At 41.3% G+C, this 72,089-nt stretch overlaps 1 protein-coding gene across 2 annotated transcripts; it reads right to left on the bottom strand.

Annotated features, from left to right (window-relative positions):
• Positions 1-32,024: 32,024 nt before the first annotated feature.
• SLC35F5 (solute carrier family 35 member F5) lies at positions 32,025-64,823 on the bottom strand. Of its 2 annotated transcripts, XM_040971478.1 has the most exons (17): positions 64,654-64,823; positions 63,831-63,903; positions 63,532-63,673; positions 58,917-59,060; positions 56,009-56,071; positions 54,595-54,676; positions 53,623-53,813; positions 51,069-51,150; positions 50,265-50,352; positions 48,995-49,033; positions 47,360-47,424; positions 44,916-45,020; positions 40,655-40,814; positions 38,950-39,040; positions 35,311-35,465; positions 34,712-34,805; positions 32,025-32,853 (listed from the first exon to the last, which is right to left on the bottom strand). In XM_040971478.1, exons 1-16 carry the CDS (start codon positions 64,691-64,693, stop codon positions 34,730-34,732), a joined length of 1,596 nt encoding a protein of 531 aa, XP_040827412.1. In that variant the 5' UTR covers positions 64,694-64,823; the 3' UTR covers positions 32,025-32,853; positions 34,712-34,729. The 2 variants fall into 2 exon arrangements, with proteins under 2 accessions (XP_040827412.1, XP_040827411.1); XM_040971477.1 differs by lacking the exon at positions 48,995-49,033.
• Between the last annotated feature and the right edge of the window lie 7,266 nt (positions 64,824-72,089).

The following is a 72,089-nucleotide window of genomic DNA, read 5'->3' as shown; positions in this document are numbered from 1 at the left end:
GCCTTTCAAATAAATAATTAAATATTATTGAAAAAAAAAAACAGAAAGTGATGGGGTTGGACTCACATCTCCAAGCCTGCATGCCAGCCCTGAAAAGTTGTCCATGTCAGCAGGCATAGACATTCTTCCAGTCCAAATAAGCAGCACCGAAGACTCCTTCTATTAGCAAGCCTATGATACAACCCAGAAACATTCTACAGCATAAGCAGCCAACTGTAATGACAGTGCAACTGGCAAATGTCAATTGATGCTCCCAGGCAAAGTTGAACTCTCAGTGTAGCAATGCTGCCTGCGGTGACCTCCCACTAGGGTCTGTCTGGGCCTTGGCTTGTTGGAGTCAGAAACAGAAGTCTAACATTTCACTGAGGACTGGCTGATGTACTTAAAGATGAATTTCTATTAACCATATTAGAAAATAAAAATCATATCATAAATTCTAACAATAATGCTATGGATGGCTGTCATTTATTGAATATACGTCATAGATGGTGCATTTTTTATACATTGTCTCCTGTTATTTCAGACATAGGCCTACATGCCCAATGGATGAATAATATAGGAGACATGTTCATGTTGACTCCAAGGGCTTAGCGAGCTCAGGGTGAACAAAGAACTGTTGCAAACATCATCCTTCAATGATCCAGTAATGGGCATTGTTATAAAAACAAGTCCCCAAAAGTTGATTTGCCTTTTATTTGCCAGTTGCACTGTCTCAGTCTGTTCTCATTGCTGTAACAAATTCCCAGACCCTGGGTGACATGCAAGCAACATAAATTTATTTCTTAGAAACCTGAAAGCTGGCAAGTCCAACACTAAGACCCTGGGAGATCTGGTGTCTAGTGAGTCCCTGCTTCCTGAGTTGTACGTCATAAGCACACAGGGAAAGGGGTGAGGGATTCATTCTTTGGCATCTCCTTTGCAAGGGTACAAATCCACTTTATAGAAGGCTCCCACTTTACTATCAAGTATACAACAGAGACAGAGAAGCTAAAATCAGAATATTCAGCTTGGATTAGAAGCTGGGAAAGACGCAGACAGGACGTCACAGGGAAGTATATAGAGTCACAAATGATCCAAATTCAGACACAACACAATCACAAATAGCATCAACATTGGTAATTTCTGGGAAGTTTTCCACACATTAATCTCAGTCACTGCACTGAACAGATGTGTTCAGCTTATTTTGATTCATGTTTTACTTTGAGGACTAACCTGCCATTTCATCCACAGTTGCACCGATACACACACTCTTACTCTCAGATGACAGTAATGTCACATAGGTTCAGGGTGAGGCTAGGCATGGGTTCAACAACCCAAAGGTGATTTAGGAAACTGTCTACTCAGTTGGAGGAAACAATGAAGTTAATCCCCATCTCAAAATTAGAGACAAAATTAAAACTCCGTAAGAGCAAAGAATTGAAACAAGCAAAAACAAACATAAAAAATGAATAATAATAATAAAAAACACCTAGAGGAGGTGAAGAAAATCCTCTTCGCTACGGCAACTAGAACATCATTAGAAATTACATAAAAGCAAATGAACAAGTAAAAAGTGTTTGTTAATGAGAATCCGTTCAAAGCTCATGTACAATCAGCAGGAGTCGGAGGCTTTTGGCTCAAGGAGCTCTGAGCTCCACCCCAGCTCAGTAAGCAAGGCTGACCAACGAAATCATTCACCCAGCTGCTGGGAAAAAGAGTTCCTGTGGTCACAGAGCAAAGACCCTCACAGCAGTGTTGCCTGTTCATGTCAGTGTCAGCGGGCCACTCTCTTCATTACAGCAAGTGATGGACCAACTGAGAGTGTATGGGGAGACCCTGCAAATGAAAAAGTCTTAGAAGCGCTAGACAGCAACCTTTGCTGTTTGCAAAGCTGCATGTGGGTGACACTCGGGACAGCTTGAGATAAAGTGAAAGCCAAGGCTGAGCCTGGGGAACCATGGAATATTGAATACACCCCCAGCCGGGACACAGATCCACCGGCAGAAGGTGGAAGGGTTACAGATGCAAGGTACCTGAGCACAGTCTCTGCCCAAATCATTGATTTGGCCATGCAGGCACAGAAATGCCAGCTAGGAAACTCGGGCTAAAAAAGTAGATTTCAAATAACTTCCAAAAAGAGGAAAGTGAGCAAAGATACCAGTCATCAGTAATCATAAACTGTTAGACAGATTCCATAATTTAAGTACAAGAAATGCACAGAAATAAAAAAATAAGAATCTAGATTTGCTACAATGTATTATCTAAAATATCAGTTTTCAAAAAATATGTAAAACATACAAATTAACACAGAAATATAAATCATATTCTGGAATAAAAGCAGTCAGGAGAAAGTGGTTCTCACTGTACTGAGATGTTGGAAATGGCAAAGGTGTTATAAAGCTGCAATTATAAATGTGCACAAAAAATGAAAGGAGACTATGTTGAAAGAATTGGAAAAAAAATGCAACAACAAAAACAAGAAATCTGAATAAATAAAAGAACCAAATCAAAGAATGAAAAAAAAAATGCAACAACCAGGAAACATAATGGGCTTGAGAATAGATACGACAGGAGAAGAAAAAAAAAACACACACACACACAGTGAACTTGGAGTTGGACCAATACAAGGATCCTTTCTGAAGAACAAAAGAAAAAGACAAGGGAAACCTACAGAAAGGAATGAAAAGCATTGAAACTGATAAATGCATAAGTAAACACAAGACTGCCTAAGTAGATATTCGTTACGTGAATTTGTTTAAAGAAGTGACTATATAAAGCAGCACTGTGCTGTTGGAATCATGACATTTGGATATAAAGCATGTGAGGGAAACAACGGAAGTCTATTTGAAAAAAAAAATCAGTTGTTAGATTTTACCGAGAATGTTTATAATAAACTGAAGTACCTTGCAAAAAGTTAAGATACAGGTTGTGATCCATATAACCATCACTAAGAAAATCACAATTTAAAATAATTAAGAAAATAAATTAGGAGTTAAAATGTTACTTTTTTTTTTTTTTTTACAAAAAGATTTGGTATCACAAGAGACAGCAACAAAAGAACAGAGATGGAGCGAAAGAGACAGAAAAAAGAAAAAGGACAAACAAATAGTACAAATGACATTGTAGGGATTCAGTTTGGTAAGCTCATAGCCATTTAGGACATCAAGGCTTTACCTTTAGGTGACTCCAATGGTTGTCCCAAACCTTAGGGGACAAATAAAGTCATTGAGATAAACTGCTGTACTGGTCCTGCGTTCCAGACCAAACCTTGGAATGTCCTTTATCGAATATCTGTACTTTTAAGGTTTCTTGAAAAATTCCAGGCACATTTAGGTTACCCCCGGGGGCCCTTTTGTCTGGTTTAACATATAAACCAGTGTTACTGGCCTGGTGTGCCAGAATCCATCATCTCATGCTGCCTGACACCATGCTTCTGTCTGCAAACTTCCCCGTGAATTACACTTTGTGTCTTCTTACGTCTGTGGAGTTTCTTTAGTTTCTTGGCCTCCTCTACCTGTGGTAGCTAGCTTATGTAAATCAGGGTTTTCTAAAATGTTATCAATCATTTATTAAAGTGTGAAGGAACAAAACCCTTCAATGAAAAGGCATTCATGATCAATTGGATTTAAAAAAAGCAAGTTCCAACTTCATGCTGTTTTTGAAAAAAAAATACTATTAACTCAAAGACACAATCGAATGAAAGTAAAAGGTTGGGAAGAAATACCTATCATGCAAAAGATTTTAATGAGAGATATCGGGAAAAAGCAGGATTTACAATAAAAAATATTACTAGAGATACACAGTGAAGTTCCATAATAGCAAAAATATCAAATATCAGAAAGATGTAACAATTGTAAATATGTATGCATTTGATAACAACTACACAGCAAACACAAAATTATAGGAAAAAAGCAGGCAGCTCAGTAATTTCAGCTGGAGATTTCACATCACATCTTTCAGTAATAGATGAAGCAAGCAGAAAAAAAGGAAATTAGAAACTTGAACAGAAATCAACCGACTTTATTTCCTTAACATATTGGAATGCTCACCTTACCACAATCTTCCCCAGTCTACGTGGAGTAGTTTCTAGACTAGATTCCAAGGTAGGTCGTAGTCTTTACAAAGGACCGAAATATGTACGTATGCTATCCGTACACTAAATTGGAAATCAGCAAAAGGAAACTTGAGAAACCCTCAGACACATGAGACAGATATTTTTAAGCAACCATGGTTAAAGAAGTCATACAATCAATTAGAAAATACTTCTAAGAAAATCAAAGCTAAACCGAACACACTAAAGTGTATGCTTTCAGGTAACACAGTGCCCAGAAGAAAATTTACAGCTCCCGATACTTAAATCAGGAAGCAGAAAGGCTTATGATCAGTTATGTAACTTTGCACTTCAGAAAGATAGAGAAAGAATGCGTCAAGCCCAAAGTAAATAAACGGAAGGGAAAAAAAAAAAGCTCAGAATGAAAATCGAGAAATAAGCACGATTGGGAAAACAGTAACATAATCAAGTTCTGATTCTTGAAAAGAAGAAAAAAATTGCGGTAAGTCATGAATAATCCAAGACAAGCATGAACAAGCATGAGGAAGGGATGTCACTACTGACTCTGTGGCAAGTGAAGCAATTGAAAGGAATACTATGAAATACTTCAAGCCAGGACATTACACAACATCAATGAAATACGTATAAATCCCTAGAGAGATGAAAGTTATTAAAGCTGCTGAGAGACCAGAACCAAGATGGTGGCTGAGTGAGAGGCCCTACAACATGAAGTCAACTTTCCAAGAGCTGTGGAAGCCAGGTGAGAGAACACAACACCTTGCTGTGCTGTAATTATCAGAAAAAAAATCACATAGAATAAAAAAAAAGAAGGGTGGGCCCGGCGCGAGAGCGTAGTGGTCCTCGCCTTGCATGCCCGCCAGGATCTCATATGGTCACCAGTTCTAATCCCAGTGGCCCCGCTTCCCATCCAGCTCCCTGCTGTGGCCTGGGACAGCTCTTGAGGATGGCCCAAAGCCTTGGGACCCTGCACCTGCGTGGGAGAGCCAGAAGATTTCTGGCTCCTGGCTTCGGATCAGCTTAGCTCCAGCCGTTGTGGTCACTTGGGGAGTGAACCATCGGACGGAAGATGTTACTCTCTGTCTCTCTTCCTCTCTGTATATCTGCCTTTCAATTAAAATAAATAAATAAATAAATCTTTAAATTAAAAAAAAAACAAACAAAAGAAGGGACAAGTTTCCCATGTCGCCACCTTTCCCTTAGAGCTCCGAGGAGCTGCCTGGTTGAGGGAGGGAAACCCAGTTCTAGACTCTGCAAAACAACTCGGTTGAATGTGATTCTCCCCAGCCTCCCAGGTCCACTCCGGTGGACTCAGTATTTGGAGGCTGCACAATCAGGTGGCTTCTGTCACTCACTCCTCTCTAAAACGCTGACAGAGGAGAAACTCCAGCTGCAGGGAAAGGCCAGTTGAGGGAGCTTAGGCCCCCACTTTGGACCCTGGAGCTGGGCTGCCTTGTCAGGACCCAGCACAAAGACTGAGATGCTAGACTTACCAGCATCAGGGACTTTCATGGGTTGGAGCAGGGTGAGGGGAAGGGAAGGATGGAACCGTGAAGTTCTTTGGGATGCGTCACTGTTGGCCTCTGCTGAACTGGGTGGACAACCCGGGACTTTACAGGGACCTATGACTGTGTAACCAGCTTGATGCTAGTCTGGGTGGCCGTAAAATGGCCTTTTTTTTTTTTTTTTACTTTTCTCCAGCCTTGGGCATACAGAGAGGAGTCATTGGGCTGTGTTTTGAGACTCAGTGCTGGACTGATAAAAGCTAATGCTGGGCAGATCCTCACAGCTTCTACCTAGAGGAAGTGCTGGACACTATAGACTCACCGCAATCTGTCAGGTGGACTCCTGTACACTGGTGAGGCAGATTTGGAGTGTATCATTAAAGCTGTTTAGAGGCCTGGTGTGCACAAGCAAGATTGCACAGGGTCTGATGACTGAGAGCCCCACATGGGATATACCCAGCACTGCCTCTCTGAGCGCTGCCTCAACAGGCTGCATTCAGCAGTCCTTCATAGCCTCAGGCCAACCCCTAGGGATCACAGGACTGGTACTGGAAGAGGCACTAGGTTGATAAAACCCATCATTGAGCAGATACTAAAGGTCCTGGCCCCAGGCCAGTGCCCCTAGACAGAGCCTCTCATCCTGGTTCCATGCCCAACCATGTTCCTGCTTAATCAGGCCTTTGCCCCAAATAGTATCAGCCACGGCTAGTGGGGGAGTATTGGGCAGTGGGCCTATCTCAGTCACAGAAAGACCACAGTAGGGTATGCTTTGGTCCTATAGCCAGGCAGCCTACCCTTGGAGACTGGAGGAGTCCAGATTCTAGCATTATGGCATTTGTAGCCAAAAAACATAAAATCTATATCTACTGCCGGTCTATAGCGAAAGTTGTAACGAAAAATAATCCCTGGGCACTCCTCTAGGTCATACTGCACAGCACATCAAATACAGACTTGGGAAAAATCTGAGTTTGGAGAATATTATAAGACTGAATGGGGAGGGTGGAGGGCCAGCGCTATGGTGCAGTGGTTAAGGTCCTCACCTTGAACGCCCGGGATCCCATATGGGCACCGGTTCTAATCCCGCTTCCCATCCAGCTCCCTGCCTGTGGCCCGGGAAAGCAGTCGAGGACACCCCAAAGCTTTAGGACCCTGCACCCGCATGGGAGACCCGGAAGAGGCTCCTGGCTTCGGATCGGCATAGCATTGGCTGTTGCGCTCACTTGGGGAGTGAATCATTGAATGGATGATCTTCCTCTCTGTCCTTCCTCTCTGTATATCCGCCTTTCCAATAAAAATAAAAAATAAATCTTTAAAAAAAGAAGACTGAATCAGGGAGCTAACATGATGACATAGCACACTAGGGCTACCGTCTGCAGTATCAGCATGGGTGTCAGCTACTCTGCTTACAATAAGCTCCATATTTATGACCTGAGAAAAGCGTTGGGCCTCTCTACCCACACTGAACTCCTGGCTCACAGCTTCAGATCAGCCCAACTTTGGCCATTGCAGCCATTTGGGGAGTGAACCAGTGAGTACAAGATCTCTACGTGTTTCTCCTTTTCCCTGTGAGACTCTGCATTTCCAATAAAAACAAATAAATATTTCAAAAGGATTTAAAGATTGAATCAGTCGTTTCACATCAACAGCAGACATGGGGTAACTCATGGCAGAGGATGCTGTTTAGTGTTGCAATAAGAGAAGTATTCCACGGCTTGAGAGAATATCAGCAGACCTAGAATTCCTAGGAACTTGGAACTTCCAGGAAACCATGGCTCTCCTAAAGAGTCAAACTTTCAGAGTTGAATCATCTAAGAATTGAAATTCCCCAATGCTCAGATGAAGATTTCAAAATGACTATTGAAAGGAAACTCAAAGAAAATCGAGAGAACATAAAGAAATTAACAAAATCCAGTGGAAATCCTTCAATTGAAAGCAAAATTAAAATATTATACCAAGCAACCAGTAGCAACAAACAAAATAGAAGTAATCAATGTGCTCAAAACTAAATTATTTGAAAATAAACAGTTGGAGTAGAGAAAGGCGTAGAAGCACATTCAGAATCTTTGCTTGTGAGGAAGACAGAGCCGATTGAATATCCTCTGCAAGGCCCCGGGAATAGTCAATAAGGAGATGAGTGAACAGGAAACCCCTGGTTTGCAGGTTTACATAAAGGACCTAGAGGAACAAGAGGAGCAAGTTGTATACTGGGGGACTGCCTCTTGCTGTTGAGATGTAAATGGCTCAAGCTCCCCTCCCTGGATGCCTACATGACAACTTTCTTTGAAAAGTCAGATGCTGTTAATAAACTTTGGCTATTGATCATCAGTCAGTAGTCCACACATGTTATTATGGGCTCCGTGCACCAAGTCCATTGCTGCAAAACAGCAAACAGAAAGGAATCAAGACAAATGAGGAAGTTTAGGGGAAACATGGAATAGCATGAAGAAAAGTAAACATTCAGGTTGTTGGGATTCAAGAGGGATTTGAAAATATGAAAGGTAGAGAAAGCAAATTCAAAGAGATCCTGGAAGAATATTTCCCCTGCAGCTATAGGCAACTGCCCAGATTGCATTGTACCTAAGCAAATGTCATACTTCTGGGAGAAAAGCAGCTACCAGCTGCCAGGAGTTCTGGGCCTAGTTAATAGTACCAATTAGTGCATCAGCATAATTGCCTATTCTTTTTTTTTTTTTAAGATATGCAGGGGGCAGATGCCAACACACCAGAAGATGGACAGACAGGCAGGGACCCAGGGTGGCACAGCACACCACTGGAGAACTGGGCTTGAGGATCTGTGTTCTTGAGGGTATGCAGAATGTGTATTGCTAAGGGAAGAAGATCTGGGGATGTATGGGAGGGAGGACTGTTGAGGACAAATGTGACAGGTACAGAGTGGCATCTTGGGGACTTCCACCAGGCTTCTGCACTTGCAGGTAAAGGAGGGGGCTGAAACCAGGTAGTTTGAAGGAGGGAAACTGGAGGACCTTTCAGGGTCAAACCAATACACCCACCCATGTGGGAGACCTGAGCTGAGCTTGTTGGTATCCACTCCCATCTACCAGAACACATGAAAGCCATGGCTGGGAGGAGGCAGGGTGTAACTGCCCACAGTTGGTCAGGCTGAGCTAGGCGCCAACACTCACTAATGTGAACGAGAGCCAAATGGGATATAGGACAGACTGGACCAGTCTGCTGCACGTACTGGCAAGTACAGGAACCAGAGCAGGGAGAGGGCCTGGTGGAAGTTTTTGGGGTCAGTCTGACTAGGCTACAGATCCCTCTGGTAGTGTGATGGCCATGAGTGTGGTGAGCAGGGCGGGCCTGGGCCCTAGTATCGGATTTGTATAAGAGAGGGGGCCAGGGACAGAACTGACTGGGTGACTACAACTATCAGTGTGTGTGTAGGCTGATATGGGTGACAGACTGAACCATACCCTGCCCTGGCTGGCACACACAGGGGTCAGGTCTGGGGTCACCTCTGGTGAAGTTCCTGAACTCTAATCACAGAGAAAGTCACAGGATCTGTGGTCTGACCGTGGAGTGCATGTGATGGAACTGGATCTGCACTGTCGTTCAAGCCTGTACAGTAGGCAGAGTGTTCAGATGTACATGGAGGACATGATAACCAGTTCACTGAGGCCTTAGAAAGACCTCTGGTACCATGGAGGGCAGAACAAATTGGATAACCTTCCTGGCCAAGCTTTGGCAGCAAGCATCTGGGTGAGGTGTACTGTATCAGCTAATGGACCTTAGAAGGATTCCCTCAACCTTAGAGCAATGAAACCAACAGCATCTCAGAAAAATCAAGACTACTTCAGCATTACACTTGCAACATGCTCCATATAAGGGACCTTGGAATAACATCAGGTGGCCGTCCACCATCCCAAGGTACTGATGTGTTTGGGCTACTAGCAATGGCCCTCCCTCCTTCTCTTCCCACTTTCCACAGATTCAGAAAGAAAACACGAGATTAGAAATAGTTGTCTCATCCACTTTCCCCTATTCCTCAACCTCCCCACACTAATCCGTGGTCCACGTGGGCATGCATCCTTCTTAACTATGTAAATATCATTAAAATAAAATAAATGTTAAAAAAGAAAGAAAATCAATCTTATGGTGAAGGAAAAAAAAAAAGAATATTTCCCAAATGTAGAAAAAGATACAACAATGCAGGCACAGGAAGATCAATGGTCATTGATCAGAGTAAACTCAGCCAAGTCTACTGGAACATATACCATAGTCAAGCTCTCCAAGGCTAAAGACAAAGAGACAGAGCGACAAGATAAAATACGTAAATAACTCATAAAAGTATCCCAATTCACCTGACTACAGGCTTTTTAGCAACAACCTTACAGGTCAGAGAAAGTGAGGTGAGATTTTCATAGTACTCATGGGAAAAAAAGATACCAGGCTAGCATAGTATATTCACCAAAACCATCATTCAGATAAGAAAGAGATAAAAAAAAAAATTCCCACACAAAAGCTGAGAGAATTTTGCAACACCAGACCTGTGTTGTAAGATATGCTAAAGAGAGCTATTTATATAGAAAGAAGACAACAGGAGAATATCAGACAGTAGAAAACTCACTGGTTAGAGTAACTATCAACAACTTCAAAACACTCATTTATTGTAACTTAACTGTGATGACTGAACATATATAATCACTAGGGCTTGGCTTGCTAGCCTAGCAGACAAGTCCTTGCCTTGCATCCACCGGGATCTCCCATAGGCATCAGTTCCTGTCACGGCAGTTCCACTTCCCATCCAGCTTCCTGTTTATGCCCTGGGAAAGCAGTAGAGGAAGGCCCAAATCTGTGGGACCCTGCACCCATTTGGGAGACCCAGAAGAAGCTCCTGGTTCCTGGTTTCAGATCAGCTCAGCTCCAGTCGCTTTGATCACTTGGGGAGTGAATCAGCGGGTGCAAGATCTTTTTTCTCTGTATCTCCTTCTCTTGATATATCTGTCTTTCCAATAAAGATTAAATAAATCCTTTTAACATGTACACTTTAAAGACTGATCTATCTATGTATCTATCTATGTATCTATCTATCTATCTATCTATCTATCTATCTATCTATCTATCTACCTACCTATTTTCTGGAAAAACCAGCAGACATCTGCGGTGATTTCAGCCCACATTCTTCTCAACAACGCATTGAACATCTTCCAGGAAGATCACTCAGTATGTCACAAAACATGTCTCAACAAAATATTCAAAAGAATACAAATCAGATTGAACATTTTTTTTTCCTGAACAAAATGCTATAAAGCTAGGATTCAGTAACAAGAAAAACTTTGGAAACTACACAAATACATGGAAATTAACCAGCATACACTTGAACGATCACTAGATCAAGAGAGAAATCAAAAAGGAAATTGAAATAGTTCTTGAAATGAATGAAAATGGAAACAAAACATACAAAAACCTGTGAGATGCATAAAGAGCTATACTAAGAGGAAGGCATAATGAATAACTATACCATTGTAACAATATGGGGAAAATCAGTCTGGGGGTGGGAGTTCGGCAAAGAAGAGGATGGTATATAGCAGTCAAGGCCTGCATCAAAAATGAAACAAAAATCTCTTTAAAAATAAGCATACAACTTTTCAGTGATCATCAAAGAATGAGAAAAAAAAATCGAATCTAAAATTGGTAGAAGGAAAGAAAGAACCCAGCAGACAAATAAATCACATAGAGGCTTTAGAGACAATACAAAAGTCAATATCCTGTGATGAAATAGATGCAAAAACAATCAAGAAAACACTAGCAAATTGAATTCAACAGCACATTGAAAACATCATTCACCATGAACAAGTAATATTCATTCCAATGCAATAACAAAGGTTCAGTATGTGGAAGTCCTTAAATGTGGTATACCATATCAACAGAATGAAGAACAAAACAAATCATAGACTCATCTAATTGGGCATGGGAAAGGCAATTTATAAAATTCATCATTGCTTCATTGTGAATAGAAGGAACATGCTAGGACTGGAGTTTTGGTGTGCAGGTTAAGCCTCTGCCTGCAATGCCGGCTTCCCTATGGTGCCAGTTCACTTCCTGGCTGCCTCATTTCTGAGCCAGCTCCCTGCTACTGTACCCAGGAAAAGAGGTGGATGATACATCTTATAAATCTAGAAAAACTACAGTAAAGTAAAACAAAAAAGGTAATTAAAACTAGAGAAGAAATAATAAACAAAATTGAAACAAAAAATACATAAGATCAGTAAATTATTTTTTGAAAATAATAATTTTTAAAATGACACACTAATCCAACTAACCAAAGAAAATGAGGAGGGAGAAGATGTAAGTCGATAAAGCCGAAGATGAAAATGGAAATATAGCAATGAATATCACAGAAGTCTGAAATAGATCTGTATGACTCAGCCATCTCACTCCTGGGAATTTCCCTGAACAAAATGGAATCAGCAATTGAGTTATTTGTATATCCATGTTTATTGCAGAGCAATTAGTAATAGCTAAAATGTGGATTCAACCCAGAGGTCCAACACCTGATGACTGGATAAAATACCATGTGCATACACACACACACACACACACACACACACTACTCTGCCATAAAAAAGAATAAAATCCTGTCCTTTGCAATAAAATGTTTGCAATCAAAAACCATTATGTTTAGTGAAATAAATCGGCCCCCTAAAGACAAATACCATGTTTTTTTGACCTGTGGTAACCAACACAGAGTATGAAAAAATGTAATTTATAGGAGTGAGATGGACAGGTTAAGTGGCTGCTGGGGAACATGAGTGGTCCACATCAAAGTACCTGGAATCAAGTCATATCTTAGCTTTGCAACCCAGCTTGCTGCTAATGCACCTGGGAAACAGCAGACAGAAATAGATTCTTGCATCTCCTGGTTCACCCCCCAAATGACCACCATAGCACAGGATGGCCAGGACAAAGCTGGAGAGTTCCCACCATATCTTCCATGTGATTATCAGGAGCCCAAGCCCTTGAACAACCTTCTGCTGCTTTCCCAGGAAGCTGAATAGGAAGTACACCAGCTTAGACTCAAATGGGTGATCTGACTTGGGAATCCAGTTTTTGCAAGCCGTGGCTTGACCCACTGAGCCACAACACCAACATCGCAAGCTCTTGCCCTTGGAAATGTGGGACACCAGGAGAAGGTGGGACTGGGCCTGAAACAAGGAGTTTGGCCAAATTCCGCTTAGGTTTTAAAGATGTTTTCAATATAGTCAACTAAATCTCAGTTATTCTACACAAACACATAATTTGAACTGAATTTATTTTTGCTAGAAAGTATGTGAATAGAACAATTGAAGGAACATCGCTTGGATGGTGGTAGTGTGTCTGTTTCCCAGTGTTCGTGATTGTATTCTTACTATGCAAGAGAATGCCCTTCATTGTTGAAAATACCAGTTTTCAGAGCAGTGTTGCATTATATGGGCACCTGGCTCTCAGAGGGTACAGAAGGCAGAATGTTCTTTGTACTATATGGGCAACTTTTTATAAATATGAGACAGTTTCAAGCAATTATAGAAGCTGTATGTTAGTGAGGAAGATGGTTTCATGCTTGTTTTTGGTTTCTGTATTAGTAGGATCCAACAGAACAAAATGGGGAAAGGGGACAGTTAGAAGGGGAAGTGAGGGAGATGTCATGGGCTTCCCAGATCTGACCCTGTAGAAATTCAGGTTATGTCAGACTGAAGTCACCCTGTTTGTCAGGGAAAACATAAACAAAAGCATTACACTTGCACACTGTGATAATACATTCTGTTCATCCCAGCTAACAGCGGGACTCCAGCAATAAAGCTAAATAAGGCCAGGCAATGACACTGGAAAAAGTTTGCTCCCACCAAGAAGAGGCAATTGAAGTAATTAGCCAGTCTTTATGGTCCCCATCATCTCCCAGGCTCAGCAGGGCAGGAGGAAGCACATGGAAGTGGTGCACGGAGAGCTGTTCTTCATCTTCACCCTCCCTCCTCCTAATTCAAACTTCCAAACCAGGCCGAAGAGGACACTGCTCAGTGCATCCCAGCATCCCAGACGGGAAGGTGCTTAGCGATGTGCCATGCCAGCACACACACACATCAGGCTGGGTTTCATCTGACATCTGACGTCTTTGTTGGAAAGGCAGATTTGCAAAGAGAAGGAGGAACAGAGAGAAAAATCTTCCATCTGCAGGATTACTCTCCAAATAGTCGCAACAGGCAGAGCTGAGCTGATCCAAAGCCAGGATCCAGAAGCTTCTTCCTGGTCTCCCAAGTGAGTGCAAGGACCCATCCTCTGCTGATTTCCCAGGCCATAAGTATGGAACTGGACAGGAAGTGCAGCAGCCAGGACAGAGATTTTTTTCTCACTTGCAAGGACTAAGTGATAGTAGCATGCCAATGTTCAGCCCTGTTGAACTAGTTTGACCTGGATCCACCTGTCCCTCTCAGTAGATAGTGCTATGTGAGGCAGTGAAGAGCTCCCACAATCCTGGGCCCTCAGAGCCAGTTCCAAGGGGTGGCTCAGTGCTTCTTCCCAGGGGATGCACAGTCATTACCTAATCGGATGCACATCCAGATCAGCACAAGCTAGGTGGCTCAGCGTCTTGTCAATGATTGTCACCTGAGGATCCAGTTGTCTCTCGAAGGCTCACAGCTGGCTTGTCCCTAGCCTGGCAAAAGGAAACTGCTTGCCCAAGGTTGTGCTCTGCTCCAGGGAAGCCCACATCTGCTTCTCACCTCATGGAGGCCAGGTCGCCAGACCACCCTAGCTCTAGCATGCCCTATGTGTTGGCAGAAGCCTCTGCAACAACTACACCACAGTTCAAATTTCCCCCATAGCCAACCCTTACTCCCTCCTTCCACTAAGATGTACTGAGAGCATTCTTCATAAGCTTCTTGCATGCAAGTCTGTCTTCTAGGAGACCTGACCTTCTGGGAGATTCCAGGGTCAGTTAAAATACATTACACATGATCAAGATTGATGTCATTCAGAATGAGCTTTTGGAGACAGACGACTCTTTTTAAATTTTTTTTGAAGATTTATTTTTATTGGAAAGGCAGATACACAGAGAGGAAGATTTTCCATCCAATGATTCACTTCTCAAGTGACCACAATGGCTGGGGCTGCGCCGATCTGAAGCCAGGAGCCAGGAGCTCTTCCAGGTCTCTCACATGGGTGGAGGGGCCCACAGACCTGAACCATCCTCTGTTGTTTTTCCAGCGCATAAGCAGGAAGCTAGATGGGAAGTGGAGCCACCAGGATGTGAACTGGCATCCATATGGGATGTTGGTGCTTGCAGGCAGAGGATCATCCTGTGGAGCCATCACACCGGCCCTATAAAAGTGAATCTTCAAAACCACACAAAAATTATGGTTTGGGAGAAGGCAACATAAATCTTACGAGGTGAATCTGGAAAGCATTCAGAAGCAAGGAAGAATTAGTTAAGCTTCAGGACCATGTTTAAGTTTGTCTTAGCCAGAGCAGGATTGTTTTGTTGGCAAAGAGGCAGAAGTCATGGATCAATCAGAGGTGGGTTGTGGCAAAAAACCAAAAATCCTTAGCACGGCATGGCTTAATAAAACAAGAGGCCCCCTGTTAATGTTTCAACAAATGATGGATCAAGGCAAAGCTGGCTCCGGGTCATTCTAGCAGTAATGCACGAGATCGATTGCACTGACCGTGGAAGCATGATGACTGCTCGGCAGCTGTGACCAGCATCCTGGAACCCATGCTCAGATCGTCAGTGGCTCCTGGGATGAACAGAGCCGTCTCCCTGTGTCTGACCGGCTGTTGTACAGAGGAGGAATCAACCTTGCTCAGTGGGGGCCACACCAAGCTCTCAAGGAAGCAAACAACAGCGGAATGCAAGGCTGTGCTTTAAGCCAGAGAGATGGACTTCGGCAGAGGTGAGCTCATGTCCCTGGAGATTTTCATCAAGAGGTTTTGTGGTCTCTTAACAAAGATAAAAGGAATCCGGCAACGAGCAGGAGATCACACTTGAATTCCTTTAATCTCCCTTTTAAGCCTTCTGCAAAAATGAAAAGGAAGCTCTTAACTCTGCCAAGAACAACCTAGCTACGTTTTAGTGATTTCTGTTGACACCGATGGGAGAAATATTTTCAGCCTAAGTTTTTGAAACTCAGAGAATGAAAAGCAATTTCGCAAAACCGACCTAATGAGAGTTTAGTAATCGGACATTAAAAAATTAAGTAGAAAATTTGACTGTGCTTCCAATTGAAAGAGAAGTGATGAATGTCGTGTCTCACACCACCCACAGAACTGGTACAACAGGACAGGTTTGCATGCCATACCACTGTCTGATGTTCACTCCCAGTTTTCACAATGGAACTTCTCGTGGCTGTGCTGCTGACACTGGTCTTCATTTGCACCATAGCTCTGATGCTACTGGGCAAGAGAGAAAGGAAGGAAGAAAAGAAGGAAGGGAGGAAGGGAGGAAGGAAGGAAGGAAGGAAGGAAAGAAGGAAAGAAGGAAAGAAGGAAGGAAGGAAGGAAGGAAGGTCCAATAGCCAGAGCTCTACTGATTAAAAGTGGGAGCCAGAATCCTCTTTTAGGTCCCTCATATGGGTAAAGAGTTTCAAGGACTTGGGTCATCTTTCTCTGCTTTCCCAGGCCATCAATAGAGAGCTGGGTCAGAGGTGGAGTAGCTGGGGCCATGAACCACAACCCATACGGAATGCCAGTGCCACCAGCTAGAAGATTAGTTTGTTTTGTCACCACATCAACCCCTAAAACATGTTTTTCATAAAAACATGATTTAATCAGGACTTTCCAAAGATGTGTGATCAATAAGATTTTCTTGTGCTTTTATTAAAAGCTATGGCTTGGATTACTGAAGGTGGAAGCTAAATTCCAGGATGACCCACTTCCCAGTTGCATCCCCTGGGAGGCTGGTGGGAAAGTTCAAAGGTCTGAGAGCTGGAGCAGTGATGATGCAGATGCCATTCCGGGTATAAAGGCCTGAGCACTGGGAGTGCTGAGGCAGGGAGAAGAGCGATGGCACACTGCAAGGAGTGAAGCACACTGATCCGAGCAGAGTCTGCCCTGGTTCTATTCTGGCCCTTAGTGCACTGGTGGTACCCACCCACACTGCAAACGGCCATCTACTTTCTGCAAACCACCAACTCAAATGGCAGTCCCTTAGGAAATACCCTAAGAAACAAGCCCGTCCCTCCTCCCTGAGTCCCAGCAAAAGTTTAACCAATTTTCAGGGCAGTCTGTGGCCCAGTCAAGGTTACATATAAAATGAGCCATCATTTTGGGTTGCAACACCCAACAGTAAGAACCAGAATAGGTGTGAGCTGGTTGGGCAAGGCCACCGTTCCTGCCAGGACAGGAGGTAGACAAAGTAAACCTGAGCCAAGGACCCACTGACTGTGTGAGAACTGCCACTAGGAGGAGATCTGATAGAGGAGCTTGGGAAACTCCATCAGGATGCAGTCCCTGCATGTGAGCTCAAGAATCAAAGCAAGGAGAAACCCAGACCATGCCAGGTTACAGCTGGCATACATGTGGGCCAGATATGGGGACAGACCAGGCTGGCCAATTCACAACATCCACTGGCATATATGAGAACTAGGACAGGGTGCAGGAAGAGCCAGGTGGGGCTGCAACACCAGCCAGTTCACGTTAGGGCAGGGACAGGGATCAGACTGGGCTGGGTTAGGCTACAGCACCCACCAGCAGGAGCTGGAACCTGGGGGCAGACTAGACTGAAATAGGCTGCACAATACAATAGTGGATGCTGAGGTGAGGTGAGCCATGCCAGCCTGGGGTCAGTGGGTGCTGACTTTGTGAGTCCTAGCAGTAGGTGATCCAGTGGAGTTTGGGTTGCCTCGCCTGGGTACTGGAGCCCGCTTATTAGGTGGGTGCTGGGTTTGTGAGACCAAGGGGCAGGGATTTGGCAGGGCTCAGGTTGCTTGGCCTGGGTCCTAGGCCCACCTGCAAGATGGGTGCCAGGTTCATCAACCCTGGGGGTCGGGGATCTGGCGGGGCTCAGGCCTGCTGTCCTGGGTCGCTGTGCTTGTCTGTGAGACAGGTGCCAGGTTCATGAAGCCTAGGGGCCGGGGGATCTGGCGGGGTTCAGGTTGCCTGGCTCGGGTTTCTGTGCCCGCCTGTGAGGTGGGTATCGTATTCGTGGGCCCTGGGAGGTGGGGGATCCGGTGGGTCTCGAGTTGCCTGGCTCAGGTCCTTGGGTCTACCTGCAAGGTGGGTGCTGGTTTTGTGAGCCCTGGGATTGGGAGATCTGGTGGGGCTTGGGTCACCTTGCTTAGGTCTCTTGGCCCACCTGTGAAGTGAGTACCAGGTTTGTGAGCCCTGGAGGGTGGGGGATCTGGTGAGACTTGGGTTGCCTGGCCCAGGTCCTTGGACTTGCCTGCAAGAATATGTCCCCCTCCTCCAGTGCACTGGATGCAGACCCTGTTGCACATGGAGAATATGGCAGCCCATTTGGTACCGTAGCAGAAGAATAGAACAAATTGGACAACTACCTCAGCCAAATGATGGCAGCAACACTCTGCATGAATGGAGACTTGAGGTTGACTATTTTAGCCAGTGGACATTGGGAGGGCTGCATCATCCTTGGATTGGCAAAATCAACAGCATTTAGGTACCACTCAAACCACTTGGGCAGACCTCTCAGAGTTCAGGACCCTGGGTTGATACCAGGTGGTGGCTCTCCATCCCTGGGTACTGGGACATTCAGGAAGCTGGGTGTGGCTTCCCCCTTTAACTCTTCCTTTCTCCCAGAAACAAGAAGAAGAAACAGCAAGTTTCAAAGCAATGATCACACCCACTTTTCCCTAGCCCTCGATCCTTCCCACCCTGATCAGCTATGTGAACATCATGAAAAATTGTAAAAATCAAGTTGAATGCTCAAAGATCTCTCTTCTCATACCTCATGGTTCTGCCTTTCAAATACACCTTAAAAATTTCTGATGAAAAGAAATGAAGCAGCCCCTTTAAGCACATGTGAACAAGTTGTGTGGCTGGGTGAACAAGCAGGCCGCGGTGAACAGGCAGCGCTGGAAGCCCATTCATGATGCACGCAGCCGTTGGACAAAGCACACTGCCCACGGCTCTGCCGCTAACTGATCCTGTGACTGACCTTCTACGAACAGACTCTGCCAATCAGTAAGTCAGAGACAAGGATATGCACATTGAGCTCACAGTCCACGGAGGGGATGAAGGAAAAGATGGGATTTAAATACGGAAAAGTGCCTGTAAGAAAAGGATGGCCTGCAAATTCCACACTTCTCCTAAGAGTGGCTTATGCGGCAGGTTGCCGTAGGTATTAAGGAATGAGACTGGTGCATTGTTCACGCAAACGTAAATTGAGACAAGGGTGGGCTTGGCTCCGGTGAGTATGCGCACCTGCCACTCAGCAGTACCCGCGTTTCAGTCCCAGCTCCCCCTCTCTGCTAAAGCAGACCCTGGGACTCAGCAGTTCCACTTCAAGGAGTTACACTGACAGACGGACTGTCTGTCCCAATCTCCACTCTCTGCCTCAAGTGAAGCCAATAAGGGGTAATAATTCCCTGACGCACTGTAGAATTAATTTCTTTTTGACTATAGGAATTGAAAGTTCAAAAAAATTACAATACGCCTTAATAATTAAAGAGAAACTTTTAAGGTTCATTCTGTGAAGGTTCACGGCTATAAAAATAATGAAGAACCCAAAACGCTGCACTGTAGGTTGGGTTAATAATCCTATTCCACAGGAGCGTTGCTGATCTGGGACGCCACTGTCAGCATATGTGCAACAATAGCGCCCCCTGCTGTCCTGATCCGAAACCAACTTGCCTTGTGATTTCAATTTATTTATTTATTTATTTTGGTCAATATTTCTTGGATGGCTGCTTACTCCACAAGTTAACCTTTTTTGCAACAGAGAGGTTGTGCCATGTTCTCTTATATCAGCCAGAAGTTTCTGCTTCCTCATCCTGGGGAGCAATGAGTTTGTGGCGCTTCTGTGATTTAGAGAGTGCTGTTACCGCGCTGTGATGTGACTTGGCCGAGGCATCCCTTGGCAATGGCACACCTACATTCCGGCAAGCACATTAGGTGATTTGCCTGTGGGGCCATCATGGCATGTCCTTGATGGCATGGGTCAGTCATGGGATGTGGCATCTCGGACAGACACTGGTGGCCAGTTAGCACAGCCAACTGCTTCACTGTCAAACTTTCAGTGCATAGAAATACAACACTGCACCGCAGCAGGTTACGGTGCTGCGTGGGACCCCTGTGCGCCAGAGCAGAGTTGCACCCTAGCCGCTCTGCTTGCGTTACAGCCAGGGAGGCAGCTGAACCTCTGATGGAGTTCTAGGCTCCTGACCTTGGCCTAGCAGAGCCCTGGCTGCTGTAGGCATTCGGAGAGTGGACCTGCCAAGGCAAGTGTGTTCTCTGCCTTGATCTTTAGTATTGCCTTTCAGGAACATGAAAAAAGAAACATTTTTTTTTTTTTTGAAATACGCACCCCAGGATCAACTGCAATGCTGGCATCTCATCTGAGCACCGGCTTGAGTCCTGAGTGCTCCACTTCCAATCCAGTTCTGTGTTCATGGTCCAGGGGAAAGCAGGGGAAGATGGCCCAAATGCCCGGGCCCCTGCCACCCACAGGGTGTCCTGGATGGAGTGCTAGGCTTCTGGTTTTGGTCTTGTCCAGCTCTGGCATTCACCCCGTTTGGGGTGGGAGCAAACTAGCAAATGGAACTTCTCTCTGCTCTCTGTCTCTCCTCTTTTCTCTGTAACTCTGCCTTTTGGGAAAATATATTTTTGTTTTAAGTACACATGTTGCCCACACAACTTCTCCCAGCAAGCAGTCCTTACTGCCGGTGGGTAGCAGCTGCCCCCTTGGCCATCCCCTCTAGCTTCTATTAATACAACGTCCTCAAAGACATTCTGGCATCGATTACACAGCCTTTCCAGCTTTTTCTGGATGTAATTTTCAAAGGACAGGAGACACTATTTTTGAATTACATATCAGTCTTGTGCTGTGTGATGCTTTACTACAAGCTGAAGGTAAAACTACTTTGTACATATTAGGGACACACGTTCGCTTGCCAGAGAATTGCAAAGCTGCCACCTGCGCCTAAGAAAACATATTATCCATCCAGCCTCCTCCTTCACTCAAGAGGAAAACACTTATTTCTCTAAAAATCAAAACAGCACAAAAATACAGAAAGATTCCTGACCTTCCATCAGTCACTTCACCGTTTTGGTTTTTTTCTAATCCTTATTCTGTGGGGGGAGAAACTGTGAAACTTCGAGAGCGCTTCAGAAAGCTCACGGCAAAAAAGATGTGTGTCCTTGAATCCTTTAAACTTCTCTTTAGAAGATTTATTTATTTTATTGGAAATAAAATAATTTGAGTCTTCTGCTCAAAATACTCACAGCAGCTAGGACTGGGCCTGCCCAAAACTGGGAGCGAGAAACCCAATCCCAACCTCCCCCAGGGCTGGCAGGTGGCCCGCTCCTTCAGCCATCCCTGTTGTCTCCTGGCCTGTACGTCAGCAGCTGGAACAAGGAACTGGAGCCCAGGAGGAAGCCAGGCACTCCCAAATGTAGAGCAGGCAGACATGCAGTCCCCGTTCCCTGTTGACCTAAGCCATTGAGTATTGCACACCCCACTGGGGAAGAGGACTGTTTCACTGTAACAGCAGGATGGGAACCTGCTAAAATACATCTTCCAAACTATTCAATCAGAGAATTAGTGTTTGTCTAACTTTGGAATACCTGTTATATTTATCTTGCGCAAGATAAGCACTGATAATAATACTGGTGTGTGTGTGTATGTGTGTGTGTGTCTGTGCGTGTGTGTGTGTTAATGTTTATTTTTATTGAAAAGGCAGATTTTCAGAAAGAAAAATCTTCTATCCGCTGGTTCATTCCCCAACTGGCTGCAATGCCTAGAGCTGAGCCAACCCAAAGCCGGAAGCCAGGAGCTTCTTCCAGGTCTCCTATGTGGGTGCAGGGTTCCAAGACTTTGGGTCATCCTCACTAGCTTTCCCAGGCCACAAGCAGGGAGCTGGATGGAAAGTGGAGCAGCAGGGACATGAACTAGTGCCTGTATGGGATCCAGGCACATGCAAAGTGAAGATTTTAGTCACTGAGTCATCACACCCGGTCTGTAGCTTTTGCAAGGAAAATTTGAGCCTATCAAACAAGCTGGATTGAACTGCCTCTGGGGCGCATGAGGTAGAGCGTCAGCTGGGATGCCTGTAGAGTGCCAGTTTGAGTGCTGATCCCTCCACCTGCCGCGCTCCCTGCCCAGCTTTCTGCTAATGCTGTTGCATCCTGGAGCATGCCACGTGACCCCTCACGTGTCTGAGTGTCTGCCCTGGGCTCCTGGATCTGGCCTGGCCCGGTTCAGGCAGTTCCGGGCCTTCGGTGGGTACGCCAGTGGATGGGGGGTCTCTCTCTCTCCATTGCTGCACCTTCCCATGAAGGAGCCTGACACCTCGTAAGGTCCAGGAGAAATAACTGGCCTCACGCAGCACTGTACCATTCTAACCCAAAGACTCCAGACTGCACAAGTTTTCAAAGGAATTATTCGACGAAGGAGGACTTGTCAAGTCTTCAGACACAGGCTGTAAGAACACTGTCTCCTGAAACGCATCCTCTTCTCAGTCTCTCACTCCCTCTCTTCCAAACTTCCATGAATACACCTGCCTGGATGTCTCAGCTGTTTTCAGTCCCTAAAAAGTAGTGTTCATGCTCCACATTGAAGTTTGATTTTAAAGAAGCAATACTACGCTTCACTTCTGTCATTAGCCCCATTTGTAGGGAAGAGGAAGAGGGAAGGAAAGGAGATGGAATAGAGGGCAAGAGGGAGAGGCATGGCAAACACAAGAGCAGCTCGTTTCCCCTCACTTCACTTTCTGCGATGCATTTGAGATGGACAAAGCAAATCTTGGATCTAGAATCTTCCCTGTCCTGGTACATGTTAACACGCTGTGGTCCTTGAGGGTGAAGATAAATGCTGTCCATATAACACAGGCCCCAGTTGCAAACGTTGTGCCCCCTCTGGCTTGGAACTGTTCTGCTCTGGAAGCTGACAGCCACCACTGCATGTCCACTCTGGCTCCCTGTCATATCCTGCCTATGAGAGTCAGTGGCAGAAAGGAAAGACAGAACCTCGCTGTCCTCCTCTGCTGGCCTCCGGCTGTGTCCCTGGGATGCTCCTGCCTGCGGGTTCTGTTTCCAGCCCAGATGACCCTGGCCTCGGGCTTGGTGCGCACCTCCTGCCCTGTCCGCCAGGGGGCGGCACTAGCTTCCTGCTGTTGCTGAGTTCTCCAGTCTTTGGGTCTTAGCTCTCGGAATACCTGAGCTATGGCGATTTAGTTTCTCTGTTAAAATACTCACAAGTAGTTTTGGTGACTTCCGAAACTTCTGTAGTTATTCAACAAAATCATGACCTACTGTAACTGGCGGGGGAACTCACAGGAAGGGCCCATCTCAAGAAGGAATGTAGTCTATGCGTCTTTACTGAGTCCCAGGTGCTCCACTTCCTTCCAGCTCCCTACTTGTGGTCTGCAAAAGTAGCAGAGGATGGCCCAAAGCCTTGGGACCCCGCACTGGCGTGAAAGACTCTGAAGAGGCTCCTGGCTCCTGGCTTTGACCGGGGTCAGCTCTGGCTGTTGCAGTCATTTGGGGAATAAACCAACGGACAGAATATCTTTGTCTCTCCTTTTCTCTGTCAATCTGCCTTTCCAATAAAAATAAATAAATCTTTAAAAAAAAAAAAAAGAAAATCCTTTTTTACACAGAATAGACTTGAAAAAATTTTCAAGTATTTTTGTGGCATAATGTGTATTTTATACGAATGATTTTATATAAGTAATACAGTAAAACAATTGACACATGTATTTTATTTGGCTACTCATATGCTATAATATAGCATTTCCCAAATTATGTGGAATAAAAATAAGCAATTTTAAATTGCACCCAAAACCAGGATAATTTTGGGTCTAAGTCATTAACTAGCAATATAAACAGTAATTAGAAATAATTTTATAGCCATGATTAAAATTTAAATGTTTCACAATGTGAAAATATTCATTTTATAAACTGGATGGAGGAATGAATAAAAGTACCAACTTTTATAATGAAAGTTAAGTAAAAAATGCACATTAAATTACTTGTACCAAGGGAAAATGTACCTTAAGCACTGCTTCCTTAATTCACCATGAACATTTTATCTTTCTCCAGTGCTCAGTAACTCCATCTGGCCATCTTGGTCAGGTGACTGAACTGGCCTTTTTCCCATACGAACTGCCACTTTTCCTGATACTTTCTGCACATGGCTGCTTATTATCAGCACAGATAGACAGAACCAAACTGCTGTGACTTGATCAGAATGATGCAGGCTTACATTTTGTTTTGAAAGATTTATTTTATTTTTATTGTAGAGTCAGATATACAGAGAGGAGAAGAGACAGAGAGGAAAATGATTCATTCCCCAAGTAACCACAACGGCTGGTGCTGAGCCGATCTGTAGCCAGGAGCCAGGAGCCAGGAGCCAGGAGCTTCCTCTGGGTCTCCCACAGGAACCCAAGACTTTGGGCTGTCCTCAACTGCTTTCTCAGGCCACCAGCAGGGAGCTGGATGGCAAGTGGGGCAGCAAGGATTAGAACCGGTACCCATATGGGATCCTGGTGCATGCAAAGTGAGGACTTTAGCCACTAGGCTACCATACCTGGCCCAATGCACACTTAGCTTAAGGAAATCTACAAATGCTGACATTGGAGACCTGGGGCTTTCATTGACTGGCCAAAGGGTGTTAAGAATATACTGTAACACCTGAGATGTTTCCAAAACAGGCACATACAAAAAACCTTTCACAAAATTTTGTACCAGGATGACTCCAAAGACATGCACGGCTGGTCCTGCACTATCTCATTGCCTCCCCTCTGACCCTTACTCGGCTGCTTAGGCTCACTGTAGACTGTGCTTCTGAGCCTTTACCTTGCATCAGATCCTGGCGGTCATCTGACTTTTTTGGATCACATTCACACACGTCATGCAATACTGATAAAGGACGTTAGTGTTATCTATGGACTCCTAGCATTCTTCATTTGCCTCTCAGCTCTTTTTTTTTTTTTTCTTCAATCAATGCTCACTGCAGAAGTTACCTTGATGGTTTTATTTTTTTTATTTAAAAGGAAGGAAGACAGACAGACAGATGGAGGTGTTCCACCTGTTGATTTACTCCCTAAACGCCTGCAATGGCCAAGAGGGAGTCCAGGTTGAAGCTGGAGCTGGGAAGTCGATCAAGCATTTGCACGTGGGCGTGACAAGGGCCCAAATGCCTGAGCCATCACTTGCAGCCCCCAATGATGCACATTAGCAGGAAACTGGAATCAGAAGCGGAATTGGAATTAACCTAGATGCTTGGACATCCCAAGCAGCAGCTCACCTTGACACCAAACGCCCAGCCCTCGGTGTAGGCGATGAACTCGGGTGTTTGAAACGCCGCTGCAGTATCCCACGCTGGGGGGAGTCCCTGCCTGGACCCCAGGGACTCAGCCTTCGGCCGCTGGCAGTCAGTAATCAGGAGACGACTTGGAATGGATACAAATGCTTCACTCAAATCCCTCATCTCTGAATCCCAACCAACTAGTTAAATATACCACTTACTGTTTGAATAGGTCATACACAATATTGAAGATCTGGGTGGCTGGGAAGAGCACTTTAGCACCAGACATTATATATTCTTTTTTAAAAATTGGAATTAATTAAAAATGTAAGGATCTTTTAACTCAGTGTTTTAGTAATCCCAATTCCTAAGATTACCAATTCACAATATTGAAGATTCCAGTGATCATTTAAACAAACACTGGATAATTATCAAATACTGTGTTAAATAATATGCTCACAATTTTAGCTTGGATTTGTCTCAAAGTTGATTGGCTGCTACCTGGAAACCAAGCTGGTAATGGAAACTACATATTTTTAACAAACATTGAGCTCCTTGGGAGGCAATGGAGTGGAGAAGCAGAAGTTAACTAATCTGCTTGATATACTGAACCTCTCAACACTGCCTTCGACTCAAAAGTGTATTCAAATATAACTTCCGAAGCTTGCCTTGACACCTATAACTGAAAGCTTAGAATCTAGACACTAAAAATGACAAAAACAAACGAAATGGTAGGGTGCCTGTGCAACCCTCTTTATAAAGTAGCAAGCATTAATAGTGTGTGGCATTGCCCCTCCACTGCGCAACTCTCAGAATCAGACTTTAAAAAAGATGTGCTTGAAAGACAGAGTTGCAGAGAAGCAGAGAAGGGGGTGGGGCTGCCAGAGAAAGAAAGAGAGAGAGAGAGAGAGAGAGAGAGAGAGAGAGAGAGCACTTCTACCCGCTGGTTGACTCAGGCTGGAGCTAGGAGCCAGGAGCTTCATCCGGACCTCCCATGAAGCTACAGGGGCCCAAGCTCTGGGCCATCCTCTGCTTTTCCAGGTTCATCAGCAGGGAGCTGGATTAGAAGTGGAGCAGCTGGACATGAACCAGTGCCCATATAGGATGCCAGCATGGCAGACAACAGCTTCACCCACTATGCCACAGTGTTGGCCCCTGGAATCAGAATAGGAACCATGGGAAATACTGAGTTCACTTCTTCACTTTAAACTAAGGAAATAAGCATTTTGCAAGCACCCAGAGGTTCTGGGCACATCCATTATACAAGTGTACTGCAAAGTTCATAAGAAAATAGGAAGGGCAGGTTTATTTTATCATAAAAAACAAATCCTAAAATCCACACACAGTTTTTCATACCATGCATTTACTGTGAACTTTTCGAAGATCTCTCATACTATCTCCTTTCTTAGTCCCAGGAAGATAGCACTGACTTCCATTTAACAGCTAGGAAATGTAGAGTCTCCACATTAAGTAATTTCCACCAAAATCAACCTGCAGTGCGGAGCAGGGGGAATCCGGCTTCCAAGTGCATGCTCTTGCAGAGTGACAATTCACAAGGCGGTGCTGGGACGAGCAACGGTGTTATCCTACACACAAAAAGCAAATTCCCAGGCCCCCTACCCCTAAAAACTCACAAACTCCAGGGTGAGTCATAGTAGCAACCTTTTTTTTTTTTACGATTAATTTTATTTTTATTTGAAAGGCAGAGCTACAGAGACAAGCAGAGCTCTACTTGGAAGATGCATACACAAATATTTTCTTTGATTTTACATTATGCTACTACAAAAGTCAATTTTCCGTGTTATACAGTATTCCAGAATGATAATGACAAAGAGAGGCTCTCATAAAATTTTGCTTTCAGTGTCATGGTCTGACACGGGACACCCACTGAGGGGTGGGTGCCTGGCCCCGCGGGCAGGATGCTTCCTGGACCATGTGCATCCCGGGTGTGCCTGTCCTGCAGGCCAGCTTCCTGCACACCCTGGCAGGCAGCAGGTGAGGGCCAGACAGGTAGGAGGTCTGGACATTTGGTGAGTAAGTCTATATATGAGAGCTCTCTGTCCTTAGCTTACAAACACATAAAATAAACATCTTAAAAGAGCCACGATCATGTTTAAAATTAATTTAAAAATAAGTAATTAAAAGATAAATCCCTAGCAAGCAAAGATCGGCAGTCAGCCTATCAAGAACTGTATTTGTCTCGTGGCAAAAATGACCATTGGTAACACAAATCCCATGCCTGCCTCACAAAGACCCACGGATATAAGTGGGTATTCTAAGGTTTGTTATGTTCTGTCCTAATTAAAAACAGGGGTGGGAAAACCAAGGTAAGACATGCCGAGCTGACAGCTAACAAAAGTAATTCTTCAGAAAGAAATCATAGGTAAAATTAAAAATATTGTGAAACAGCATGTTAAAAATCCCAATTTGGAAGTTTCCCATTTTCAGGTTTACAATGTCACAAGGGAAACGTCCTCATGGGCGTGTCCCTGGGCCAGAGCCCTAATTCAAAACCAAAATCACTTCTGTGTCACCACACCTGTGGCATGCACTCATTGGAGATGATGCCATTCCACAGTAATATTTCAGCAAAATACAGAAGAGAGAGAAGCACAACCTTCTCTTCACAGGCAATTTTTTCTTAATACATATTGATGATTTTATTATTTGCTATTCTGTTAATATACAATGAATACAGGAAAATGGAGAAAAGCTTTGTTTAAACAAACTGCGCTTATAAATACTTAGTTTTTCTAATACTTAAGCCATTTTTTTAAGACAGCCAAAGATTCAGGATGAAAATAATCTAAAAGCTAGAGGTTCCAGAGGCATGGCATTGCAGTCGGAGCAGCTGCTGCTTGCCACCCTATATCTTTGTGCAGAGTGCTGATTTTAATCCTGGCTGCTACACTTCCAATCCAATGTTCTATTGATGTGCCTGGGAAAAGCAGCGGAAGATGGTTCAGGTGCTTGGGGTAACTGCCACCCACTTGGGACACTTGGATAGAGTTCTTGATACTTGGCCTCAGCCTGGCCCGGCCTTCTGGGAAATGCATTAGTGGATGGCAGATCTCAGTCTCTTCTCTGTCACTCTGCCTTTCAATTTAACAAATAAATCTTAAAAAGAAAGAACAAAGATTTAGGGGTAGGCATGGTGGTGTAGCACGTGAAGACTCTAACTGTAGCACCACAATTCCATAAAAGCACTGATTTGAGTCCCTGCTGCTCCATTTCTCATCCAGCTGTCTGCTAACACATCTAGGAAGGCACTGAGAGATGGCCCAAGTCCTTAGGCCTCAGAACCCAAGGAGAAGACCAGGAAGAAGCTTCTGGCTCCTGGCTTCAGATCTGCCCAGCTTCAGCCATTGTGGCCATTTGGGGAGTGAATCAAGATTTCTCTGTGTGTGTGTATGACTTTCCATAAATCTTTCAAATAAAATCTTAAAAATTAAAGATTTCAGTTATCATGCAATCTTTACTCCAGACAGCAAAATAACGAACTTTCCCAGGAGTCATCATACGCTTTATCATGACTGCTCCCTTTTGTGCCTAGTTTTAAAGTTTTTAAAGATTAAAGGAAAGTTTTCTGTGCACATAGGTGCAACTCTGAAATATAGGCAGATGAGGTTGACAGAGATATGGCATTAAAACAACCCAAGTGTTGCGTAAGTCATGGCCCAACGTTAAGATGCCCACATCACGCATTCGAATGCCTGGGTTCTATTCCCAGCTCTTGCTCCTGAGTCCAGCTACCTGTCAGTGTGGATCACCAGGGCGGGGGTGAGGACTCCAGTAAAATGGCTTCATGTGGGAGACCTAGATCGTATTCCTTGTCCCTGGCTCAGGCCACTGAGGGCACTTGGTGGATATGAACTCCATCTCTACTTCTCAAGTAAAAAGAGATTTTCCATCTGCTGGTCCACTCTCGAATGTCCCCAATAGCCAGGCTGGGCAGGTGGAAGTTAGGAACCCTGACTACCACCTGGGTCTCACATGTGAATGGCAGAGACCCAAGTGTTTGAGCAGAGCAGCCAGGACTTGAAACAGGTGCTGCAATATGGGATATATGCCCACCAAGTGGCAACAAAATGCTGTCCCAAACACCTCCCCTAATGAAAAGATAATTGAAGAAAAACTGCAAATCTATGTAAAAACTATATCTCAATTATTCAGAACAGAATTCTGGAAATATGACGCAGATTAAAACACAATCCTAACTTCAAATTCTGTAGACTGAACATCTCTCAAATGTCATAGCTCTACTAACAAGAAATCAGACACAGCATGCTTGCTACAGAAGTTAACTTGGGGAACTGGCAGTGTGGCATAACAATCTAACCTTTTGCCTGTGGTGCCAGCATCTCATATGGGTGTCAGTGTCCTGGATATTCCACTTTCAATTCAGCTCTCCCTGCTTAAGGCCTGGGAAAGCAGAAGAAACTCTTGGTCCAGAAAAACAGGCCTGGAAAAGCAGAAGAAATTCGTTTGCAGCTGCTGGAGCCATTTTAGGAGTGAACCAGCAGGTGGAGGATCTCTCTCTGTCTCTCCTGTCTCTGTCACCCCTTTTCTCTGTAAATCTGCCTCTCAAATAAAAACAAATAAATCTTCACAAAAGGTAAATCTACAGGTGTCACACAGGTAGTATTTATCCCTTAACTTCTGTGAATTCTTCCTGAAATATTGAGCAATAAAGAACATTTCAAGAAGAGATTAGAGAGAAAGGAATCAATCAGAATTGTTCAAAATGAAACATTTCATTTATTTGCTAATATGGTAGTGGAAATACTATTTTCTAATGATTCCTCCTTTATCCTTCATTAGAGACATGTCTGTCTCCTCGGGCAGCACAGCGAGGATTAGCAGTACGGCCCTCCCACAGAGCCTCAGGAGCAAACTTGGCTTCCAGGATCATACCTTGCAAGGCCAAATTGGCTCTGCATGATTGATTCTAAAGTGGGCATTAGCATTCTTCCTGCAACAAGGCTGCATCCCTCTGAGAATATTCACACTTAACCTTGTGAGCTCAACTTTTACAGAAACTCGGCAGCCAAGGGGAAAATCAGTGTAATGGAAGGAATTAATTAAGTCAAACTGGAAGAGTCACCATTGCAAAGAAAAAAAAAGAGAGAGAGAGAAAAAATCAAAGCTTATCTAAAGGGATAAGGATCAGTGTGTTATATGTTCCTAATGCCTTTTCTAAGCTCTGCCTCTCCCTAGCCTCCCAGCAACATGAGCATTCATCTGAGCACGTGTAAGGCTGCCTCATTTCAGTTTCGTTGACCCTGAGATTGTGATGTTTACCTAAGCAGGAAGTCTGACAAATCAGACTCCCTCCAGTCAAGGTCACAGTTTGAAGCATTACACAGTGGCAGGCTTGTATGGACAGGAATATAAAAGACAGAAAACAAGATCTCAAAAAGTGCTTACTTGCGTCCTCAGGTTCAGTAAGAGAGCGGAAGGACGCAAGCACATGCTGGTACAGAACCTCTCCCCACCTTTGCCAAGGGCCTGCTGTCAAGGGAGATCCTCCTGAGCTAGTTCTGGGAAGTCCGGATGGGAAGGAGCCCAGCACTTCATCGCTTAAGAACTGATGTCCTTTATGACAGAGGCGAAGCACGGAGAGATGCAATTGTTCACTCCACCCGGATTACACTATTCAAATACAACCACCATGCAGATCAATGCATCCTGAGAGAAAAGGTTAACAGGTGGGCAGACCTGGCAAACTGATGCTGTGGAAATTCATGCTCTCCCTGGGACAGTTTAATTTTTGCTACCTTCCAAAGAAGTTGTTCTTCAGTTAAAATACACTAGCCTAGCAAAAGTCTCACTGGAGATCTACTCAGCAAGCTGGGGATTATTGCTTCCAGAATTCCTGAATGGCAACACTTGACCTGGGATGTGAGCACAGAGCCCAGGAGCAACCAAAACCTCCCGAGGTCAGCCTCTTTTCCTGCCACGCTTACGGAATAATTTACAATGTAAGTTTCATCCTCACTGTTCTACATTTTGCTCTGCGAGTTGCTCAGTCTCGGTGAATGGTCAAACAGCAAACACAGAGAGAAGAAGCGTCTAAGTCACCAATTTCGATCATATGTCCACATTCTTAACGTATCTCTACCATGTCAAGTTCAACAGAACCAAAGTGTAATAAAAGTAACGCAGTTTTAGTATATAGCAACTATGGGAACCCCAAAGAGGATGCCTGTTTATCAAATAGACTACCATGTACAATCTTTCAAATTATTATGATATACAGAAGGTCTTAGGTTTAAGTAGAAAGAAAACTAAATTTCATATTAGATTTCCAGTAGCAATACTAAACCAATTTTAAGAACATAAATAAGGGGCCTGGCATGATGGCTCAGTGGCCAAGTCTTTGCCTTGCATGCACTGGGATCCCACATGGGCACGGGTTCATGTCCTGCCTGCTTTACTTCCCATCCAGCTCCCTGCTTGTGGCCTGGGAAAGCAGTAGAGAATGGTCCAAAGCCTTGGGACCCTGAACACATGTGGGAGACCTGGAGGAGGTTCCTGGCTCCTGGCTTTGGACTGGCTCAGCTTTGGCTGTTGTGGCCACATGGGGAGTATATGAACAGACAGAAGGTCTTCCCCTCTCTCTTCTCTTCTCCGTATATCTGACTTTACAATAAAAATAAAATAAATCTTTTTTAAAAATCAAAATCTTTGAGAAATTTTTAAGAAAACTAAATTGTTCTCATCAAACCTGACAAGAGAATGGATTCTGATTACCTAAAAAACTTAGTCCTGGGACACAGGAACAGTGTTAGTGAGGCGCCTCCCAGAGCAGTCACATCACACATGGCAGAGTCAAGGTGAACGGTGGCAACACTTTATATTTAATCCTACTAGAGTAAAAAGTCATAGGTATTTTCCAAGGAGAATTCCCTCTTGCTTTTTCTTGGACTTATTAACCATGAAAGTTTCATTCAGGAAAACTTAAGTCATTTAAAGAAAAAAGGCATCCAGCTCTGGAGTAATTTGGCATTAATTTATAGGTGCAAAAATTAGAAACCACTTGATACATCCACAATACACATATATAAACATTTTATTTTAATAATACTCTTTATGACTTCAATTTAAATCATTCCATTATGAAAATGTTTTAATTGAAGAGAGAATATTTCTTCAAAACTCTAAATTAAACAGAGCTTTATCAATTAAATTTACAACAATACAATCTTTAGAAATACATAATTCTTCATATGACGTTAAAAATTTGTCATGGTTTGTCACAGATTTAAAATACAAGGCACCTAATGCTATGAAAAGATAATACAGTATATGTAGTGTAAGTGAACCAGATCTGTTCAAATATTTATTCTCTTTCAAGTTCAATCAAATTTGCATGAACATACTTGATGCATAAACTAGACAAGTTTTTTTTGTGTAGTTAATTGGCAATATTTCACAAAACTAAAAGATAATCCGTACCTATAACAGCCAGCTTATTTTCAGCATTTTTCCTGCCAGAAACATCGATCTACACAAATGCTTTCTTGAAAATATTTTTGTAGTACAGTCCACCATCTAACAAAGGTAAAATAAGGTCTCCCGAACATTAGGATTTTCTTCCGTGATGAGTTGGACTGATTTCACCAGCTGACTAACTCCCTGGTTGTGTAAGGCAGGTTGGTCCTGTGGATGGACTGTGGACTCCAACACCCTATCACTCCGTGACATGTGACCCAGCTACACAGCAAAGTACTTCATTACGAAAATGAAGAAAACAGATAAGAGGAAAATATACTTTAGAGTTTCAAAGAACTGAAACTGTTATTTTTCAGACTAGGCACTGAAGCATTTTTCTACAAAAACTTGCCAGAGATTGTCTCTTCACTGCATAATGTTCCCCGATCAAGCTAGAAACAAAAATAAAGATGTAATTAGATTACAATTTCCATAGCTTTGGATTTTGAATTCTACACCAATGTCAAAGGCTGACGTGCAATACTGTGAGTGCTTCAACACAGTGTCATAACGGTTTGCTTTATTCTGGTAGGTTCCAACTATTACATATATGGTGACAAAGACACCTGTCCAACCTGTTCTGCTCAGCACTGCTCCACTACTCTCCACTGTCTTTAGTCTTCACTCTGTCTCCTTTGTCCAGTTCTCACTTCCAGACACCTTGAATACTTGCCTAGCTAGGGGTGGGTTTGAGTGTGAGTATGGGAATAATACACAGCATGCTATGGGAAGATGTCATACAGTTACAGTATTAAACAACTTTAAAAATAATAGTGTTTATGGTGACTTGAAAGGCAATGAAAAGAAAGACCTTGTAACTGCTGGTTCATTCCCCAAATGCCTGCAATAATGAGGAGCAGGACAGGCCAAAGCCTGGAGCTCCATTCTGGTCTCCCACATGGGGGAGAAGCAGCCAAGTATTTGGGAAATTGCCTGCTTCCCCCAGGAAGCTAGATAGGAAATGAGGGGTGGGACTTGACTTCACACATTCGGATATGGGATGCAGTCGTCCCAAAGTGGTAGGCTAAGACCCACTGCACCACAACATACTTCCCAATTTTTTTTAATTTAAAAATGACAAATAAGCACACTTGGCTTTACTCTTTCCTCAAAATCTCACTAAAAAAACAATAAATGAATTTTTTTTCTTAATTAAAATAAAACAGGGGAAGGCATTTGAGGCATTGAGGAAAATACTGCCTGGGATGCCAACATGTAATCTGGAAGTACCTCGGTTACTCTACCGGGTTAGTGTCCGATTTCAGCTTCCTACCAACACACATCCTGGGAGGCACCTGTGATGACTCGAGCAGCAGGCCCAGTCTTGGCCATTGTGGCCATCTGGGAAGTGGGAGTGGAAGAAAGATCTCTTTTTCTGTCTCTCCAAATCTCTGTCATTCTGCCTTGTTCTTGTCTGGCAGGGTTAGGCTGCTGCTGTTAATGCTGCATCTCGGCCTCTGCACTGATGGAGGAGACCATAAAGGTCTGGTTCCCGGCTGTGGGCTGGCCCAGATCTGGCTATTGCAGTTATCTGGGGAATAAACCAGCAATGGAAGATTTTCTTTCTCCCTTCCTACACCCCTCTGTTAAAACTCTTGACTTCCACAAGAATAAATCTTAAAGCAACAGCAAAACAACAAAGAGATTAAGGATCTCAAATATGGGGCAGGTGTTGTGGCACTTGCAATGCTGGTATCCCATATGAGTCCCAGTTAAAGTCCTGGCTGTTGCCCCTCTGAACCATCTCCCTGCTCATATGTCTAGGAAAGCAGTGGAATACAGTCCAAGTACTCGATCTCCTGTCACCCATGTTGGAAACTTTGGTGGAGGTCCAGATTCCAGGCTTCAGTCTGGCCCAGCCCGGCTATTAAAACCACTAGGGGACTGATCCAGCAGATAAAAGACCTTTCTCTGTCTCCCATTTTCTCTGTACTCTGCCTTCAAATAAATAATAATAATAATAATAACAACAATAAATCTGGAAGGAAGGAAAAGAGGGAATAGGAGGGGGAGAGAGAAGATAAGAAGAAAGAAGAGGTGAGAAGAGGAGAGGAGAAAAGGGGAATGGACAGGATCTTGTACCGCATCCCAGTTAGAGACACTGGCCTGGGAGCCAAGGCAGTTTGAGTCCAGACACTACACCCTCAGCCTTTAGGTGAAATTGTTTCTTAAATAACCAATTACGGAAAACCAATTCTGTATCACAAGAATAAGAATCTCATGCCACACTAATGCTAGTTTCATACAAACCTGGGCTCTAGGCAACAGCTAGCTAGCTCCATCGTCCTGTGACACACCATGCATAGGAATGAGGCTCTCACACTGTTCACTGTCTTCTGAAACTCTTCAAGGGATGGGGGAAGAAAAAGCAATAATAGTTCAGGGCAATTTTAACGTTGTAAGGGAAGCTTAAAAGTGATTCTACTGGCCGAACATGTGAGGTCTGGATGCTAGCTACTGACAGAGCTGACACAAGGCCAAGATTTCTTAATCTTTTTCAAGTACTTTACAGAAAAATATCAAAAACTTCCTCTTTTAAAAACAAAGGAATAAAGAAAATTTGAGGCAACTGTATTATTCCATTTTGAATTATTTCCAAATCAATAAAAATGTTCTGTATTTAAATAACATTATAGCCAAATTAAAAATATCCTACTCTTACCTGTAAATCAAAATACTTTCTCTGAAATGCAGCAATGAAAAAATTATTACCCAAAGGATCTTAGCGAATTATTTTATCTAGCATAATGCAGAGACCACATACAATGTTTCAGTAATTCTTCACAGTGAACTGACTTCAGTTTACTTAGCAAACAGTTTTTTAAAATCTACAGTGGAGATCAACCTACCTCTGAATTCGATGTTTTCTGCAAATAAAGGCAAAAATTCTTCTGATTCCTACCATCACAGGATCCCAATTATTATAATGACATAGGAGAGTTGCAATAAAAAATGAAAAAAAAACTGGGATAGCGCCTGCAAAAAACAGCCAAGAAAACTGCACCTAAAAATAAAATTTAAAAAAAATCACTTTTGCAATTACCACTGAAAAAAGCTTCCTGTTCAATTTAACTTTTGTGTTTATGAAAACTAACAGAAATGTTAAATATCGAGGATAATACTCAGCAATGACAATATATTATTAATTATACCATTATTATTATTAAATATAAAAACCCAGAACTTCAGTTTGCCTAAATAACGACCAATGCTTTTTGCTTGGAAAATCAGCTAATGAAAAGCCAAGAAGACAGCTTTCACGTCCCTGGGAGGGCGGCCTGAGAACCGGATCACCTGTTCTCAGGTCATCGTCTCCTCCTGCCTGTCACTGCCTACTCCCTCCCCTTGAGCTTCTGACCTCACCTTCAAAACACTCACCTTCTGAAATACATTGTAGCGGTGTTGATATCACATTACCTTAGAGTACTCTGTTAAGGCAGAATGAAAAGCAAGCAAAATTTTGCAAAACTTTATCTCCGCCAAGACCCTTGAAATTCAGGGCAGTTCAGAATGAGGTAATAACCCAGTAACTCCACAGGGGAGACCGGGTTACCTCCAGGCAGACTCAGTCACTGCAGGTATTTGGGGAAGTTCTGTTTCTGACTCTTGAGCTTTTAATAAATAAAATTTTATAAAGGTAGATAAAACACGAGATGACTTCTAAAAGCAAGGCTCATGCTCACCACCTCAGTCATTTATGTGCTGTCTCTAAAACTTCCATTTTGATCATCAATAATCCCTTGAAAATAATTAAACCAAGTCAGGAAATGGAGAATTTCAAAGTAAATAAAAATTATTTCTAATTCCTGAATATACCTGAATATAAATTTGAATCTATGAGATATACTTCCGTTAGGGGTCAAATACTTCTAGACTAAAATAGCCAGTTAGCTCCCACAGCAATAATTTTAATAGGTGTTTAAAAATTCAGAAACTATATGTAAATGTGATAGGATAATAAAACCAAAAAGGACCTAAGAAAGTAGAGGATTTTTCTTACTACATTTCAAATACAGCTCCAGGTACACCCTGCTACTTTTCCCACAAGTCCCCCTGCCGTCAATCCCCACTAAGGGCCCAGTCTGCTCATTTAATTGGTTGTGCAATTCTAGAGGTTAAAACAATCCAGAAAGACTAATTGGTTATTTTTTTAAAACAATTACACTTATATATATTTTCTCCTTTTTAATCTTTTTGTTTCAACTTAAAACGTTTGATTAAACAAACTAGAAAATCATTTAATGAAACTAGGTCACTTATATTTTTCTTTAAAAATTCCCTAAAGTTAGCTTTTTAAAAAATAACACTGCTTTTAAATCAATGCAGTAAAACTGGTTTCCACAGCAGTCTATTCAGAATCTCATAATACACAGAGCTCTCTCTGTAATACAATCATTTGGTTGATGAGCAGAATTACTATCCTGAGTCAGGGAAGGACGTGGAAAATTTTGAAATCTATCAAAGAGTCTACTGATGGAGGCAGACACTGTGTCACTGCAGGTTACACCATCAGCCAGGGCTGGGACAGGTCAAACGAGCCAGGAAGCCCCAGCCAGGTCTCCTCTGATGGTCTGGGGTCTCACACACAGGACCCATCTTCCTATCCTTCCCAGGAACATTAGCATTATGCTGGAGGGAAACAAGCTTCTAAGGCTCAAACCCACACTCTGGTAGGGGAAATCAGTCAGAAACTCAATCCCACAAACCTGGCCCCTGCTCTGCAGAGTAACAGAGATACAGAGAGCAAGAGAGAGAGAAATCATGAGTTTACATTCCACTGGTTCATTGCATAAATGGTTGTAATAACTAGGGTTAAGGGCCCAGCACAGTAGCCTAGTAGCTAAAGTCTTGACCCTTGCATATGCTGGGATCTTACACAGGCGCCAGTTCGGTCCTGGCTGCTCCACTTCCCTTCTAGCTCCCTGCTTGTGGCCTAGGAAAGCAGTTGAGCAAGGTCCAAAGCCTTGAAAACTTGTACACACATGGGAGATGCAGAAGAAGCCTCTGGCTCCTGGCTTTGCATCCTCTCAGTTGTGGCCACTTGGGGAGTAAGTCAGCAGACAGAAGATCTTTCTCTCTGTCTTGCCTTATATCTGTAAATCTGCCTTTCCAATAAAAATAAATAAAACTTAAAAAAAAAAAAACCAACAACAACAACTAGAGTTGAGCCAGGAGCTCTATCCAGGTTTCCCACATGGGAACAGGGACACAAGCACACGTGTTGTCTTCCACTGCTTTCTCAGGGACAGTAAGAAGCAGCTGGATCAGAAGTGGAGCAGCAGGGACTCAAACCGGCATCCACGTGGGATGCAGACAAAGTGCAGCAATGGATCACAATTCTGGCTCCTACTCTGCACTCTGGATTTAGCACACGGCTCAAGTGTTCCTGCCACTCATGTGGCAAACCCAAATGCAGTTCCTGGCTCCAGGTTTTGGACTGGCCCAGCCCTGCTGTCTGGGCATTTGGAGAATGAACCAACCAGTGGATGAGAGATCCTTCTGTGTCCATTCCTCTCTCTCTGTTAACTCTTTCAAATAAACAAATAAATAAAATCTTTTTTTAGAAAAAGAATTTAAGGATATGTCATTTCAGTGCTATGTATACTTTATTATACAATCTCATACTCCTTGAAACAAGGTTAGATATGAACACAAAACTTTTTAAAAATTAAACATACTATTATTGAAAACACTTTGTCTTTATTCTTAAAAACTACACAAAGGCCAAAAAATAGCTGTAAAACCCAACTACTACTTGCATGCATTATAAGCCTTTGGACTTTCATTCCTTCAGCTAATACTAAACACACAAGCACACCCATCATTGTTCCTTAGCACAGGGATTGAAAACACTGAACTCGAAGCTGACGGGCTGCACTGCACCTTCCAGCAGTGGGCAAAGGCACACCTCTTTCCTCCCGTCACCCCATCAACCTGCCCCTTCCTTCCTAACGGCTGGCGGAGTCCTGGGTCTGTCTCTTTGATGTTACCATCGCCAGTGCTTATCACAGCAGTCCCCATGTGCAGACTAGGGCTTCCCAGACGAGGGAAGAACATCTACTGAAGCCAGACAGAGATGAGCAGTCACGGACAAAGAAAACTGTTCATGTGCTGTTCCTATCTACATTAGCATGAACGTGATGGCAAGGAACCTCTGGAGCTTATCCTTGAAATCAAAAGACTACCACTTATGTGATAAAATGTCTGCCCTGTTCTGGCCCCACTTACACCAGAACATTCAGACGAGAATAAGCTCATAAACTGGCAAACTACATCTAAAGATATTGCTCTTAAAATCCAGGGGGAAAAAAGGAAGCAAAAAGGCTAGGAAACAATCCATTTCTTTGATACTTTTTATACTTCTACATATACAGAACACTTTGGGAGAGATTGCACAGAGTATTATACGTTTGTATCCCTTACAATTGAGACGTATTCTTTGATTTCTTTTAATATACTTAAAATATTTAATAAGTAGATTGGCTTACCTTTTGCATACATATGTCAGCTATAATGGACAGAGGTATTGTAAGGCTTAGTGCAAGTGTGCCTATCAATGATGAGGTAAGAAAGCAGCCCCTAAAAAAAATTATATATTTCTACATTAAAAAATAAAAGAACCAAAGAACATTGAACAAAAACTCTACACAAAGCTAAAGATAAAATTTAAGATTCTCAAAGTTTACACTTAAATATTAAATATGCAAGTTAAACGGTTCAAAGTATTTTATGCTGTTCTCAAGACTTGCTTACTGTAATTTCAACTTTTGTTGAAATTTTGAACTCTCCTAAATAAAAGCCAATTTTTTCTGCCTAATCAGTACTGATATCAATTGTGAAATATCCATCTGCATCTAATATTGTTTAGCTGAAGGGAAATATTGTATGATATATAGATAGAAAAATAATTTATAAAGTAACAATTTGGATCTATAAGAAAATGCATTCTGAGATAAAATCATAATGCCTATCATTAGAACCAAAAACCCATGAAGATTATAGGCAAATAAACTCTAGTTCACCATACTAAAGTTAGCGATACTGCCTGACTAAAGGCCATTTCTTGACAAAATACCATTCAAGTACCTAAACACAGGCTTGACTTAGGAGAGCTGAAATAGTGGTTTCCACCACTCATTGGCTGGTTCAGGGACCAAGTAAAGTTCTCCTTTCCCCTCCAAATATAGCGTATATTCCTGGATATTTGCCTTGCAGATATTTAAGACTATTAAGAACCTCGCTCGCTATAACCCAGCTTTTTCCTATTCAGCTTATGTCTGAGCCTTTTTGATACCTATAAATATTTCAAGCTGAAAAAAAGTAAGCATTTAAAATGCATGTAATAAAAGAGAAAAAGTGAATGAATAATGAATTGAGATATCAAAGGAAATTCAGATCACCAAAGGAAAATGTAAATTAGCACAACGTAAAGTAAATCTTTAAGTATTACATAAAATGAAATGATTATGCAGGATAAGCAGCTACTTTGGTAACTGGCATGGTGTGAGGAGTATTAAGATTTCATTGAAAATGAGATTTCTGCTGCAGTCGTTTGCAAGGAAAAGCTAGTCAATTGTCTCAATTAGAGTTAAAGCACAATTTGAATTTCTTTTTAAGTTCCTATTACATATGAAATAGGATTTGGTATAAAGCTGCACAGCTGAAAAGTTTCTTAAACTCCACACATGATATTGTGTTCCAATTGAGACTACTACATATTGATATGTATTTCATATTATGAGTATTTTAACACTTCAAACTAATCATACATTGCTTACTCATTATCAAAAGTCTTGAAAATAGTACTACGTAAAACAAACAAAAAAACCTACTTACCACTAGATATTCCAAAGAATCTTTTAAGTAAGCAAGATTTCACAGACTTTCACTTAGAATTAATTCATAGTTGACATACACATCTCATAAGTTCAGATGTCTGTTAGATAAGGATTATATTCACTTGCATCATACTTGCATTTCTATAAGCTTTTACTAAATGTTGAACATTTCGATTATTTACTGAGTTCCTTGTGCGTACAAAGCACTACCTAGTGTGTATGTACGCAGTGGGCACGCAGAAGCGTGTGTATGGGTATGTGTGTGTTGGAGGGTACAAAGGAAAGTCTACCAAAGACAGAAAAAATAATACCTAAACTATTTAAAAGTCAACAAATGAGAACGAACAGTACATACCACAACCACAGGAACTCTGAGAGAACCGTACCGATAAGGCCATTAACAATAATGCACATCCATACTACTTTATTTGGAAACTCGAAATCTTCAAATCCAGTATAATGAAGTAAAAAGAAACCAGGCCATAAGAGCAGCAGATTAAATAAACCTACAAAACCTAAACAGAAATGGAGGAAACACAAATTAAAACTGATTTATTTCAACTTTCCAAGCCTGTATATCTATAATTCAAAAACACTAAATTTTAAACAGAGAGTTCCAACAAGTTTCCTCAACTGGAACTTCTATTGGTTTGTTCAGAAGTTAGTCCTGTCACCAGCTAGCTCAACATGAGACAAAACTGCATGAAGAAAATGGTGATCATCTAGTCTGAGGTCCTACTACCCCCTACGTGAGAGCAACTACTGTGGAACAAACCCCTTAAACTAATTTTTTTTAAAACTAATTTTTAAAAATTTATTTCCTAGCATCACACTGATACCTTTGTTACATGTTCATCAACGTCTTGGGGATGAAGATGCACCATTTTTTTTCCCTGTGGTGAACTGCAGCTAAGGGGATGCATAATGGAAGTGTAGCGGAAATCCCGTTCACAGGTGGAAACAGAAGTATGTCCTCATGCATGCAGTACAAGGATGGACTCACAGCGAAATGGCTGATAATCTACACTGCAGGGAGACACCTCAGTGGCAGCATGATGGACTTAAGAAAATTCATGAAAGATACCCATTGTAAGTCTGGAGGGGACAACAGAGGGGAAGGGAGGGAACTTGTGGAGGGAGGAGGCAGACTCCAATGCCTATCAACATGTGTCATAAAACAATTTTAAAAATCTTATGAACTTTATCTACTAAAAATATAATGTCCTAGAACTTTGCAATAGAAAGAGATTCCAAAGAAGACCTGATTCTTAGTTCCTGCCTTCCCAACATTCCAAAGCTAGTTGGTGATTATACACATGAGGACAACTCACCAAGCTGATAGCAATTAAAAGACAATTTTATTCTGGTGAACAACATTTTGTAATCTATGCACAATTTTTCATAATATATATTTTCCACGAATTTTTTGAAGACTCTGTGTATGTTATTCAATACGTGACCTAAGTGTAAAAGGACTGCCAACACAGAAAGACTAAACTCGCAATGCCAAAGTCTGTTTTACAGTCTAATCATCTTGAGTTCCAGCCCCAACGATACCATTCAGTAGAAGTGTAAACCTTCTGCAACATGAAGACCCTCTTCTAAACTTTACTAGTCTATAATATTAGACTGCTGGGAATCTGGAAGAAACACATAAAATATAACATGGTAGCTGACCCAGAGTAAACCCTTAATAAAGATTAGCTGTCTTTATCATAGAAATGAAACTTACATATGAACAACTACACACATGTGATACAGACTACAAAAACAAGCATACATTTTAATAGTGATTTTGATTGTAGTTTTCATAGAGTTTTATGTCACAGGTCTACTCTTAAGATCCATAAATTTATAGAGCTTACTTCAGAGAAAATTAAATGATAGCAGACATATATTTAACATTCACGACATCAACTAAGAAATGGGTTAGTATTTAGGAGCCTATTTAAACCTTCTGAGCAAGGCTGAATACCACTCTAAAGATTCACTGTCACCCTAACTCTGAAAAACTGTCTTTGAAGAACAGAACAAAGTTGCCTTTTCCAGATGTTCCAATCGCCAATGACTTGTGACTGGTGATGCACCTGCTGGCCCTCCTGGCCCTGAGGGGTGACTAGTCATGTGACCCATTCCTCCTGAGACCTCACGTCACATCTGCCACAATTAGGTCAAGCTGTACTTGGGACATAGGGCTCTTTCTTTTTCTCTGTCCTGCTTCCTTCACTCCCAGCCAGTTTCTCCTTCACGGCACCTCTTACACTCCCAATAAAACACCTACACCAAATTCTAATATCTTGCTTTACAGACTCCAACCTAAAAATACTTAGTCATCAAAAAGAAAAAAATATTTAATAAAGACCCATATACAAAATGGATTCATGATCTAACATGCTTACATAACATTAGAACAGTGTTCTAATTACAACACAATCTGGCTTTATCAAGGATTAAATCTGAGATGGGTATTATGGCACTGCAGATTAAACTAACACCTCTGACACTGCCATCTCACACTGAATTGTTGTGGTTCCAGTTAAAGCTGCTCTGCTTCCAATCCAGCCCACTTAGTAATGTGCCTAGGAAGGCAGTGGAGGAAAGTATTGGGAACCCTGACACCCATGTGGGAGTCTTAGATGGCATTCCAGGTTCTGGCTTTAGATTCACTTTCTCTTTCTTTCTGCCTTTCAAATAATTACTAAAAATAAATAAAACCTTAAAAACAAGAAAAAGAATTAAAAATTTATATTCCCTTGTCTGAAGAACCTCCACATTCCAAACCTAACTTCTCCAAATCCTGCTATTATAAAGCCCAGAACAAACTGATAACTGGCTTACCTTACATCACTAATGAAAAAAACTAATCTATGTTTATGTATGTCCTCCCTAGTTAAAGCAAATTAACCTTTAACCAACCATTTACCTATAATGCTCGTTTTACTCCATTCTAGGTGAATTTTCTATGACTTCAAAATAAGATGTCATAAAAATTATCATTTAAAAATATTTACTTATTTGATAGAGTGATAAAAGTAGGGACATAGACATACACCCAGACACACACACATACACACACGAAAACACACAATGGGAGTGGGGTGGAGGAGAGAGAATCAGGGATATCTTCCATTTGCTGGTTCAGTTCCAAGATGACTGCAACAGTTAGGTCTGGGCCACGCTGAAATCAGGGGCCAGGAAGTCTATTCGTGTCTCCACAGGAATGGCAGCGCCCCAGTGGGTGGGTTGTCAGTCACTGCCTTCCCTGGTTTATTGGCAGGAAGCAAAGACTTGAACCAGCACACCAATGTGGAATGTTCCCCTCCCAAGTGGCAGCTTGGAGCCAGGGCTGTCCTGCACTGGATGAAGCTCCTGCTAATGTGGCAAGGACAACAGCAGAGGACAGCCCAAAGGAAATTTGGAAGAAGCTCCTGGCTCTTGGCCTTGGTCTGGTCCAACCCTGGCTGTTGAGGCCATTTGTGGATAGAAGATCAATTCCCCCACTCCATTAACCCCCTCTCTCTCACCAAAACATTTCCCTAGTCTTTATTTTTAATGTATATTCTAGAATAACATAATAAAAAAGAACTTCAGCAGTCACTCCAATCTGTGACTTCTCAACTGTTTTATTGTAAATCTTTAGATGCTGATATTTAAATTATTTTTAGTGAAGATATCTGTTCTACAAATCAAATCATAATAGAAAAAGCCTAATAGTTAGGCCATTCCAGAAAAGCAGGAAAAAAAAAGAAAGTCCAAAAATCAAACCCCTATGTGAAACTCAACTTTCTCCTAGCAAAATCCTTCCTATTCACTAAACCCAAGTTTGGAAGCTCTCATCCAGGCCAGAATCTTGCATTTTTTCAGGGAAGTGTAAGTCAAAGGAACTTGTAATGGACTCCTGGCCTCCTAACTGCCATCAGCTGCTTTCTGATATCTTATCGCCAGGCTTCCTTCCCCATGTACACTCAGGTAACTCTGGGTGCTATCTTGTCACTGTGTCTTCTTCAGTAATCCTACAGATAATGTATATTCTTTTTTGACCTGATTTTAGACAAAGGAAAATATGGAAGTCATATTAAGTTATTTTGTTTACCAAATTGAACTTGGATTACAGATCATATCTGAGTAATTTGAGAATCAATGTTGAAAAAAATCTGAGCTTTAAGGAAAAAAGGCAAATGGAAAGCCTTTAAATATACTGCCATTTTTAATGAAAATTCAGACATACACATTGGAAGAGTATTCTACATATTATTTGCTATATATTATATGTTTCCAACAAGCAATAAATTTTTACATGGTCATGATTTGGTCTATCAATAAGGAAAATATCTGAGTCCCAGGCTGAAGATACAAATGCCAAAAAGGCTTTAGGAGTTAGTTTCTCTACCTCATCACTGAAGGGAATGGATATCCTTACTGAGCGTACAACTGCTCAGGACAAAGCAGAAGAAAAACACAGAGACTAAGTCATGATCTTTAAATGTTTTCAAGCACTCATATGGAGGGGGAGAAAGGCCTCTTTCTCAACATTAGAAACATTAAAAACTACTCAACATTAAAACCTAACCCCCAAGCTCATCATTTGAATGGCCTCACATTAAATACATTCTTACCAAAGAACATTGGGATATCCAGTTTGTCTTCTCTGTCTACTTTTCTCTTAATCATAACAATATAAACGGCATACAGCATGGCTCCAACAAGGGACCAAATAGAACCTGCAAAAACCAAGATAATGCCTTAAGGCACCTAGTCATAAAAACATCCAATGTATACTTGTTTCAAGTTTAATACCAGACACTATTTCAAAAAACAAGAGTGTTCAACACTGTAGTTAATTATTCTAAAGACAATTGTTCTACTCAATCTACTGGGTTTTTAAAATTATCTCTAAACCTTTTTTAAAAAGCAAAAGGAAAGTCTATCAACAAATCTCTTGGCTCTAGTGCTGAGCACAGCAAATTAAGCTGTCCCCTGCAAACTGGCATCTCACGGGGTCCCAGCTGCTCCACTTCTGATCCAGCTCCGTGCTAGAGCTCCTGGGAGAGCTGAGAATGTGGAGGAAGTGCTTGGGCCACTGAGATGGAAGACCTGTATGCAGTTCCAGGTTTCTGGCTCTGGCCCAGCCCAGGCCCTGCCACTGCAGCATTTGGATAAACCATCTTCCTCTCTCCCTGTCTCTCCTCTGTCAATTTGCCTTAAAAAAATAGTTTAAAATAAAAATTACATGAAGTACTTTAATAGGAAATGATATTTAAAGTAGTAACTTATTTTGGACTAAAATGTTTTGTTTATAATGTAAGGTACATATTATAAAAAAATGCATGGACTTCAAAAAACTGCACCAAAATAAACTCACATTTTTTTAATAGATTTATCTGTTTTTATTGGAAAGGCATATATACAGAGGAGAGGAGAGACAAAGATCTTCCTTCTGCTGATTCACTCCCCTAGTGGCTGCAATAGCCAGAGCTGAGCCACTCTGAGGCCAGGAGCCAGAAGCTTCTTCCAGGTCTCCCACACAAATGCAGGGTCCCAAAGCCTTGGGCCATCCTCGACTGCTTTCCTACGCCACAAGCAGGGAGGTGGATGGGAAGCAGCAGTAGGGACTAGTACCAGCGCACATATGGGATTCTGGCATATGCAAGGCTAGGACTTTAGCCACTAGGCTACCACGCCAGGCTCAAACACACATTTTTAATTAAATTTTTCACAAATAGCATAAAATATCTTTGTATACATTATTTTATATGCAAGGGGTTTCAGAAAGTTCATGGGAATTTTGTATTATCTTTTAATTCTACTTTTCATGAACCTTATAAAAACTGACTACTTTTGAGAAAAAGATGAGGCAATTCAAGGCGCAGCATTGTTTTATTCAACAAACTTCAAATACCTGCGCCAGGCGTCGTGGCCTAGCAGCTAAAGCCCTCACTCTGCATGAACCAGGATCCTATATGGGCGCTGGTTCTAATCCCAGCAGCCCTGCTTCCCTTCCAGCTCCCTGCTTGTGGCCTGGGAAAGCAGTCGAGGATGGCCCAAAGCCTTGGGACCCTGCACCCACGTGGGAGACCTGGAAGAGCTCCTGGCTCCTGGTTTTGGATCAGCGCAGCACCAGCAGCTGCAGTCACTTGGGGAGTGAACCATCAGTCAGAAGATATTTCTCTTTGTCTCTCCTCCTCTATATTTATATATCTGACTTTGCAATAAAAAAAATAAATCTTAAAAAAAAAAATCAAATACCTAAATAAATTATCCAAAGGAAATCAATTAACTAGGTTCTGATTACCTTTGTTTTATTAAGCCTAAGCCTGAGACCAAATTTGTTTATCATAGTTGAAACTGCTTCAGACAAGAATCAAGAATGCATAACAAAATTGGTGGGTGGAAGTATGATTGCAACAGAGTATTTGTCTAGTCTCAAAGTATCTCTCCACACCACGCTTATTACCTACAAAGGAAAAAACCAGTAATTTTACTCTGGAACAACCTGGCCGAAACCATGTTGGCATTAACACCTGCAGCAGCAGGTCAAATCAACACCATGTGCCTTCTGGTACAAAGCACTGATCAGATAAGGAAACACATTCTTAGCAAAAGTACACAACTTCAAGTTCACCATGAAGAAATCAGGCAAACTCAAGTGAGAGATATTCTACAAATAATTAGGCTGTATCCTTCTAAAGTGTCAACATCCTAAAAGACAAAAACAGACCTAAACACAATGCCAGATTACAGAAAACCACAGAGCCATAACAACTAAATGAAACATCAGCAGAAATAACAGGGAAATGTGTAAAGGCCTGTAGGCAGGATATTACTATTTAAATCAATGTTAATTCCTGATATTTATAACCGTCATTGGATGAATTATTAACAACTTCAGAGCATGGATGAAGGCTCTATGAAAACTCTATTAAGTATTTTTAATTGTTTTTTACATTATTTCTAAAGGAAAAGGCTTTTTTAAAATGAGTTTATAGTTCACATGCTCTAAAAAAAATACATAAAACGTACTTCTCTGCTCATAACAAGGAGAGCATAGTCAGTTATTTACCTATTGTATCTCTTCCAGCAGACTTTTCGGATCCTGATAGGTTTACCAGCACAACACCTCCAATGCTGTAAGAACAACAAGCTGTTACTGATAAGGTAAATGATAAATTCCTTAAGAGGCTAATTATACAGACAAATTATTTGTAAGTGATCAAGACTAATCTCACTTTAGGTAGAGCTATTGAAGTATTTCATGAATTCATTAATAAAAACTAACAATGTTATCAGTAAAGCATAGTGTTATAGTTCTATTAACTAATTTAATATAAAATGCACAACACTGCCCCACATGAGAAGCATTATTAAGGTCATTCACACAGTTTAAGTGAGGAAACTATACACAAATTGGCAAAGTCAGTGGACCAAGACGAACTTGACTCCAGAGTCCAACATTTTTAAGCACTACTGCCCTTCAACTGGAGAAAAATCAACCAACTTTTCATTCCTCTAGCAGTCTTACGTTTGGAGATGTAAGAATATTAAGCCAACACAGACAGCACTGACACTATCCTTGTTTACTGGCAAAACCTAAGTTAAAAGTGAAGCTATCCTTACTGAAGTAATTCCACTAATCCCATTATTTTAGTGGATAAAAACAGGACTAAACTAAGAATATAATCAGTATTTTGAGCACCTAATGTGAGTGAATGAGATGCAGATAGCTTTTGTGTTCATGGAGCTTACATTATCCTTCTATTGCTACACATCTTCTTAAGGTGTATATAATTTTCAAGTAGATTGAATATTTCTAATATTAAAAAGGCTCAATTGTCTCACCTACTGACCAAAATGACCATGTGACAGTGGTTGAGGGTATTAAGAAATGATCTTCCCTTGTGAAATGATGTCATAAGTCAAATGTAATCCTTACATTAAATATTCATTATCCTTCAAGTAAATAATCAGAGTTCAGGATTCAATGATCTTTTAAACAAATCAGATTCAGATATGATTTGCATGTCAACAACATAAGAGATTTTATTTTCCTCTGGAAAATAATGATTGTTAAATATACTGAACATCTGTTACATAACAGATATTGTCTCAAACATTTTGTGAGTTTTAATAAATGTAATCCTTTTGACAATCCTACACAACAAATCCTACTAACTACCTCAACATATACATAAGGAAGCTGGTAGAGTTAAGAAACTTGCCTAAGCTCTCAAAACTAGTAATGACAGAACTGGAATTAGATTCCAGGGAAGCTGGAGCCCACTCTTTCATTGACCATACAATATCATTGAAATGAGATTTCTTAGCTTATCAGATTGTCTTCAAGATGGTTACAATGTCAGGTTCTTTTTAGAATTTCAGAAATCGAATGTCATCATTTAAGGTTTATTCATCACAAATTATTAAATAGTGTTTAATATGACATTTTAAGAACACAGAAAGTCTAGGTAGTTTTTGTACACCTCTGGTCAAACATTTCTTGAGGAGCAGAAGAGACCACATGGTCTCTTTTACAATTAAACTTCATTGTTGTACTAAAGCCACATAGCCAGTATGCAGATTAGGATTATTTCAAGAAAATGTCATTAACAAAACACTGACAGTAAGCCTGCCTCAGTTGGTCAGTCCTTATTCTAGACCCACTGTGAAAAGGAGTAACAGAATCTGGCAAAATATTTACAAAGTCTGAATTTCATATCCATATTCTTCTTTATTGAACCTTTCTTTATTAAGACATTATAAAGAAAAAGCTAAAAGGGAAACTTGCTTGAATAAAGCTGAATAAAAGTACACTTGCCCAAACAAATGTACTTCGTTTCCCTAATGTGAAAATATGACAGGCTAAAGTATTATCCAATCATATAAAAGATCAAATCCCTAGTATCAAAAACTTGAAATTATTTAAGGCAGGTATGTCACCCAGAACTCACTGAAACTATCAGTCAATTTACACTTAAATCCAAAAATGAGAAACATATATCAATTAGAACTATCAGTAGCAGTCTCTATGAGAGTCACTTTATAAATGCCACCATCACTTTTAAAACAAGGTGGCAAAAGCAGATAAGGCCAATAATTTCCCCCCTGAGATTTTAAGGGAACTGCTCAGGCTCAAAAAGCAGAGTTGTGATTCAGTTCCAACTCTGACAGCCAAGAAGCACAACTCTCTCTATTAAACCACCCCAGCACCACTCTGATTTGTGGTTTTTTCCTAACAAGAGCATCTTTATCAAACCAACATATCATTTTTGACTGCTAGGGGCAAAATCTTGTGCTAAGGCTTTGGGTCCCTGTGGATTAAATACCCAGAAAGAAGGCAAGGCAAACAAGCACACAATCGGATACAAATAAAGACTGAACTGCAGTTTTAACACAATACTGGTGGTGCGTGGTAGTACAAAGCTGCTAAACAAATTATGCAGCAACTAACTAGATGATCACTAGGGCCTAGACAATTAAAGAATTACAGTGAACTGAATGTTACATTTCCAGGAAAAAAGTACAAGGAGAAATCAAAACCAAAACCTGTCTCAGCAAAAGGAAATTAACACTTCAGAGGTTATGAGGGTTCAAATGTCACATCAGGTTAAATGAGACCAGCAGCACAATACTAAGTGTGAATTTACACAAGTGGGAATCCAAGCTGCTTGGGGACTCTTCCCTACAGTCACCCTGCTCAAGAAGCTTGGGATAACTGCTCCAGCGCCTGACACAGGACTGATTAGCACGATGTCCACCTAGGGCCTTTATTATCCTCATCTGTCTTTGTACATCATTAAACAACTGCCTATGAAACTGTGCCATAAAATGATATTTAAAATAATAAATAAATAAATATTTTGGACTCCCCTCCCAAAACAATATAAATTATTATTAAGACTATTTTTTAATACTGCAGTTTTAAGCAGAGCAAACTACTTATTATACTACAGATATACTAATGGTCTTACCTTAAAATTACAGCTAATAATTTTGAGAGGGTAAATCTATCTCCACTGTTGCTTGGAAACACTGCAGCAAGAATTAAGGTAAACAGACCTATGGGGAAAAAAGGATGAAAACAAGGTACATGAACCCTTTGTCCACCTGCTTTTACACTGCCTTTTAAAATCATTTTTAAATGACTAAGGCTGCAGTTACCTAGCCTAAAATGCTCAAAGTCAGACATCTGTACTAAACCACATTTATTTTAACAACACAGATCAGAGTTCTATTTATTTTAAACTAACAAAAGAGTTACAAAAAGCCTTCAGAATAACACTATGACTTCATCATATTCAAGTCTATGTGCTGAGGTTATTTTTATCACTTCAAAAATACTTCTTTTATCTTCCAGACTTGGAAAGTGATTCAATTTTAAAAATAAAACACCTTAACATGGGTTAAATTATAGTTCTCAAAGAAGCTGTTACATTTAGCCAGAGGGTCTATAAAAAACATCTTTGGAAAGGATATATTCAGGGAAAGATAACTACAACTACAAAATAAAGAACCACCTGTATAATTTTAATATAGTGTCATATAAACATAATTCTGTAAAGTATCTGAAAAACATAAATAGTACAAGACAAAGGCAAGAAGAATATAAAAATTAAACAGCTAAAATACATTAATGTCTCCCCAAATTAATGTAAAAACATCCAACAATGAAAGAAATATATAACGCCTGTATGTATATACATATAAGTGTGTGTGTGCATATACATCAGAAAATACATATATCACTTATACAGGTTTGAAAACAAATTTCTTACCAGAAGTTGAAGACAAAATATTAACGATAGCAACTTGTGTGTCTGAAAGTGCTTCCTGATAAGACAAATTTGCCAAAAACCACTAAAAAGAAAGCAAAATGAAACTTCTTAAAACACATGTCTATATCTTTCATAATGATTACAGTGCTCTCCTTTCTCTCCTGAACACTGTTAAAATGAGAGAATTTAAAGCTGTTTTGCACTGAAAAAAAAAATGACAAATATTTACAACCAGAGTTAACATTCCTGCTATCCAATTTCCTTTACTAAAGTAATAAATGTTTGTTGAAAGCTGGCTTGACTTCTTTTAAATGAAAAGAAAAATTAAGTATCAAACTTTAAAATTTGCTGTTAATCAGGGGCTCTTAGCATGCTAGGAAGTTTATTTAGACCAAATTTGAACTGGGGAACAAAACCTCATACATTAAACACATACAGATGAACAGCGCAATAAAAACTCTATTAAAACAAATGCACCCATGTGGGGAGATACAACTATTTAGCTAGGTAAATTGACAAAATCTGTATCCACTTCAAGAAAGGTCTAACGAAAACTGTGAGTTTATTGGCAACTATTCATCTGAACATTTATCCAATTCCCAGTTTAGGGACACAAGGCAAGACATTCTCATAATTCTGGACCCACTGAAGGAAGCTTTACAGCTATGATTAAGGTTTTATTTCTCTTCTTTGCCTTCTGCTCATCAAGGTTGTAATATTATTCTATTAACAATCCTGTGCCTACTTTGATTTAAGAAATAGGAAATAAAACCTTCTTTTAATCATCAAGAGGCTGATGGAAAGTTCATTTATTTCACACCAGTAATTTCATTTTTTGTGGCTGGATATTTTTATACTATTTCAGACAATGTTATTCTGAGCATTCTAGCACAAACCATAGGCTGAACTGTTACTAATGCATGTACTAAGAATGGGATGGCTGGGTCAACTGAAGTAAGCAGCCGGGCTATGTTTTTGGTGTCTCTGTTACTTATAGACTGACTTCCAAATTCCACTGAAGACTGTCTTCTCTCTGAAGAGGAACACGCCTTGATCTCTCATAATTTACCACTAAGTATTATGACACACAGGAACTATCAGAGGTAGCAGATAGCCAAGAATCTAGCGATTTCCAGTCTATAATCGAGACTGAAGCTGCAGTGAAATTGTGTCAACATGATTTTGATTCCATCTAAACTGAACTGCATCTGATTTCCAAGACGATTTCTCTTGCCTATCTAAACAGTAAAACGAGGTAGCAACTGGTAAGTTGGGTTATGCTAAACATGTACAGCAATAAGTTACAATCTGCCTGTAGAGGCAGAGTTTGCCCTTAGTTATCATTTTTTTAAAGATCTATTTTACTTTTTATTGCAAAGTCAAGCATACAGAGAGGAGGAGGGATAGAGAAGAATATCTTCTGTCTGTTGATTCACTCTCAAAGAGGTTGCAACAGCTGGAACTAAGCCTTTCTGAAGCCAGGAGTGCAGAGCCTCTTTCAGGTTGCCCATGTGGGTGCAGGATCCCAAGGCCATTAACTTGAAGCTGAACAGGAAGTGAGCAGCTGAGACAAGAACAGTGCACACATGGGAATGCAGGTACTGCAGGTGGAAGATTAGACTGGTATACCACCACATCAGCCCTCAGGGTCCCTTCTAATGTGCCTGGGAAAGCAGCAGAGGATGGCCTAAGTGCTCGAGACATTGCACCCAGAGCTTCAGCCTGGCTCAGTCACAGTTACTGAGGATATTTTGGGAATGAACCAATGGATGGAAGATAGCTCCGTTTCTCCCTCTCGTTCTCTATAATTCCACCTTTCAAATAAGCAAAATAAATCTTTAAAAAACAAACCAACCAACAGCATTTAGGTCTCTGTCACCCATGTGCAAGATCTGGGGGAGGGGCTCCCTGTCAGGTGCTTGCTCTGTGTTTACAACAGCAGCTGGCCAACTCTGAATTTACTCCAGAGTTTAGGGCTACGATTCAGGCCTGGCCCAGCCCTGACTGTTGCAGCCTTCTGGGGAATGAGCCAGCAGATGAAAGACTCCTCTCTGTCCACCTCTATTACTCTGTCTTTCAGATAAATAATCTTATTGAAAAAAAAAATCATAGGAAATGCTGTAGAAATATTTACTGTACTTGCTAAAATAACATTTAAACACATTACATAATTTAATATAAAACTGCAGAAACACATAATCTGAATAAATTAACATATATAGTGAACTCTTACTTGGATTATTACCAGCCCCTCATATTTTAGAGCATGAGGAAGATAACTCTACTCGTTAATCTAACCCTAGGACAACATCTGGAAAACTTCTTAAACTGTGCTTGTGTATATATAAATAGTCTTGTGGTTGTAGAATTTTTAAAATTATAATTCTTGGAGGTATGTCAAGCACCCATTAACTTTGATACTTCCTAATGATGCCAGACAGTAGTTTAAAAGAGTTTAAAGTTACAATTAACAGTCTAAAAATCTTACACCTTTATATGATATTGTTATATACAGTCACATTAAAATTACAAGCCTAGTTAAGAAATGACCTACCACAAAGCAAAAAAAAAAGCTGATTTTTGCTACTTGAGTTGCAGTCAATTTCCCCACAGTTTTCAATATGGATTCTTGTTCTTTCACAGTAGGATATGACATGCGAGACAACTTTGCTTCTAATGCATGGCTTGATGGAAGCTGTCGGATCTCCATGATATTACTGAACCTTACACGAGACTTTTTGGGAGCTTAAAAGGAAAGCAAAGCAAAAAAATCAATAAATGCTTCCCATTGTAATCAATAAAACTTAGCAACAAAACTCATTTTTAATGATAAATGTATATTATTCATTCACCTATGATCAAAGAAAACCAGAGTTATGTTATTACCTAGGATATCTATTCCTACTCTAAACAATGAACAGGAAATATGGTTTCATCTATGAAAATGCTTTCAAGGTTATGAGACCAATATTCAAACAAGTCATTTTAAAATGTGTAAATTGCCTGACTCAGGAATTCAGTGTAAATATTAATAGGGATTATAATTAAACTTTGGATTTGTTCTTCATGAATACCCAATTTATGTGAATTACTTTCTTGGGTAGACATGCAGAACATTCTTGGGTACGTTCATTCCTTGCGAGAAAACTTGTGGCTAAATCCTGTGCCTTATCCTGAAGACAGCATGCTTTAATAAACTCACAGAATCAGCAAAATTCACCTATTTGCTGTAAGGGTTTATGAAAGCATACTAAAGAGGACACTGCTCATTAAAAAAAATACATTTATGATGAAAACACAGAGATTATTTTTGGTGCTTGGATTTCTGCTTGATTTAATACAAAAACAATTATACTTGTCAGATTCACAGTCTATTCAAACTTGTAGAAGACTGGTGGATGACCCAACAGATGTGGCTGGGAATTCCAGTCAGTGCAGAAAACCACAGGTGTAGGGCTGGCTGCAAGGCCGCATAAAGCTAACCCTCCCAGCCCTTTCTAAGATTGGGATTGCAAGTTTTGCTCACTTTTTTCAGTATCGACGCTCGTGCCCTCAGGTTTTCCACTCGGAAGATCATGAAACTTCACAGGAACATACAGAGGCTCACTCTGGAAGGCAACAGAAACAACACACAGTTTTTTTAAAAAAAAAATGAGTAAATTTTTTTTAATTCCCCTCCAAAAACATACCACCCAATGGTACATAGCAGAAATGGAAGGCTGGTTTGTCTAACTGTTCTCTAAAAGGTCTGTATTTTTGGGTGGTTCTAAATGACTAATCCCTTTTCCAAATGTTTCAGGGGTGATCTAATTTTAAAGTACACTTCTTCAACTAGACTGCTTCTTAAAAATTAACAGAGAAGAGTTTTTTATGTCTCTTGAGTTTTAACCCTTGGTATTGAACACTGACAATGACAAATGTTCAGTAAAAAGACAACAGAGTCTAGAAACAGACCTGGTTAGCCTCTTTGTTATACTGAACTTTTCATTATAGTATTTGGACTAGCATAATTTTGTAGAATCATGCCACAGGTAACAGCAAGGAATAAAACTAGTCAAAGAGTAGGCTGCCATCTCAACTCTTGTCTCTGACCAGCAGAGACAGCTGATAATAAGCCACCTTGGCAATACTTGAGATTCCAGAGGGAAGAAAAGGACACCTCTTCACAGTACAGCCTTACCTATACCAGATTCAACCACAGTTCTAAGAAGCATACAAAGCAAAAGTAAAACATCTACTGCCAATGAAGTCACCAAGCTGATACTTGATACAAGGGCTTCCCAAGTTGATACTAAATTTCAGAGAATTTTAATATCATTCTCAGGTGGAACTCTGCATTTGAAAGAAGGAATGTGAAAACCACACTTTAAATAGATGCTTCAGTGATGCCCAAAAAGAATGGGTTTTACAAACGATCTCCCCCAATAAATTTCAAATACTTAAGGAAGTAAATACACCAACTACTTCATCTGCTTGCTTATTAACATACAGACACTATAATATATGCTATATTTCAAAAGCCTAGACCAAGTACTTAACATATACTAGGATCCACACTCTAAAAAGGGGGGAATGAATAAATGAACAATCTACTTATATTTTCAGAGAGTCAAGCAGAAATGTTTGTCCCTAAATGATAGTGAGTTTGAAGTGGAAAAGTTGGCAAGCAATAAAGGATTTTCTTTTGCTATTTTCACTCCTTAACTAGTTTACCCTTCCCCTTTCTCCCTAGAGGTAGCCAAACTGCTTATCTGCAAGCCCCAGTTTACACTGGGAAGGAAGAAAGGAAGGAAGAAAGTACTAAACAACAAGTTTCTTGGAGGGCATGCAACATTAAGCTGTAATCCCTACTGTAACCATGGTGCCATCCAAGCTCTTTTGAGTTCTTCCTGCAAAACGGCTCAAGTCCATATACTCCACTTACCAAATACAAAACTTACCAAAGAACTAGTCATAGCTGTATCTGTGGTGCAAGCAGCAAAATAACTTTCAGCATCTGCAAACTAAATACAGATAACAAAACACAACTCAATTAAACTCAGAGGTAGGATTGGTCAGACACAGCTCAAAAGAATGAAACAGTGAAATAAGCCAATTCCAAAGGAAAAATATAATATGTTTTCTCTCATATAAGCCAATGTTCACACAAAATCCAACCCAAGTAGATAAACAGGTAAACATGTATATACATATATTCTCACAGATGAACTATATAATGGAAACTAGCATACCAGAAAGTGAGGACACATCATAGTAAGCATCTCTACTACTGAAAGGAGGACAATCAATGAAACTGTAAAACATAATTAACAACAGGATACTAGACTTTCTACCATTGCCTGTATCTACTATGCCACGACACACTTAAACAACAGAACACTGGACTTGTGACTACTGCTAAAGAACTATACTTCTGTAATAACATGGAGGAAAACAATGGGGTGGGGAGAACTGAAGGATGAAACGGAAGTGGAGAGGTGAATCCCTATATCTACAAAACTACATCATAACAAATAATATAAATCAAAATAAATAGTAAATAAAAATTTAAAATACAACAAAATTCCAAAGCATACCTATAGGAGTATAATTATGACTAATATAACTCCAGCTAATGCTAAGTATTAAAACATGAAAACTAGGTTTTATAATCTTCATTTAACTGATGAAGAAACTGAGACTAAGCAACTGTTCTAATATCAAAGCTTATGATTTTTACATAACTCTAATAACATTTATGATACTGGAAAGCCTGAAAAACAAACAGGATGTCGGTATTAACATGAAAACAGTCCTTTAGTAAAAGGCGAAAGATGTATACAATCTGAAGAGAAAACAGAGTATGTGAAAACAGTTCTGACCTCATGAAACCCCTAAATGGATCCCAGGGACTGGGTCAAGCTTTGAGGACCACCCTAATGCTGTAAGAGTATGATTTCATTTCCTACTCATACCTGCCCTGGCTGGAAGTCTGAGGAGGCCAAATGATCTGCCCAAGGTCATAACACTAGTGACTAAACAATATCCAAGCACTAGAGACCATGCTCTTGTATACTGCTCGGAGAAAAATGGACAGGACAGGGATCATAAAGGAATTCTGGTGTCCAACAAATATGAACAAGCAACTAAAAATACACAGATTCAGCAAGCTGCTAATATATTATTCACCTGATAAACTGGAGAATAACAGGACTTTTGGTAAGGGTTCATTTTTACATAACACTAATAAAGATATGAATTGTTACAAGTATTGCAGATGATGATTCAGAAATAAGAATCAAAAACTTAAAAAACATTTTTTATTTACCAACATGATATTAGAAATTTAAATAAGTAACTACACAAATACAAGGATACTCCTATTTATTTACACCAAAAGCAAAAATAGAAACAATCCGTCAAAAGTTAAATAAAACAGGAAAAGATAAGAAATGTTAGTTTTTCACCTATAAGTTTTTCATGATATACTGTTAGGTGAAAAATAAAACTAGGCTAGAAAATTGTAAACCTATTTATGCTACACATATTTTTTAATAGAAACAAAATATATGGAATCATACAGTACCAAATATTTATAATAATCTTAAAACAGTGGGAATATGGATAATTCTTCTTATTCCTTCTATTATCATAATTAACATTTATCACTATTAAAATTTTTACGTTAAGAAGAATATCACAGTATAGCCTATCATTATTCCTTGGTTGTTTCTTGAACAGAAATATTTACTACTTTCTTCTTTCTCTTCCTCTGCATCTTCTGCACATATATTAATAAACATATAAGGAACTCCCACAGGCAGTTTTTCACTGTATGCATATTTCTATCATGTCTAGGCATTACTCTTGCAAGGGAAAAATATTTATACTCATATTTTGGTAAAGTTGAATTTGTGTAGCAAAGAGTGTAGTTTTTCAGGTTTCCTATCTAAACAATTATTGAGAAACCCCAGACAAAAATCCAACAAGCACATTTCTCAAAAAAAATATACCCGAAATATTTTGACCCACAAAAGCTAGTATGTACAAAAGAAAAGAACAAAGAAATACAGAGGTGACCAGCAGGTGGTGGGAAGGAGGTCAAGGTTTTTTATTTAAAGGGGACAGTATTTCTTTGGGATGATGAAAAAATCCTGGAGATGGATGGTAGTCATGGTTGCATAGTACAGTGACCGTGTTGAACGCCACTGAAAGAGCTTAAATGGTCATTTTGGGAGTATACATTTTCCCAAGAGAAAGAATTTTCAGAAAGGATTAATACTGGGGACAATTTCATTTTCTTCATTCTCAAAAACTGCCAAGTTTCTATTTCTCTAAGGAAGGCACATCACTTTGTAAAATATCCTTTTTTGACACAATGAATTAAACAGTATATTAAACTAAACAATATAATTTGTCAAACATCTGAAATAAATCCCAAAATATGCTATTCTCATTATTATATATTTCTATAACCAATTATATTACTAATTATTTGACATCAAATCTGCAAATAACCAAGACAAGCTATTCTTCTTTCTCTTTGCTTTGGTCTTTCTCTCCACATCGGTTGATGTGAGCGAGCTAATTCAACAACTTTAAACAATTCCATTACTGTCACAGCGTAGTGGAAAGAAAGTGATTATGCACTCTTGGCTTTTCATAAGATATTTTGATGCCACATTATTCAGAAGACCAAATTAAAACTTTTGGACAAAAGCAGCTTTTTATCCAAGGTAGACTTTTCTTAAATTCTACTTTCACTCACTTGATTGAACAACTTGATATCTGAATATCCTTAACAATTAAAACATATTTAAAGCTTTAAAAAAATATATACCCCCTCAAAATATAAAACCAAAAACTTACAAATGTAGCATGCTTGCCTCGAAATCCTCTTGTACACTGCTGCCTCCATGGCTTCCAAATAATAAAACCCACCAGGTAAAGAACGAACATGGATGTTTTTGCAAAGGTGCTGAAGAATGGCTTGTTGTACTGAGTGAAAACATACTGTGGAGGAAAAAAGTTACATAGACAACTCTAAGATGACTTTAAACCTTATTACTCATCTCCAATAAAATAAAGCCATTATACGATTTTCAAAAGTAATTTACTGAAGTGGGGAAGGTCAAAAGGGATTATAAAAACAATCTTAATTCACTTCTGAGTATTTCCTTTGCCTGGCATATAAACAATAATATCAGTAAACAAAGTGGCAACAACCTTCAAAAAAAAGTTTTGCTCAATATTCATTGATAATCTACTGAACAACAGTATCTGAGCTAAGGGCTAAAGAAAAATGAGACTTTGAGAAGTGTAAAATCTAATAAAGCAGACACAAGTAAGAGAATGTAGCATAGCATGCTGAGTCCCAGGAGAGGGGTCCAGGGTCAGCGTTTGAACGTCAGGCACATTGCCTGAGAGACAGGCTATCTGTGCTGGGATGGCTGAAGAGGCAGTCAGTCCAAACGGAAAGAAACCCTGAAGGAAGGAAAGGAAACAGAAAGGTATGTAAAGAAAGCCATGTGAAATTTAATGTTATGGGGAAGTTACAGAAAACAAACTACATGCTTCATTTAAGTTGGAAATATCAATTGACACTTAAGATTTTTTTTTGTGTCATAGGGAAAAACAAAGCAAACAAACAACAACAAAAATTCTTCTAGTTCTGTGCACTGAAAATTCTTCTAGTTCTGTGAACTGACAACCCAGGAGGAATAAGCAACTCCAGGGCAAGACAGCAGGCTGTGTCATCTGGCACAACAAGGTATGGCCCCTGGAAGAAATGACCAAATCCAGGTGTGGAGTCAAAAATGTACAAGATGAGCCTGAGGGCACTTTGTGCCAGAAAGCAAAATAAGAGGCTCATGATTTGTGAAGTCATATGGATAGTACCCCAAAATCAATCTGATGGGGCCACCACAGGTTAAAGGCAAAACAACTCAAACAGTTAAAATAAAAAAAGTAATGCAATGATTTGAAACATATCAAATAGGTGAAGTATGAAAAACCTGAATTTAAAATGACGATTAAAAAATCCCACAGCGGTTACTACTGGAAGTTGTTAGCTAATTCTAATATAAACAAAGGGAACATAACCAATTTATCCAACCATCCTTACATGAATCATATTTTCAAGATAACTAAGTAGTGGTTACCAAATGCTCTTAGCCTACAATGTCAGGATAATAATGAACTTAGAAGAATAATGAACTTACAGCTGATTGTGAAGGGCTACACTACTGTAATGACATGGGGGAATCCAGAGGGGGAGGGATTTGGGGATGGAGCAAGGAAATCCCAGAGCCTATGGTACTGTGTCACGGAATTAAAAAAAAAAAAAAAAAACCTAGCTTATCACTTCATAGTCAATAGAAGTTTCATTTTTTTCCCCTAAGATCATGTTTTTGATTACAGTAGAGGGCCTATCATATTTTTTGCTTATAAGTTAAATAAAGCTCGGACTCTCTGCCATTGTCCATACCTACAATGTAAGGTTACACTTGAACAGCAGAATGATGGACATGTGACTGTCTAAGAAGGACTATACTATTGCAATAATACGGGGAAAATCGGGAGAAAAAAAGAGAGGAAGGAAGGAAGGAGGGAAGGAAGGAAGAAAGGTAGGTTGGTCCAGCTAGAGGCTGCCTGCTGTGGCACTGCGGGTAAAGCCACTGCTTGCGATGCTAACACCCATACGGACAGTGTGTATGTTCTGATCCGGCTCCCCGTTGAGGAAATGGAAAAGGAGCAGCAGAAGGCTCAAGCGCTTGGGCCCCTGTACTCAAACGAGAGATCTGGATGAAGCTCCTGGCTCGCGCCTGACTAGGCACTGGCCATTGTAGCCATCTGGGGGGAATATCCAACAGTTAGAAGATTCTCTTTCTCTTTGCCCTTTTCTCTTCAAAAGAAACAAACAAATCATCCAAAAAAAAAAAAAAACGCTTAGAAAAATCATCACTGAAGAAGTCACGGGAATTCCAGGACAGGTATTCAGTTAATTACTGCCTAAAGCATGACGAGAAGTTTGTTATTAGACAATAACAAACACAAAGGAATCACCAAGATATTTCTCCTAAAATCAGAACCTACACAAATGCTTTATATCTAACTACCATTTTTTCAACAAATATGAAAAAGTGAAAGTGAAATGGCACCTCAAGGCGACAATCAGGGAAACCCAGGATGTGTGACACACATCCTACAGGAAAAAAATAAACTCGCTTCTGCAACAAACCAATAGCATGGAAAAAAAAACTACAACAGGGAGCAACAGTTAAGTAAAATGACCTCCATGATAGAATAAATGCAACATGTGACCTCTGCTTAGATCTGCAAGCAAACCTGGGGAAAAAAGGCCTTGACAAAAACACCAGTATGAATATGACCTAGATGTTAGACAATTTTAAGGAACTATAATTAATTTTGTTAGACGGTAATGACAGAGACATGAGCTTAAAAAAGCAGTTCTAGTCAGTTGAGGTAGATAGGAAAGAAATTGCGTAGACATGATTTGCTTTAAAGTATTACAGGAGGAGCAAGGATTTGAGCCAGTGATTGGAGCAATGCATGAGATGCTGCATTCCACGTGAGAATCCCAGCTACCACTCAGCTTCCAATCCGGCTTCCTACGGGTGCACACTGTATGAGGCAGCAGGTGATGGTTCAGGTATGTGAGTGCTTGCGACCCACACAGGAGCCCTGGACGGGGTTCTAGACTGCTGGCTGTGAGGTGGTCAACACTGGTGACCGTGGACATGTGGGGAGGAAGCAGCAGATGAAAAATCTCCATCTGTATCCCTGCCTGCCTGGTAAAATGAAAGATAATCAAAATACAATACAATTTAAAAATTGGGGGCCAGCCTCAAGGTGTAGCAGGTAACAGCCGCGTGCTGCGACACTGGCATTTCCTTGGGCACTAAAGTCCTGGCCGGTCCAGCTTCAATCCAGCTCCCTGCAAACAGCCTGGGAAAAGCAGCAGAAGATGGCCCAAGGGTTTGGGTTGCCACCATGTGGGAGGCCCAGAAGAAACTCCAGCCCCCAGCAAAATCTGATCATTGTTAGGCAAAGAACATCTGGATATGTGTATTGTTTACTTTACATGTTAGAAAATTCCCAAATGAAAAATATTAATTTTATTTTTGAAGTGTGTAATTTATGTGAAAGGTTTGCTGAGTGTATCAGACTGAAGAAACAGGCATTTTGTATGAGAAAGTTTTATAAACAGCTTTGGATAGCAGATTTTACTTATTTTATTATCAAACAAAATAAAAGAGGATATTTAAAACTAAAATTTAAAATATGTTTGGGGGCAATCATTTCATCTAGTGGTTAAGGGCGTCGGAGTACCTGCAGTGGCTGTTTGGCCCTGGCTCCTGGTATCAGCCCTGCAAGGCAGCAGCGATGCCACAAGCCATCACCTCCCCCACTCACAGGAGAGACTTGAGTTTCCAGCTCCCAAGTCCTACCCAGTCCGGCCCTGGACATCAAGGATATCTGGGGAATGAATCAGCAGACTGGGGTCTTCTCTCTGTCTCTCTATCTCTGCCTTGCTAAATAGGAAGATAAGGTTTGTTCCCCACTAATATCAAGAGTATTTCTTTGAGCAAAAAAATTACAGAATGCTAAATTAGTCTAAAAGATTGTAGATTAGTTGAAAGTAAAAATGGCCAATGGTATTCCGGAGAAGCTAATAATTTCTTCATAGGACATGATGTTCATGTCAAGCATTCATATATGACCTGGGAAGACTTACAGCAACTAACTACTTGACATTTAAATTCATTTTTATAAATCTTAGCTCTTTTTTACAACTTTCTCTTAGAAATACATCACGCATCAAAATGTAGTCAGTTTTGAACATAAAAGTTGGTATCTTTTTATAGAGATCATATTTGCAGAGAAAAAAAATTAAATTTCGAAAAAACAAAACAGAAACACATTCAAAGACTAACATGGACTTCTTTCTAACAACCCTTACTGAAAGATATGATAAGACTATACCAGGCGCCAGGCCATGGCACAGCACATTAAGCCCCTGCCTGTGGTGGCTGCATTCCATAAGTGCTGGTTCAAGTTCTGTCCGCCCTGCTTCTGATCCAGCTCCCTGTCAACACACCAGGGATGCAGGCAAGTTGTCCCCCATGCTTGGGGGCCCTGCCAACTACGACCCAGATGGAGCTCCTGCGTTCTGCTTAGCTTACCCTACCATACAGAGCACTGAACCAGCAGACAGAGCTGTCCCTTCCTCCTTCTCCCTTTCAAATAAACACATCTTTAAGTACACACACACCCAACGACTGTATGAAACTAGTTGTAACTTACACTGATACTAATCCATGATAAAAGAAAAAAATGATTGCTCAATGTTTAAAAATACTGTTTTCAGTAAGCAGTAGAGGAATGGCTGCAACGACTGTGGGTTAACAGAAACAATGTTGTTCTCATGTGAGGCCACCAGCAGCGAACAGGAGGTGCATACCGAAGTGAGTTCCGAAGAGGCCACCCATATCACATCCACCAGCAGCAGAATAACGATCCCGAGGGCCAACCGCCGGCGCTGAGTGAAGCCGCTGCTCTGCGAGTTCATGCGGTTCATGATAAATACGCACACCATTTGGAGTCTGGGTTTCAGAAAATACAGATCTCATTTAGAGAGGTCTTTGGGAAAACAAGCAGTGGACAACAAGAAAAGGAGTGCGATCAAAGCACGGGACATGTGTGAGCTAACGTTCAGTAGGAAAAACAAAATCACAAAGGCATCCGGAGCCTGGAATGTACCTTGTTTTAAGGGCCTGTCTGAGATCTTCAAAAGCAAGGCCTGACCACCAGGGAGGTGAAGAACGCAGCGCACCTGGAAACCACAGAGAGGGGCTTAGCAAACGGCCAACGCACACGATGCACCCCCTCCAGTCGCTCACCCCTCACCTGTACACAGCAAGTAAACGACAACCCCCACCGTGTTCAGCGTCATGGACACCTTGTCCCCAGGCTGTCCCGGGAAGCACCACAGGAGGACAGCAGTGCTCAACAGGCAGTTTATTTAGGAGCACGCAGCTCCTGCAAGACAGCTGCTCCGACGCTCACAAATAACACAACTGCACCCGTGTCTCCTTCCAGAGTAATTCAACCCCAAAGCCAGGGCCCAGACACGCGCCCCCTGCCCCGTTTCTACAGGTGTCCTGTGCTGCCTCCAAGCCTCCAGGGCTGGAATTCGGTGACTGGAGAAGCGATCTGCAGAGGGTCTGGAGCGCACCTGTCCCAAAGCGTTTCCGTGGTTCGGAAAAAGGCTCCTCCAACGCCCCCGACCCCACTCCCAAGCCCTGCCACGACGTCTAGCTATTTCACACCCAAGCAGTCCTTGAGGAGGGCAGGAACCAGCTGCTAAACAGGAGTTCCTTCTCCTTTTGGGGGCGGGGTGGGGTGGAGGAAGGGAGTGGAAAATAAAAAGTTGAGTCGGCGGCGCCTGCCGTGAGAGCAAGGTAAAGCTCCCCGAGCGATTCAGCCGGTCCCGGGAGACCCAGGCTGTCGGCGGTCCCCGACGCCGACCCCGACCGCTGCGAGGTGTCCGGCCGGCCTCGGGGCCCTGCCCTCACGGCCTCACCTGGCTTCCCTGCCCCGCGATGGCGTCGTGGCGGCACCATGAGCGGACCCGGCCCGGCCCCGCCGCCGCCCAGCGCCACGGCCGCGGCCTCCGAGACTCACACAGCCGTGCCTGCACCCGCCATGCGTGCCGCACAGGGCCAGGCCGCCCGACGCCTCGTCTCCCCCGACTCCCGGGTAATAGAGCGAAGAAGCAGCCGCGGCCGCAGGACGCCCAGAGGCTCGGCCCTGGCCCGGCCCCGCCCCCTCGGCCGGCCCCGCCCCCCGCGGCGCGTCACGGCACGTCACGTCGCGGCGACGGCGCACCGCGGGGAGTGCGTGTGCACGGTGACATGGCGGCAGGAAGCAGAGGCCGGGGCGGCGCACCCTAGGAGATGCGTCCCGGAGCGGGGATGGGAGGAAAGGACGTAGGCTGAGGCGGGAGGGAGAAGAGCGAAGCCGGCGTGAGTGGGGAGGAGAGCGCGACGGGCCGAGGAAGTGACAGGGCTTGCGGGCAGCCCCGCCCTGGCTGCAACGCCGGCAGCTCCCTGGATGACGGACTTGATTCTCGGAGACGGGACCGACTAGCAAAGCGGCTTGGGAATGCTTTTGGTTCTTAGAAACTGCTCTGTGTAAGGCAGAATACCTGTCTCCTACACATTTCAGGTTCCTCGCCTGAAAAAAATGCTTGTTTGTGTGCAGGGATAGATTACGTGCAACTACAAATGTCGAGAACTTGGATTACTTCATGGCACACAGAACATGCATTAGCTGGATTCCTGTAATATAACTAGTATTGACTACCACAAATGCATTTTTTAAAGGATTCGTGCATTTTATTTGAAAGGCAGAGTTACAGAGAAAGAGAAGAAGAGAAGGACAGAAGGAGAGACAGATTTTTCATCCACTGGTTTCACTCCCACAATGGTTGCAGTGAGACTGGAGGAACCAGCAGCCTCTTCCAGGTCTCCCTTGGGGATGCTGAGACTCAAGCACTGGGTCACACCGCAGTGCTCTGCCAGGCCATCAGCTGGGAGCTGGATCCAAAGCAGAATGGTTGGGACCGCCCCTTGGAGGTGCCGGCAGTGCAGGCCTACACCTATCTTCCTTTGTCACAAAGCCAGCTTCCACAGCTGCGTTTTTGACATCTTCGTTGCACAATGAAATTATGGGAGGGAGGTAACTTTTTAAGGATGATTCGTTTCATAGATGTCAAATACATATTTATAGGACTAGTAAAACAACAGCAACAATGAATGTTTTGGTGTTGGTCTTGGTGGTTCTCAAACTGTTGCCATCAAGTATTTATAGTCAGTCATTAATTCTAGCAAATTGTGTGGAATAGAACAACAGCCATCTACTTGTAATTACTACTTGGGGTAACCCGGTTGCAAACATTAATCAGATTATTCCAGCACTAGTGTGTCTTCTTTCTGAGAGTCAGGGAAGCCGAGTTCTGCTTCCTGAGCTGCCCATGGTTGGTGAGGTATCTGTGCCTCAGTTGTCCACTACATCCTCAGTATTTAGCACCTAGCAGAGTTGGCAGGCAGTGGTGAGTAAAAATGAAACTACTTCTGTATCTTGACCTTTCACTTACACCTAATTCCTCTCCCAAGTCTCCTTTTTTTGTCACTTGATAGTACAGCACCATTTTCCTGGTCTAAAAAGTCCTAAGCTTTTTTTTTCCTTAATTATTATTATTAATCTTCCTTTTACTCTTCAAAATTGATCACTTGTAAGTTCCTGCAAAATCTCTTCATTATTAAGTCCTTACAGTTTAGCAGGTGATAATTCTGACACCTTAAAAAAAAAATTCCCCAAGGGTCTGGCACCATTGCCTTCACATGCAGCAACATGATTCCCCTATGGGCACTGGTTCAAGTCCCAGGTACCCCACTTCCCATCCAGCTGCCTACTAGTATCGTGAGAAAACAGTGAAAGATGTCCTAAGTGCTTTAGCTCCTGCACCCACGTGGCCGACCTAGGAGAAACTTCTGACAGCTTTAGATCAGCCTAGCTGTGGCCTTTTGTGTGTGAACTAATGAATGGGAGATTCTGTGTGTGTATGTTCTCTCTATGTAACTTGGAATTTCAAATAAAAAATAAATAAACATGTTCTTACATTCCTCAAAATATACTCCAGAGAACACAATACACTACAAAATGAGTAAGAAAGCAGAGTGTGTGTGTGCAATGCAATGACTCATTACCTGTCCTGGAAACCAGGCTTAGAAACCATAGTTCAATTCCTAGCCCTAATTAAATTACAATTGACTTTGTCTAAGATTTAGGTCTCTAAGTTAGTAGTCGAAGCCGTCTATAACCTGTACGTTCCACGTGTAGAAATTAACAGCCCTCAACTGAGACTAACAAAGCTGTTTACAGTCAACCCTCTGTGGCTAAAGGTTCCTTATTTATTGGGGACAAGTACAGCTTCACCGAACATGTCCAGACTTCATGTCTTTATTCTCTAAATCCTATAATATAGCATAATAGCTATTTACATAGCATTTACATTGTATTAGGTATTACGAGTAATCCAGCCATGATTCAAAGCATGTGGGTGGATTGCAAGAGTTACAGGCAAATACTGCACTAATTTAAATAAGGGACTTGAGCATCACAGGATTTTGACATCCGTGAGGGTCCCATAACCAGTCTGCCACAGATACTGGGGGACAACAGTACTGAAAACTTGCTGTGGCAGATAGGCATAGTCACTCATGTTCAGCATTGAATCAAGGGCACTCAGGGCAATAAAAGAGCTGGATAGTAGAAAAGATGAAATATGTCATATGCGCCCTCTAACCCTGATTGCAGGTTGTTGGTGAAGGGAAGATGGAGGCAGGTTACCCAGATGCAGCACATCTATGTGATCGGTTATGGCCTGGTACAGATTTGACTTTCGTGGTTCAAAGTTGGCAGTGGGACAAAAACTAAGGACACTGCAGCTGTTGCTAAGTCCTGGCTATTTGGAATTGCTGGCTTCAAGATCATGGTTACTTCTCTGAACTGGTTGCCTCACAGGTTGTAGGTCAGAGTTCTGTTTTTATATATGCTCTGAACATTGTCCATGTATGTATTAAGTCTCTCACAGCAGTCCACTGGATGTCATTGTATTCTCAAGTATCTACCAGACTTCTGGGCACTCAGCTGAATAAGCACTTGATTTTGTGACTATCTAAGGTACAGTTAAACTAAGCTTAACAATTTTTAAGTCTTTAAGTATAGATATATAAGAGACTTTCCAGTTTGGACCTTAATACATTTTATAGGCAAATTATGTGCTATGATGGAGGCCATAAAGCTGGGAGGTTCTAAGATACCTAAGGTATTAAAGGTTGTTGTATGCAATTGAGTGCTAGATTTCATGGCTTCCTGTGGCAAGGTGAAGCAGCAAAATGTCCGGAGATGTAAATGAAAGTTCTGTATATCTACAGACTAACCATCTCTGTGCAGTGCCAGATGAAAGTGCACTTAGAGGTTGGTGCCCACTCATTTACAGCATGGTCCAGAGTTCTGAGTGTATGAAGTGTTCAGATAGCTATACTTGAAGAAAACTTTGGAAAACTCAGAGATTGAGCTTGGATTTAATGATGGAGAGAATTTTGGTAAGGGAATGGTAGATACTTTTGCTAAGACAGTAAAATATGGCCAAGAGAAAAAAAGGTGTGTCTAAAGACAAATTGTAAAACTGGTTTGGCAGAGTACAGTGTGTTATGTAGAAAAGCAATAGGAAATCAGGTCAGGTGAGTTCTGGGGATATTGACATGTGCTCTACAACTGTAACAAGATATCTAGGACTAGTAATCAATATAAAATGAGAACCAAAAGATTTTTAAGTAAGAGAGAAATACATCAGTGAATCAAAAATTATTGAACATCCACATATCTGTTGTGTCATGAGATTGTGAGAGCACTACATTAGCTGGGACCTGCTTCCATAGATATCATACTGTAAGAAAAAACTGACTGGGAAAATCAAGATGGCATAATAGGGTAAGAACACATATAAAGAGATGGAGAAACATTAGCAGGGTGAAACAGAGAGGGCACATTCCAAATAGGAGAGGACAGACTGACAGCAAAAGAGTACCTAGAGACTGAAGGACTCAGAAAAGCAGTGGAAATAATGGGGTGGTATTCGCAATGACTACGCAGTCCAGCAGCATTCAGCCAGCAGTGACCTGAACTGCACTGGCAGCCCGAACTCCACCAGCAACCAGGTGGGAAGGGGAGGTTAATCAAGAACTAAGGAGGTGAACCCAAAGAACTCCCTGTTCCGCTGCTTTGTTTGATTTGACCAGCAGCAGAAACAGAGCAGTAAATCCCAAATAGGTGATGCAAAAACAGGGTGGATTTCACAGCCCAAACCCCCACTAGAGCCTAATCAGGGGCCATCTTGTGTAGGGACACAATGGCTATGAGACAACACCATGTATACACTGAGCTAGGAGTGAACTCATTTCTGGCTCAGTGATTGCAACAACGTGGCATCTTACAAGTTCTACCTAAAATAGGTCCAAGTGACTCCCAGACCTAATGGCCAAAGAACTCCAGGAATGGTACATCAAGCACCATTTCATACAGTGTGGCAAAGGCTTTGACACAAAGTGAACTGCATGTGTGCTGAGATGGGAGCGAACTCCCCAAGCTCAGAGCATTGCACTGGTGCACAGGGAAAATAATTTCAACTTTGGCATCTTAACAACTCAGGATGGGTCCATGTGGTCCTTTGACTTAATGGTCAGCAGGTTCCGCCAAGATCAGCACCACTAACAACCTAGCTAGTTAGGATACCTGGTACTCCTTAATCCTGGGAACTACTGGAACTGGAAGTGGGAGAAACACTGTACAGACAACAACAGTACAACAACAGCATGGTGTCACAGGAGGTGGAGACTGGTGAGCCAGGATCTGGGGCTACAAAGACCATGGTGGAAGTCTAACATAAGAACACAGGCATGGAACTCGCTGAAGGGAGTGGCACAAGTAACTGCAAACAAAGAGCCATGTACCAACTGCAATTGTAGACCTGTGGGTGACACAGCTTAGAAACCTGCCCTAACGAGGAGAATCTGCTAACCAGAAGTACAATGACCAAGAGCAAAAGAAACAGAGGCACAATGATATTACTAAAGACTCCGCTGCAAAGGAGCAAACGCCTTTGACAACCTCAGAGTTAACTGGGGAATACATTGAGAAAATGGGGGATGCAGAATTCGAAACACTTGTTATAAAGCTTTTTATGAACAATGAGAAGCACATGCAGGAATTCAAGGAATATGCCATTTAGGAAATAGCAACATTGAAACAAAATCAAACCAAATTACTGGAATTGAAAGATGCAATAGAGAAAATTCAATGAAAAGTCTCCATAATTAAATGAAGGAGGCAGAAGAAAGAATGTCAGAATTGGGAGATTTTTTTTTTTTTTTTGTCACAATGGGGAAACAATCAAAAAGCTGGAAGCAGAACTAGATCAAGCTTAAAAAAGTATTCAGGAATTAAGAGACACTATTAAAAGGCCAAATATAAGAATTGTGGGAGTTCCAGAGGATACAAAGGAGTAGCTGGGTTTAAAAATGTATTTAATGAAATAATAAAGGAAATGTTCCCTAAACTGCAGAAAAACTTGGAAAACAATATCCAGGAGGGGCATGGGACTCCTAACAAGGTGGAGCAAAAGTAACCTTCCCCACAACACATGATAATCAAGCTATCTTCAATCTAACATAAGGAAAAGATCCTTAAATATGCTTGGGGGAAAAAAAAGATCAATTGACATATGGAGAAATGGCAATTAAATTCACAGCTGACCTCTCACAGGAAAGTACAGGCCAGAAGAGAATGGAGTGACATATCCCTGATTCTAAAAGTAAAAAAATTGCCAGCCCAGGATAACATACCAACATATCTTTCCTTTGTCTTTGAATATGAAATAGAATTTTTCCACAGTAAGGAAAAGTTCAAAGAATATGTCTTGGGCTTGGTACGATAGCATGATGGTTAAGGTCCTTGCCTTGAACACATCGGGATCCCATATAGATGCCACTTCATATCCCAGCAGCTCCACTTCCCATCCACCTCCCTGCATGTGGCCTGAGGATGGCCTAAAGCCTTGGGACTCTGCATCCATGTGGGAGAGCTGGAGGAAGCTCCTGACTTCAGATTGGCGCAGCACTGGCCATTGCAGCCACTTGGGGAGTGAATTATCACTGCCTCTGTCTCTCCTCCTCTCTGTACATCTGCCTTTCCAATAAAATAAATAAATTAAAAAAAAATCTACTTCCAAACCTACTTTACAAACATGTTCTTTTAACGATGTTCTCTTAACTGAGAAAAGGAATAGCTCCCACCAAAATCAAAGGTAAATGTAAAGAACATCCCAATAAAATAATAACAGAAGACTAAATCAATAAACAACTCATTGCTAAATGACAGAACAAAATTACCACCTAGTCATATTAACCCTGAATATAAATGGATTAAACTCATCAATCAAACATCATAGGTTACTAGACTATATTAAAAACACATAACCCATCTATTTGTTGCCTACAAGAGATACATCTCATCAACAAAGATCAGCAGAACTATATTTCATGGATTTTGATGTTTTTAGTTTCATTTCTTCAAAACACTTTTTCTCATTAAAATTTTCACTGACTCATGGTTCATACAGTAGCATCATTTTCTTCAAGAAAGTTCTTGATCTTGTTGTTCATTTGTTTAGCAACACATTAGTCATTCAGTGGCATGTTATTTAACTTCATGGTATTGTATATATTTTTTTCTTCCTGTTGTGGGTTTTGTTTTGTGGCTTTTCATTTAAGGGAATGTATAGTAACTGTAATTGAGACTATCATATCCTGTGGCATGTTGACCTTCATGCAGTTGTAAACTTCTGTTTTTCTTCCTGTTGTGGGTTTTGTTTTGAGGCTTTTCACTTGAGAGAATGATAGTGACTGTGTAGCAGAGACTGCCATGTCTAGATATGAGGATATGGTGCAGTCTGCATCTCTACTTCCGGGTCAAGGATGGACACATCCAATGAAACTTTGGATGTATCTTGACAATGTGATGCTGGACTCTGCCGTTGTCCATGTCCGCAATGATGGACATATTACTTTATGAGAAACTCTGATGTTGTAATGAAATGGGTTTACTTAGCGTGTGTGTATGTGTGGAGGGGAGAGTTTGGAGTGGGGGTAGGGGAAATCCCAGATCCTATAGAACTGTTTCATCTAATGATAATGATAATAAAATAAGTTTTAAAATATTAAAAATAAAAAATAAAGTGAGAAGAAAAACTGACTTTCTGAATAGAGCACATGTATGCCATCATAGAAGATGCTAAGTTTAAAGGAACTTCTCTTGTGTCTTCTGAGCAGCCTGTACCACGCTGGACACCAAATGGATGGTCATTTTGAAAATGGTACCACTCAATTTTCACTT

The sequence above is a fragment of the Ochotona curzoniae genome, unplaced genomic scaffold (assembly GCF_017591425.1).
Source record: "Ochotona curzoniae isolate NIBS_2020 unplaced genomic scaffold, NIBS_Ocur_1.0 contig_2210, whole genome shotgun sequence".
Lineage (NCBI taxonomy): Eukaryota > Metazoa > Chordata > Mammalia > Lagomorpha > Ochotonidae > Ochotona > Ochotona curzoniae.
The sequence above is the reverse complement of the archived record's forward strand: the minus strand, read 5'-3'. Positions and strand labels throughout refer to the sequence as shown.

Excerpts from the sequence above, each read along its gene's own strand:
- SLC35F5 (XM_040971478.1), bottom strand. The coding sequence starts at position 64,693 with ATGGTGCCGCCACGACGCCATCGCGGGGCAGGGAAGCCAG. Across the intron at positions 63,904-64,653 it reads TCGCGGGGCAGGGAAGCCAG|GTGCGCTGCGTTCTTCACCT; the intron begins GTGAGGCCGTGA and ends TGTGGTTTCCAG. Across the intron at positions 50,353-51,068 it reads TATTTTGTCTTCAACTTCTG|GTCTGTTTACCTTAATTCTT; the intron begins GTAAGAAATTTG and ends TTTTCCCCATAG.